General features: G+C 40.8%; 9 protein-coding genes across 14 annotated transcripts in view; 5 read left to right on the top strand and 4 right to left on the bottom strand.

Annotated features, from left to right (window-relative positions):
* Positions 1-2,855, bottom strand: part of LOC116264098 (histone deacetylase 9-like) — a 10,221-nt gene extending 7,366 nt beyond the window's left edge. Inside the window, exons 1-3 of one of the 2 annotated variants that reach the window (XM_031644081.2) lie at positions 2,505-2,855; positions 1,149-1,261; positions 913-1,030 (exon numbers count right to left, since the gene is read on the bottom strand). In XM_031644081.2, coding sequence (XP_031499941.1) covers positions 913-1,030; positions 1,149-1,261; positions 2,505-2,541 — 268 coding nt within the window. In that variant the 5' untranslated portion in view covers positions 2,542-2,855. The remainder of the gene's footprint in view (positions 1-912; positions 1,031-1,148; positions 1,262-2,504) is intronic. The other variant, XM_031644082.2, reaches the window with a different exon arrangement.
* A 6,989-nt stretch (positions 2,856-9,844) lies between these two features.
* On the top strand, positions 9,845-22,958 carry LOC116264018 (pleiotropic drug resistance protein 2-like). Of its 2 annotated transcripts, XM_031643909.2 has the most exons (20): positions 9,845-10,493; positions 11,200-11,320; positions 12,388-12,476; positions 12,626-12,713; positions 14,232-14,522; positions 14,672-14,762; positions 14,915-15,815; positions 15,983-16,143; positions 16,293-16,396; positions 16,795-16,960; positions 17,047-17,178; positions 17,279-17,415; positions 18,191-18,523; positions 18,621-18,911; positions 18,995-19,078; positions 19,861-19,994; positions 20,097-20,324; positions 21,396-21,567; positions 21,862-22,116; positions 22,372-22,958. In XM_031643909.2, exons 1-20 carry the CDS (start codon positions 10,141-10,143, stop codon positions 22,639-22,641), a joined length of 4,401 nt encoding a protein of 1,466 aa, XP_031499769.1. In that variant the 5' UTR covers positions 9,845-10,140; the 3' UTR covers positions 22,642-22,958. The 2 variants fall into 2 exon arrangements, with proteins under 2 accessions (XP_031499769.1, XP_031499770.1); XM_031643910.2 differs by lacking the exons at positions 21,396-21,567; positions 21,862-22,116; positions 22,372-22,958 and having other exon boundaries at positions 9,994-10,493; positions 20,107-20,318.
* A 1,328-nt stretch (positions 22,959-24,286) lies between these two features.
* LOC116264437 (ABC transporter G family member 39-like) lies at positions 24,287-35,170 on the top strand. The gene is made up of 20 exons (XM_031644652.1): positions 24,287-24,718; positions 24,937-25,057; positions 25,271-25,359; positions 26,091-26,175; positions 26,558-26,848; positions 27,092-27,182; positions 27,657-28,557; positions 28,693-28,853; positions 29,046-29,149; positions 30,016-30,181; positions 30,268-30,393; positions 30,530-30,666; positions 30,905-31,237; positions 31,321-31,611; positions 31,719-31,802; positions 32,383-32,516; positions 32,593-32,820; positions 33,658-33,829; positions 34,092-34,346; positions 34,689-35,170. The coding sequence occupies exons 1-20, from the start codon at positions 24,336-24,338 to the stop codon at positions 34,956-34,958; spliced, it is 4,422 nt and encodes a 1,473-aa protein (XP_031500512.1). The 5' UTR covers positions 24,287-24,335; the 3' UTR covers positions 34,959-35,170.
* A 1,860-nt stretch (positions 35,171-37,030) lies between these two features.
* LOC116263869 (tyrosine-protein phosphatase RLPH2-like) lies at positions 37,031-40,004 on the top strand. Its single transcript, XM_031643675.2, has 4 exons — positions 37,031-37,644; positions 39,096-39,163; positions 39,369-39,548; positions 39,695-40,004. Exons 1-4 carry the CDS (start codon positions 37,116-37,118, stop codon positions 39,869-39,871), a joined length of 954 nt encoding a protein of 317 aa, XP_031499535.1. The 5' UTR covers positions 37,031-37,115; the 3' UTR covers positions 39,872-40,004.
* Positions 40,005-41,617: 1,613 nt separating this feature from the next.
* Positions 41,618-47,042, bottom strand: LOC116264148 (uncharacterized). 3 transcript variants are annotated; one of them, XM_031644189.2, is made up of 4 exons: positions 46,935-47,042; positions 44,426-46,659; positions 42,694-42,998; positions 41,618-42,217 (listed from the first exon to the last, which is right to left on the bottom strand). In XM_031644189.2, the coding sequence occupies exons 2-4, from the start codon at positions 46,585-46,587 to the stop codon at positions 41,856-41,858; spliced, it is 2,829 nt and encodes a 942-aa protein (XP_031500049.1). In that variant the 5' UTR covers positions 46,588-46,659; positions 46,935-47,042; the 3' UTR covers positions 41,618-41,855. The 3 variants fall into 3 exon arrangements, with proteins under 3 accessions (XP_031500049.1, XP_031500048.1, XP_031500050.1); XM_031644188.2 differs by having other exon boundaries at positions 44,426-46,778; positions 46,935-47,036; XM_031644190.2 differs by having other exon boundaries at positions 44,426-46,731; positions 46,935-47,036.
* Positions 47,043-48,267: 1,225 nt separating this feature from the next.
* LOC116264264 (beta-D-glucosyl crocetin beta-1,6-glucosyltransferase-like) lies at positions 48,268-49,355 on the top strand. Its single transcript, XM_031644401.1, has 2 exons — positions 48,268-49,024; positions 49,090-49,355. Exons 1-2 carry the CDS (start codon positions 48,268-48,270, stop codon positions 49,353-49,355), a joined length of 1,023 nt encoding a protein of 340 aa, XP_031500261.1.
* A 1,886-nt stretch (positions 49,356-51,241) lies between these two features.
* Positions 51,242-55,475, top strand: LOC116264263 (uncharacterized). Its single transcript, XM_050080548.1, has 2 exons — positions 51,242-52,806; positions 53,546-55,475. Exons 1-2 carry the CDS (start codon positions 51,401-51,403, stop codon positions 55,029-55,031), a joined length of 2,892 nt encoding a protein of 963 aa, XP_049936505.1. The 5' UTR covers positions 51,242-51,400; the 3' UTR covers positions 55,032-55,475.
* Positions 55,476-59,838: 4,363 nt separating this feature from the next.
* On the bottom strand, positions 59,839-61,056 carry LOC116264521 (dehydration-responsive element-binding protein 1F-like). The gene has a single exon (XM_031644799.2). It carries the CDS (start codon positions 60,953-60,955, stop codon positions 60,071-60,073), a length of 885 nt encoding a protein of 294 aa, XP_031500659.2. The 5' UTR covers positions 60,956-61,056; the 3' UTR covers positions 59,839-60,070.
* A 2,707-nt stretch (positions 61,057-63,763) lies between these two features.
* LOC116264982 (uncharacterized) lies at positions 63,764-67,862 on the bottom strand. 2 transcript variants are annotated; one of them, XM_031645473.2, is made up of 3 exons: positions 67,461-67,862; positions 65,551-65,970; positions 63,764-64,904 (listed from the first exon to the last, which is right to left on the bottom strand). In XM_031645473.2, exons 1-3 carry the CDS (start codon positions 67,554-67,556, stop codon positions 63,894-63,896), a joined length of 1,527 nt encoding a protein of 508 aa, XP_031501333.1. In that variant the 5' UTR covers positions 67,557-67,862; the 3' UTR covers positions 63,764-63,893. The 2 variants fall into 2 exon arrangements, with proteins under 2 accessions (XP_031501333.1, XP_031501334.1); XM_031645474.2 differs by having other exon boundaries at positions 63,764-64,748; positions 67,461-67,861.
* Between the last annotated feature and the right edge of the window lie 390 nt (positions 67,863-68,252).

Genomic DNA, 68,252 nt, shown 5'->3' with positions numbered 1-68,252 from the left:
CCAAAAAAACAAAAGTATTAAATATATAATATTCTCTCATACATCGGCAAATATGCCTGCACAAAATATAGAATTAAAGAATTTGAATTCTGTATTGCTTACAAGAAGCAAATGACAAGTTATTTCAGTTTCTGACTACTTGGAGCTATAGTCTAAAGCATGCCTAGATGCCCAATTAGGCATGCAAAGGAAACTTATTTCAATTTTGACCATTTGGAGCTACGTAGTTAAACGCATGCCAAGGTGTCCCAAATAAGTTTTTTCTTCTTCTACTTGCTGTTTTCATTCTTCTTTCTTTGGCCCCATTTTCTCCTTCTTCTTCTTCTTCCTCCCCATTTTTCCCTCTGTTTTTTTCTCCTTGCTGTTTTTGTCCTGGCTAAGCACCAGCTAGTCCTTTCTGAAGGACCATTGCCTAGCGCTTCTGAATAAGACTGAACCACTGGTTCATCTACATAATTCTTGTTGCTTATCTTGCATGTTTTCAAATTTGTATTAGAGAGATGAAGTAGAATGCTTATAGGCACAGAGAATTTCCCAACTGTATAAACAGAATGAAAAGCTATATTTTCCTGGGATCATAGATGTTTTACAGGTCCTTGCACATTGATCATGCACAAACTCTTCTATGTTCAGAAACCAGATGGAGGACGCGAGTGGGAGAGAGCAACTGTTTCTGAAAAAACAGGTTTCTAAGGTAACCTAGAAAGACTTCTGTCACCAATATCTAAATAAGACATGATAAAACTTGGCGAGTGTTGAAGGCTAGGCTTGCTCAAGACCTTAACAATCTTAAAGGGAAATGTATAAATTAAAACATCAACTAAGTAATATGGAAAACAAATAACAAATTTGAGTCAATATAGAAAGGAAGGCAAGTAGTTGAAAATCAAGTCATCTATTCCAAAACCATACATCTTTCTAATTCATCCCTGAACAGATATTGGCTGTAAGGTGTTATTCGATGCAAGAACTCAACATAATCTTCTGAATGAAACTGTGCGAGCTCCACAGGATAAGCTCTATGTGGCCTCTGCAAACACAAAAGTTTCATATCAGATACTAAAATTTTGTCAAGAAATTGTTCATAAAAGGGGGAAATAGAAAAAAAAAAGAAAAAAGAAAAGAAAAGCTGACATGATTTTACTGACATAGATTTCCATTTTATTGTACAGCTGATATGCAAGTACAAGATGGTGCGTCATACAAAGACGGTGTGGCTTCATTGGATGTTTTGGACCAAAATAAACATTTCCAGCATCACCTGAAACATTTCATTATTCAGAACATTATTATCAAAATGGATACACATGCTGCTGCAACTGTTTTGGTTTCTAAATATTTTTATCAAAAAGAGAAAGACATATAAGAGGTGATCTTAAGCTGAATTTCTCTAGTAGGAAAAGATGCATGTTGTGTAACAGATAACTGACACAGGTAAACAGCATACTATCCTCTGTTTGCATTAGACATCTGGAAATAATATTCCTCCTATGTTTAAATGCTTAGAAAAGATCTTTTGTATTACATAGTGTTGGGGTCTGCGATATTGTGTCACAACTCTCTTAGAACAAACCCAGAAAAGAGTAGAACTTTATTGAACCATTATGAAAGTGTTGTTCCAATATATGTGCACGATGTAAGCATCACCAATGTTCATTGATGAATCATGCTTCAAAGTTTTAGATTATGTAGGTCAGTGTTAAGTTCCACTGATATATGGACATCTGAAGGCAAAACAATATAATGAGGTCTCCAGACGATGGCACAAGCAGCACCTAACAGCTGCACAATCGATTGTGTATTTAAAATGGATTCTATGGAATCGCCAGTCCTTCCATTAATAAGACCCAAGGGGAAATAAATTTATCCACGCTCCACCCAGATGTTGTCTTGTGCATCTTGATGTTAATGATAGTTCATTTCCTATAAAGCCACAAAACGAGAGTTCTCAGCAGGGCAGGAATGACAATCTGACACACTTTATACTCTTCATATATCTGTAGGCGCAAATCTCGTCCTCAGGAAAATCTCGTCAAAGTAAATTCTTGTGGTAATAGAAGAATTTTTAAATTTTTGGTTAAACTTCATAATCAAACAAAAGCAACAAAAAAAAAAGCAACTTTACCGTGATAACGATGTGATGCGTTCGAACCTTTTATGTTTTTGTTTTTTGTCTTTTAGATCACATGCTCCGCGGAAATATAGTGAAAAATCTTACATAGAACCAAAATATACTCCAAGCAGTGAAAATCTGTGAGTGGGTTCTTCCTATAAATCCATACTTTCATCATTTTCTATTCCAGATGGATTTACCAATCAAACTGTCCAGCATATACGTAGGATTAGGAAAGTGAACGTGAGTCCAAATACTACGTCGATTTCTGCACCTATGTGATCATCTTGTATGTTTTTCTTCGACAAAAACCACATAAGGATCATTGTGTATCCGTAAAAGTTCAAGTACAAAAGCAAATTAGATAGAAAGAGAAGAAGAGAGACAGTACCATCATAGAAGTACGAAATCCTCTGCTTGGGTGCCATTGCAATGGCTGCCAACTCGCCGAGAAAGAGAGAGAGAGAGAGAGAGACAGAGGGAGAGAGAGAGAGAGTTCTGGTTAAGGGGCGCCCACAAGCTCAACGGGTATACGAGCGACGTGCCCGCTGCAATTTGGATTTGGGAAACACGTCAAGGGGTCGGACCATTTCCGGATGCTTGGACGTAGACGAAGAAGGTCCACGCCCTCGATAACGGAACCATGGGCAGGCGATGGTGGGAAAAAACTGCACCGCCAAAAACAACGGCCTCCTCGGAGCTCCCAGATTTCTTTCAAAGCCCAACTGCGACCACATTCACCCCATTTACACCACTGCGCCCATCTTCTCTTAAAAAATATTATTTTTATTCGAGGAATTTCGTAATCTATACTCAAGGTTTGGATCCCATTATTAGATTTGGATCTTGACTTGAAAAACGTTTTGAATCCTATGAGTTGTCCGCTAGATGCAGATGGAAATTGCCATTTCAAAGGGGCCGCTTACATTGATGTGCACTGATGCCAATGGGTCGGAATTATTTAATTACTGTCACCCAATTTTGAATTGGTTTGATTAGATTCAGTAGTGCTAATGGTAATTGGATGCAAATTTGGTGTATAGTTTTGAAGCTGATCATATTTTTTGCCATGAACGGCTTGAGCGTAGATTATATGCTTACGAACCTGCATCAATTTTTGGAACATATTTATATACGAAGGGAAATAAACTAGATTCAATCAAGTTCAAAAACCAGACAAGTGATGCCATCTGGTATCTCTATAGGACCGCTCATTTGAAGACGAAAGGCATCCAAACTAATAAGTGCAGATTATAACAGTAGCAGGTGTGGGCTAATGTGGACCATTGCCCAATCAGCCCACAAAACTTAACATATTTACACATTGATACTTCCATGATTTTTATTTATCTATATATAAGTACTGTCTCTGACAGCTTAAAATTCAAAGTATTAGGGCTCCTTAACCAGAAAGTTAAAGAATGCAACTATGAAGAACTCGATCAGGGAATTAGTTTCCCCAACTTTTGAGTGAGCTGCATGACGGGTGGTAAGCCGACCAATGTAAAGATCTTTATGATTTAATCGGTCTTATTGAACCTTGGAAACTCACTATCATGCATTTTTTATACATCGATTCACTAAATTCTATTTTGTCATTGGGATTGGAAAAAGTTGTACCACCAAGGTGGCAACTTGGAGTGTTTTAACTCAACACTCAGACATTCTTCACCTTGATTCACATGATCTCCATTTTAAATGCGCAGAGAATTTATCCACAAAATATCTTACACTTGAATTCCCTTCTTTAGCGCTTGATTATCTTTGGTCTGAAAGTTTGATCACATGCAGTCTACGTCCTCAAATCTAGGTTTTCTATCAAACTGTAAGTTTGAGAACTACTAAAGATATACTATCAAATACGTTGAGAAATAGTGGAGGTGGAGAGGTCTTCATTTCTTCTGAACCTGATGCGGATGGAGTGGACGGACGTATGATTCTGTAGATTGTACAATTTTTTTATGGAAAGAAACTATTGATTTCAGTTTTCAAGAATTAAGATGTGAAGCCACAGCAGCCGACAGTAGAGATGCATGATTGGGACATGGTTGGCATAGAGAGTACATTAATCATTTCGAAATTGTATACAGCAGCGTTGCATCAGACTTCACTAGTTCTGCTATAGATGATATCTTTCTTTCTTTCTTTTCTTTTCTTTTCTTTTTTTCAAGTGGGAAGACTAGACTTTATGGCCGTAGCATTGAGAGTCCACGTTCTGCAGTGGGGTAATAACTTATTGTATGATATAGATTTTAGGTGAAAGGACTGCTGGAGCTACGCCAGCACTAAATGCAGTAGATTCCACAGTGCTATTCTAACCATCTCTCTCCCTCTATTATACAAATATACATGCACATGCATGCTATCGATCGCACATGTAGAGAGAGAGAGTTAGATGACAAACCATTAGCTATTAAATCTATTAGGAACAATTTAGGTCATTGATTTATTGGACTTGAGCGGTTGAGAGAAAAATAAAGATATAAACAGACTGAGCCTTTTAGTCATCTAATATTAATTCACAGTTTTTGTTTTTTTTTTCCAATGGTTAATATAGAAAAAACCTATAGCCAAAATAGTTCCTTGTAGGTCTAACACCTCTCTCTCTCTCTCTCTCTCTCTCTCTCTCTCTTATATATATATATATATATATATATATATATATATATATATATATATATATATATATATATATATATATATATATATATATACATATATATATATATATATATATAAACACACACACACACGAGGATTATCTCGATCTCAGATTAGTCTGGGATCTTACATTCCGGTCTGTCAAACACAGCTTCAAGCCTCCTATTTTGCAGACAAGCTGGGGTCGACCAACAGAGCATCATGTTGACCGTAATTTGCTTCAACTTGAACAACCTTCCAATGAGGTGGAATGGATCTAGCTCTGACCGGCACGCCATCTAGCTGAAGTTTCTTAATCCTTTTTGTCAGACGTGATGAGCAAAGTACTTAAATCCTGAAACCGCGCAGATGTTCTTCAACTGAACCACCCAGAGCCGGCAACGGGCCGTCCACAGGACGGAGCTTTGCCGGAAGTCGATCGCTGCTCCATCGATGCTGACAAACATGTGGTGTGTTTTGCAAATTTCCGGAAAACTAACCGTAAGTTCTCTTCTTCATCTGAACTACAATAGGCTGACAAGCATGTGGAGTTTTTGATGTTGAGTCGTTGAGAAACTGTGGATCTTAATTTTGCGCAGGTTGCATCCTGACATAAGTTTCAAATTTTGTGAACCATATCTCATACCTGTCTCCATTTATTAGTCTGATGACTGGTGTAGGCCTGACAGGAATGCAAAGATGTGATTATTTCCCTGTCAAATTCAAATGATATTAGCATAATGGATAGGAACGGAGACTAGTAGCGGTACTTCACCTATATGCAAGTTGAAGTATAGCGAGACAACTGAAAGGGCCTTCCTTGCCGGACTGTGCTGACTCTAGTTTCTCTGCAGAATTGCCACCATTAGCATCGGAAGGCTGAACTCGAATCTAATCCTTAGCTTACTGAACAAGTCAATCTGAGGAATAAATGTCAAACTTAAGTTCCAAGATCATGTCGGAGTTAATAACTGTAGCACCTGGTATCCTAGCACAAGAAAACCATTAAACCAACCTTAATGGTCAAGTAATCCAGCAACTGGGATATGTCAGCAACAAGGAACGTGAAAAAGAAGCAAGATTAGGAAGGTAAGGCTAATAATTCCAGCATCACAAAAACAGAGAAGTAGAGTAACATTGCAGCAACAATTTATGAGTAATTGTAGCACACGGTAAGTCGCCACCCACCATGGTCAGCCTTTGTGGACTACCTCTATAGGGGTGGACTTTCCGCCCCATTGGACCAACCTGCAGATTGGATGTGGTTTAGAGGTCGAGTTGTTTAGAGAGTGAATCGGTTTAAATGGGATAAGTGGGTCTGAAATATACCATATTATAGGGATGTCAACGTATTGATTTGGATTGGGTATTCAATTGAACCATTCTTTAAAAAAATGAATATGAAAAAAAAAAATCAATATCCAACTAAGAAATCAAACCGGATTTGGATTTAAGAAACGACATTTGATCAGATTCAGATATACATAAATATGTAATTGGATTCGAATTCATATATTCAGATTTAGTTTTAAAAAATATTTTATATCAAATGCTCTTATAGTTTGAAAATCGATCAAGGTTTAGTTCAAAATTCAGATTCAAATGTAAGTAACATTTGATTTAAATTGTGAAATTGGATTTTAAATTTTGTTTGTATTCAAATCCAAATATGTGAATATCTAAAAAGGCTGATACATTTAACATATATATATATGATGAACATACATACTAACTTTTAGCAACTCTGCCCTCAATTTTTTTGTTGCATCACAACTATGTCAATGTCAATGTAATTGCTGTTTTAAGCAACGCCATTTTATTTTTTAGCTAACCAACAACATCTGGCGTTGGGCATAATTTTAATAGACTTAATTTTATATATTTCATTATTTTTTCCTACAAGTCGTTTCTTTTTATATGTATATTATTTATCTACCTTTCATGAAATTCAACGGAAAGCACAATTACAGAGGGCGGTCCTTTGCACTTTGCCTACTTGTTCAAGCTTGGAATTCACACCATCAAACCCCTTAATAGCAGAGTTGACTTTTTCTCTTTAATTTCTTTTTTTTTTTTTAAATTCGTGATAAGTATCAAATTGTGGCCACAAACAAAAAGGGAAAAAAGGGGTTTTAAATGCTTTAGGTAGGTAGCTTTCAAATTGCCAACAAAACTTTGCTCAGTTGGTCAGAGAAGACTTTGGGTTGCTGATTCGGTGAACCGTCTCGGTCAATCCATCCCAGAACTATTTAATAATTTTAGTGGCACATTGAATAGGCCATTTTACTCTTAAGAATAAAATTTAATTAAAAAAATAACAAAGAAGACAAGGTTGCGTGTGTGTGTGTGTGTATGCATCTGATTTCCAATCCATTAACTAAATTTAGTGAAAAAAAATGAAACTAATAATCCAGACTTGGTATGTAATCACGCTGTTGAATTTGAATCCAAATTTTGTATCAACTTGAGATCCAATGACGATCTGGATAAAAATTGGATCTTATGCTAGTTAAATTTGAATGCAGTTACAAAAGGATAGCACCTAAGTTCGAGTTTAAATTGAATATTACTAGGCAGTCCAATTAAGTCGAGCTTAGCAATCCAAACAATTTGAACAATTAAGAACATTTCTTCTCAATTATTGGATGTTTATTGTTTTGCATTCAATAGACAAAGTTGTGCTAGTTCGGTCTTTGATAGAAATTAAGAGCTAGTTTGACTAGTACACTACAGGTCAAATAACTATCGACAGCTTTCTCAATGAAATGAAGAGAATTTATTGACTTGTCACATTGCTGGTTTCATCAAAACATATTTAGCCAAAATCGAGTTTTACCTAAGGTTAATGGATTCATATGCACATTACATACCTATATTTTGTGATACAAGTACATTGTTGATTGCAAACTGCAATAACAAAAATTTATTGCCGCAAAGATATGATTGTTGATAAACTGTAAAAAAAATGTACTTTCGGTTATGCACTGTTACAAAAATATTGTCGTGGGCTTTATTGTTGCGGACCCATAATGAATGGCCCGGCCAAGCCAGTAGAAGGGGATGCTGCTTGGTCAGCTTAAGCATTGCTCGGGAAGCATGTGAGATTCAATCAGATGTTAAGTCAAGCAAAAAGCAATGCACGTAGATGTGCAACGCGGTGATGTAGTGACGAAGCGTATAAGTGCATCATGGTCGTGGGTCCCTTTGAAAGTGCAAGTCCGTCGTTGGGGAATCAGATGGGTTCCCCATGCGTAGTGTTTGGATGCGCATGGGGGTGCGCATGGGTTAGATGCAATTCTCACGATGGACACATATGTTACGTCTACAACCATGTAGAGTCAGTAAGTGAATGCTCGTCGTCGCGTACGGCGATAGTTGGCCGTCTTGCTTAATGACATATAGTCGTCAACTGGCTTCGACTGAGGACTTCCTCCCAATGGAAGTATACCCCCACACAGATTTCGTATGAAAGTAGATAAGCACCTAGAGGAATGACGATGTTCTGACAGAACCTCATGACCACGACTTGTCGATGGTCTGCTTGTGGAATAATCTTAGGTGATGGTATGCCGAGTGCATAACACTCATCGTCTAGTCTATGGTCCCAGAAGATCAATGAAGGCTTCTGCTACATTGAGAATGAGTCAGGCTGGCCGAAGGATTGAGAAACCTTCGGCGCCGCGCATGCCAAATAGACTTAAAAAAGTTAGCCCGTGACATTATAACCGGTCAATTTTATTGTATATTACATTATTATAGAAAATATATTGTTCATTATATGTTGCTGTCATTGATGATCATTCTTGAATACTGTTAAATGAGATACTTTGTTGGTTATGGGACGTTAAAAGTTAATATTTTTAATTATCTTGTCATAAAAAGTTAGCAAGTATGTCTAAAGTATTATCATTCCATATTTTGCTTTGCTTTATTGAGTTTGTTACTTCATAGTAGTTTATCATTTATTTTAAACAAATTAGTACGCAGTTGATTAACTATTGGAGATAGAGGTAGCCGTAGGGCAAGAATTATTGTTTTCTTTTTAGTAGATGACTCTTCTAGAACTCCTCCTAAAGTTGAACACAAATTTGTTATACATTATTTTGGTTGAAGCATTAATCGCCTCTCTATAAGTTTTTCATTTAATTTTCAATCGAAACTTGGGAAGTTGTGGCGCAATGAACAGAAAACGAAATACCATTTATGATATCTCAAAGTCATTGAATTATTGATTTTGGAGTTTGTGTTTATAAGAAGCGGACCACAGCCACCACTGACCCACTAGGATTTCCAGAATGTCCTGGCATTATGTTGAGTCACCATTTCTGATATGGGCAGTCGACCAAGACTTGAATGCTTCTACTTACTTTTGACAGCGGAAGAAGGCCAAAATTAACATCTTCACATGATATTCTTATAATCTTTCGACTCGTCGTCAACACAACACAAGTTGCGATGCTTCCTACTCGATCGAACTCATGAGTTGCAGAGTGGAACCAAATTTATTGAGGAAGGAAGGAACACGAAGCCACATACATGCGTCGATCATGTCACGCTGCTTGTGATTAACTTCTTTCGTCCTTCAACTTTGAATGTAATGCATCTGTTATTTCATGCAAATTGGCAAACAAACAAATATGAATTCATCTGAAACTGATCATATAAAAGTTATTTTTATTGTAGAACATGTCAGAAACGAAGACAAAAGAAAAGGAGGCGATTCAGTGAAAACTTTGCGTGCGTAGGAGAGGAAGAAAGAGGGTCTACAGACGTCTCAATCGTGAGCCATTTGATTGATTTGATTTACAGTACTTCTCAAAGTACCGGATGACTTTCTTTTGAAAAGTGAATATATTGGTTGTTGTTCTTTTCGTTTAGAGAGAGAGAGAGAGAGAGAGAAACTTTGCAAGTGATATTTTATAAAATTTTGCGTCTCGTTTTTTATGCACTTACAGAGAATTGCTTAAGATTAGAAAAATTACATATAACTACTTAAGTTTGTAAGATACTTTGCAAACAGAGGCTTCACGAATAAAAACATCAAAATTTATTTATAATATATAAGACAAGCCGAAATCAAATCCAGAAGCTCAACCGGGCAACGAAGAACAAGAGCGGCTCTAGAAAGGGAGGCGCTCGCACGCCTGTGCGTCATCACCCTTTACTTCACTGTGTCCCATCGCCTCATTCATTTCACTTCATCGCCTCATTATTCATATCTGCCCTCCCTCGGCCCCTCCCCCATATATTCGTTATTTTTAGCGCCTTTTCTCTTTCTCTCTCTCTCTCTGTGTCCGGCTGCCGATTTCAGGCGGGAGGGATGTAAGCGGATCTTTGTTGATAGATTGGATCTTGGTAGGCGGTGGCGCCTGGGAGGAGGGGCGATCATGGCGTCGTCGAGCGATCTGAGGTCGACGAGCAGCGTCGGGCGTGGGCTGGCGGGGAGCTTCAGGGAGGTGTGGGTGAGCGCCGACGACGTGTTTAGCAGGAGCATAAGAGGGGAGGAGGAGGACGACGAGCAGGCGCTGACATGGGCGGCGCTGGAGAGGCTGCCCACCTACGACCGGATGAGGAGGGGGGTGCTCAGGCAGGTGATGGACGACGGGAAGGTGGTTCTTGGGGAGGTGGACGTCAGGAGGCTGGGCGTCGCCGGCCGACGGCAGCTGCTGGATAACGTGCTGAGGGCCGTCGAGGAGGACAACGAGAAGTTCCTGCTCCGCCTCAGGGAAAGGGCCGACAGGTTCGCCGATCTCTCCCTCCCTCTCTCTCACACGCATATACTAATTTTTACGCTAAATTGATTCTGTTGGTCCTCAATCTGTTCCTCCTCTGCACATGTCAAGGAAAAAATAATATTAACTATGTCAAATAGTAAATCAACGAGATAAATGCTCTCCCTCTCTCTCTGCGAAGATGCCACGAAACAGGAAGACTCATTAACTCGACGGAAGATGAAGTTATTGTTGCCACGGCAGGCTGCCAGCAAATGAAATCGTGTCCATGAATTGATTAGTGAAGTTATTAGACTTTCTCTCCATCACTTTCTCCGCCGGGAAGGAGTCACAGGACTCACTGCTTTCCACGTCCTCCTGTCAAGAATTTCCGTTTCCCTTAAGGTCCTTGAGTTTTACTAAATTACTTTGCAGTGAGCGCTTCCGCGCATGGTGCACTGCCAATGGTTGCTGCCTTTCTACCAACTGCCAATGCTTTCTGCTTTTCTGTGCTCACTTCTCCTTCGTTACTTTTCGTCACCATTGATCAAGAGAATGCTTAAAGAACGTAAAAGTTGGTCGCGCTAATCTATATCAGGAATCGTCCCATTCTATATCTTTGTTTAGCATTTTCCGACGACCTCTTGATCATGAAGACGAAGCCTTTGAATCGACTTCTCACTTTATTTATGATTGCTGTTATTAATTAATTCACGAATTATTTTTTCGACGCAGGGTGGGGATCGATCTCCCAAAAATAGAGGTCCGGTTCGAGGATCTCGCAGTGGAGGCCGACGCGTACGTGGGAAGTAGAGCCCTCCCCACTCTCCTCAATGCCACCATCAACTCTCTTGAGGTTCTCCCCCTCTCTCAATTGTCATTGGAAATAGTTCTATGATTAATACACCTTTGAGTATCCCTTCGAAATTCAGAAGCCATGGGGAAAAAGATAGAAACTAAGGATGTTAAAGGCTAACGATTAGAAAAAAAAATTATATCAGACGAATCTGGAATCGCCTTCTCAAAGACGCTGCCATTTTAATTTAGCAGCACCTTTTTGAAACTTCAATTATTTCTTTTCATAGTCAAATTCAACGAATCAGGTTTAAGTCTTCCGTTTCTTTTATGCCAATAATAATCTTATTCCTTCTGTTCGTATAACTCTTTATGACAAATATCGGCATCTTTTTTGTTGAGAATTTTCCTGGCAAAGCAAAAGAACGGCCTTGAATTTCCCGGCAAGAATTTCCTGAGCGCGAGATTCGCGACATCTCCCGCTCTCCGTCTTCCCGTTGCGCGGGCTCAGGGCATCAAGTCATGGCGGAAAATAAGAAGATGGATTCGCACCCGCTTCCCCCGCCGAGGATCCTGAGAAAATGCCTCCGGCCGACGCACCGTCACGTGCCCGGCGGCCGATTGTCGGTCGCCGCGGTTCATTCAGCACCCCTACCAGGTTCATGATCCGAAAAGAGTAAGCGGAAGCCATATAGACCCGTATCCAGATCTAGGATTTGGGATATGCGAAAACGAACCGGACCCTCTTATTTGCATGAGAAGACTATAAATTTCATGGGGTCCCGAAAAGCATGGACTATTGGGTAGTCTTAATACTCGAACAGCGATAGCATGTAGTTGATCCAATTAACGCTTCCCGATTCAAAAGGCCGGACCCGTTTTCCTTGCCTAAAAGTGGGAAGCCATTAAATGTACCGAATCTTAAGTAGCTACGGACAACATGCTTTTCGTTGGTCTCGGAAGGCTTTTCTATTGTGGACCCGTGATTTGTTTAACCAGTAGATCACGATCAGCAGCTTAGTATTATATATATATATATATATATATATATATATATATATATATATATATATATGCCTATCTATGTAAACATATTTAATGTGTTTCGTTTGGTGTGGGACGACGCAGGGAATTCTGGGGCTGCTGAGGCTCACCCCATCCAAGAAAAGAGTCCTGAAAATACTGAATGAAGTGTCGGGGACTCTAAGGCCTTCAAGGTCGGTGCTTTCTTCATTTTATTTCTTTTTACCAAGTGTTGAATGTTTGAAACTCATGATCCTTCATGTATTCTGCATGAATAATGACTGACCAGTATTGCTAGAAAACTTTCTGTTCAATCAGTTTTAGACGTTCAAAAATTGCGCAGGATGACCCTGTTGCTCGGGCCTCCCGGCTCCGGGAAGACGACCTTGCTCCTCGCTCTTGCTGGCAAGTTGGATAAAAACAAACTTAGAGTGAGTCTCTCTCTCTCTCTCTCTCTCTCTCTCTCTATCTATTATATATATATATGTATGGATATTGAATTTGGTACAGTTTCAGTAGGTCCACTTGACTTGTGTATATATGGATATGTGTGAATGATTAATAATTGCAGGCGTCCCCACTGCCTGTAAGATCGAACTTTATGTAACTTTTAGTAAGTTGGTGGCCGTTGGATGTCCATTTTTACGTCTGTAGCTGGCCACATTAAAACAGAAGAGGTGGGAAAGTCGTGGTCGTGCACCTACCTATCGTTTTAAGTCCATCTCATATGCTTGTCCGCTCACTGTAACTATGTTCAGCTCCCTCTTTCTTTGTGGACCATATGCGTTTAAAGAGATGGTTGTCAGATCTCCATATCCAAGATTTGGTTGTCAAACCTTCATAAGGGTAGAAATCATGTGGGGCTGTCGATTTCTTTGAAATCAGACGATATTGAATGAGTATAAGTCAAATTGTATTTCTAAGCGTCCAAACATTTTAAAGGAGACAAAAAATTCATTTCTAAAAAACTATTTTATTTATCTTTTCTTCTTTTCTTTAAAGGGTATTTTAGATTATTGAAAAAATAGATTGCCTTTTATATGATCTCCACCGTCTATTCTCTTTAGAACGGAGGACTCAAATAGTTCTTTTTAAGTCTGTTATATGAAAATTTATAGCTGCATGTCGTCTTTTACATATATATATATATATATATATATTATATGCCTTGAAAATTTATACAACATTAAACTCGAAAAAATTAACAGAAATATAGGTCCGGCGTGAATGCTTTTGGAACTCGGCCGTGCTGAAAGCACCGAGACTGCGAGTTCTGATGAAAAGAAGGCTGAAACAACCCAGCCTATGCATACTATGTACGAGTAGCACTAGTAAACATTGCAATTGTACATTACTAGAAAATAAAACATCAAATATCACCAGCGAGCGTGTGCTTTGGCAATGGCCCACTCGTCTCAACATGAATCATATAAAAAATGTAATAAGAAATTACCATGTTCACAGTCATGAAATGGTCGATTGTGGTGGATATCATATGAACTATAATCACGTTCGATGCTTTCTGATAAAACTAGCAGATGCCAAAGAAGCTTCTCTTACGTTACAATATCGGATTTAATTTGAAGCATGATGATCATGGTCAGAATTTTGAAATAGCACATTCAACGGTTGTTTCGAGAATATATGTAATTTTAATTTTGTGCAATTGGGTTTCAGCAGAAACTTGTGGGAAATGATCACGGCGCCTACACAGAGCCAACGAATGATGCTTTTTTTTTTTTTACTGAAACTGCTTACAGAAAGAACTTATCACAAGAGATGGAAGATGAAGAATTTAGTTCTCTTTCGATGCGTAATTTGATGGATCACAAGATATATATGCCCTCAATGGCGACCCACCTAATGCACAATAATAAGAAAGAACATCATATTTCAGTCTCACTTGCGCGTCCTATTATGCATGAACTCCATGTAATGGCCATGGACAGGTTGCCGGGAAGATCACGTACAACGGGCACGAGCTGACAGAGTTCGTCCCAGAGAGAACGGCTGCGTACATCAGCCAGCACGACGTCCACAACGCCGAGATGACGGTCCGGGAGACGCTCGACTTCTCCGGCCGCTGCCAGGGCGTCGGCCCGCGCTACGACATGCTGACCGAGCTCTCCAGGAGGGAGAGGGCGGCTGGCATCAAGCCTGACCCCGAGATCGACGCCTTCATGAAGGCCTCTGCCGTCCAAGGCCAGCAGACCAGCGTCGTCACTGACTATGTCCTCAAGGTACATTACACACTGAACATAAGAGAGAGAGAGAGAGAACAGTGAGAGCTAATGACAATGAACAGATTATACCTTCTGTCATATGACGGCCATGGTAAAATGGTTCGATCTTCGGCTTACATTGTGATTTTGAGCTGTCTTGTTCTCAGCTGCTTGGTTTGGATATGTGTGCGGATATCATTGTGGGAGATGAGATGAGGAGAGGGATTTCAGGTGGGCAGAAAAAGAGGGTGACAACAGGTGTGCAGATTTTGCTTGCAGTCAATTAACTTAAAGAATTGAAGTTTCTGGTCTTGTTTGCTGATTAACCAGTTTTGGTTTTAAAACTTTTATGACGGTAATTTACTGGGTAATAAGGTACTCACCCTGATTGTGTGTGACAATTGTGACAGGTGAGATGTTGGTAGGACCTTCTAAAGCTATGTTTATGGATGAAATATCTACGGGCCTTGACAGCTCTACCACCTTTCAGATTGTCAAGTTCATGAGACAGTTCGTTCATATCATGGATGGAACAATGCTGATATCTCTTCTGCAACCTGCGCCCGAGACCTACGATCTCTTTGACGACATCATTCTGCTTTCAGAAGGCTACATTGTGTACCAAGGTCCGCGGGAGGATGTTCTTGAATTCTTCGAGTTCATGGGTTTCAAATGCCCAGAGAGGAAAGGAGTTGCAGATTTCTTGCAAGAGGTAATGTCAAGGAAGGATCAGGAGCAGTACTGGGGTGACAGAGATAAGCCTTATCGCTATATCTCGTCTGAGGAATTCTCACAAGCGTTCAGCTCCTTCCGAGTTGGCCACCTGGTAGCTGCTGATCTTGAAATTCCATATGAGAGATCAAAATCTCACCCAGCAGCACTAGAAACAAAGAAGTACGGTCTCTCTAATTGGGATCTGTTCAAGGCCTGTTTTTCAAGAGAATGGCTCCTTATGAAGAGAAATTCCTTTTTGTACATATTCAAGACTACTCAGATCACAATCATGTCAATAATTGCCATGACCGTCTTTTTGAGGACTCAAATGAAGCATGAAACCTTTGCAGATGGTGGGAAATACTATGGTGCTCTCTTCTATGGTCTGGTCAATGTGATGTTCAATGGAGTGGCTGAGTTGGCACTGACTGTGACCAGGCTTCCTGTGTTCTACAAGCAGAGAGATTTCCTGTTCTATCCTTCTTGGGCTTTTGCTTTGCCCATTTATATTTTCCGGATCCCACTTTCTGTATTGGAATCAGGATTATGGATCTGTCTCACTTACTACACAATTGGGTTTGCTCCTGCTGCCAGCAGGTAACTGCTCAATGTGCTCATTTTCACAACTAAAGCATATTATTCTTTTCTGGTGAAGCTTGCGTAGGATCAGCCTTTCTCCTCTTCTTACTGGATTTAAGCTTGTTCCTCAGTTTGGTTAGGTGTCTCCAAGAATTCTAATATATATATATATGCACTTCTTTAAGGTTCTTCCGGCAATTCCTTGCGTATCTCTGCATACATCAAATGGCACTTGCTCTTTTTCGGTTCCTCGCAGCAGTGGGAAGAACACTGGTTATTGCTAACACAATAGGGACTTTTGCGTTGCTTGTAGTGTTTGCTCTTGGTGGCTTTGTGATATCTAGAGGTTAGTACTTCAGAACTTTCTCCTAGGTTGCTTCTTTTCTTAACTTGCACAGTCTCTGAAATAGAAAGGGAGGCAAAAGTTTTAAACATGATACTCATACTACAGGTTGTAAGTTGTAACTTCAATTGCCTTCTCTATATTTCGTTCAGATGATATCCAACCTTGGTGGATCTGGGCATTCTGGTTGTCGCCTATGATGTACGGACAAAATGCTATAGCCATTAATGAGTTTCTTGATGAAAGATGGAACAAGGTAAGCCTGAACTGGTTTCACTGCACCATGGCTGATGGGCTGCTTGAATGGCCTTAGACTAGAAATGTAATTGCACCCATCCTTGATGCTTGATAATAGCCTTGTTAAACCGCTGCTAAAGAAAATTGCACCGCTATTTAAAGTCAAGGAGCTCCAAAACTTGTTACAGTATTCTACAAGTTCTTTGATCCTGCTTGCTGGTGATCAGTGAAACTGGCACCAAGTTTCTAAAAGGCCTCCTTGTGTACCCCTTGGTTTACATTAACTAGGATGTAGTTCAGCAGGCAACGTACTATCTTCATTGCAGCTATATTATTGAAATTGCTATTGCTAGTACTAAAACAGTTGAAACTTGAAAGTTTTTTGCCAATAATATGTTCTGTTCTTGACTGTTACAGAAAAATACAGATCCTACTATTGATGCTCCTACAATTGGAAAGGCTCTTCTTAAATCTAGAGGAATGTTTACCCATGAGTACTGGTATTGGATATCCATTGGGGCGTTGATCGGGTTCTCATTTCTGTTCAATATTTGCTTTGTCCTTGCCCTCAAGTACCTAAATCGTAAGTGCAATTCTTCTGCTAGTGAACATAGGAGCATCAGAGAAAACCTGATTATGTGTTCCACTTACTGAATTCGGAAAATGCAGCCATTGGAAATCCTCGTTCCATTCTGCCAGATGAGGACAGCAAAGACAACAGCAAGAAATCAAGATCGTTCAGCAAACAGACATCAAAGTCATTAAATTTTGACTCTCAGTTTCATGATCCAGTTTCTGAAGGTTTTCTTGGTTACTGTTTTTTTTTCCTCATCATTTTGCTTGATCAAAGTCCCCTGGTTTCATCATGAAAATCTGAGAATATTGGCGTATTAATGTTCAGGAATCGACATGGCTGTCCGAAACAGTAACGGAAGCACAGTATCAGAAACAACAAGTTCCAGGAGAGGAATGGTTTTACCTTTCCAGCCTCTTTCTCTAGCATTTGACCATGTGAATTACTACGTTGACATGCCTTCGGTATCCTTCTAGCTCTGTCTTTTCACTTCTAATTTGGTCATGTCTTTATCATATAAGCAAAACACTAGAAAAGGATGACCTGTTTCAGTAAACAAATCCTAGGTAAAAAAACCTTCTAATATTTAATATCTTCTTTTTTTCTTCAATTTCTAAATCTACCCAAGAAACATGATCCTTTTCCAAACGAAAAACTAATGATAAAAAGGTAAAAAACTGCAAGGAGAATACTGTGATAATGAAAACATGAAAATGAAAAGATCAAAATTGACATCTTTAAAGCAAAACTCTGCAGCCATGTTGTGATATTATCACTGTACTTCACTGAAGTAAAATCTAGAGATAACAGTAAAATCCCAAGCATAACGTATTGCTCAAACTGAATCTAATTAAACGAAGAACAAGCATAGACTAGTGATGAATTTAATCGTCTCTATATCACGGCTTGCAACTTCAATGCAGATAGTACCCTTAAACGGCTGTCTAGAGTTCATTTTGAACTACTTGCTGTCTGCTGAAAGCTCCGATCTTGTTGTCCACTCCAGATCTACATTTCTGTCTATATCCCTTTTCATCATTCCACACAGAGGCTGCAAAAAGGCTGATCAATTAATTTGATCATGGCTAAAGAAAAGGTTTAACTAAGTAACTTATTGGTACTGCAACACAGGTTCCTTATGAAAAGCTCTTAAATAATCAAGAAGCTAGTACTACTATTTGCATAGCATAATATTGGTCTTTTAGATGCAAGACACTCAAGAAAAGGTTTGTTCACCAGGAAATGAGAAGTCAAGGAATTGAAGAAAGCAAGCTCCAATTACTGACTGATGTTAGTGGTGCTTTCCAACCCGGAGTTCTCACTGCTCTTGTGGGTGTAAGTGGTGCTGGAAAAACCACATTGATGGATGTCCTAGCAGGAAGGAAAACAGGAGGATATATTGAAGGAAGTGTATACATTTCTGGTTATCCAAAAAGGCAAGACACTTTTGCTAGAGTTAGTGGTTATTGTGAACAGAACGATATACATTCACCTTATGTCACTGTCTATGAGTCCTTGGTTTACTCCGCATGGCTTCGTCTCTCTTCAGACGTAAAATCAGACACCAGAAAGGTACACTTTGTTGCAAATAGTTTATATATGATTGTTTCCTGAAATAAGAAATTTGATCTGTTAGATTTTGATATACCAATTTTTTTCTCATTTTTAGTTGTTTGTTGAAGAAGTTATGGAGTTAGTAGAGTTGAGTCCAATAAAGAATGCTCTAGTGGGTCTTCCTGGAGTAGATGGCCTCTCAACTGAGCAGCGGAAACGTCTAACTATAGCTGTGGAGTTAGTAGCTAATCCTTCAATCATCTTCATGGATGAACCGACAACAGGGCTTGATGCTAGAGCTGCAGCTATTGTTATGAGGACAGTAAGAAATACAGTCGACACAGGGAGAACTGTTGTGTGCACTATTCATCAACCAAGCATTGATATTTTTGAAGCTTTTGATGAGGTAAAACTACAACTGCATACATCAGATCTCCTCATAGAGTTTCTTTGATGCTCAGACCTTGATGAAGTGGCTCTTGTTTGCAGCTTTTGCTGATGAAGAGAGGTGGGCAAGTGATTTATGCAGGACCTCTTGGTGTATGTTCCCACAAACTCGTCGAGTACTTTGAGGTGAGGAATTAATAATCCATTTTCATTGATTGTGTAACTATTCGCATCTCATGTGGAATGAGACAGTCATTGCTGCTCTAGCTGAATACTTAGATTCTGCAGACTAGGTCCTAGCACTTCTTGTGCATCTTGTTCTTTACAATGCCTGAGCTTAGCACATGTTCAAGTCTAGGGAGTGTTCATGTATCGCAATAAAGATGTGCTCTGATATACGTTGTGTTTGTGCTAAGATTTTAGAAATGAAGAAGTTTAGCATTGTTAATGAGAACTTACTCTATTCTATGAATTTATACGTTACAATCGTTTAACTATCAAGTGGTTCTCCATGCCTTTCCCTATTTTTCTTTCTACTCTTAAGATAGTCATGTCCAAAGATTTTTTTTGATATCCTGCTTCCTGGCCAGATTTCAAGTATATGTCCCAATAGTATTTGATAGTATCAGTATATCACCTTAGGTCAGATTATTCTCTTCTCAGTAGTCATCAGATTTGGGTGGCATATCTTGTTGGTCTTCAAAGAAATTGAGCTTCTTAGTTTGTTTAGCAGTTGTAGAAAAAAAAAATTGAACATGTTTGAACTTACAATAGATATGAGCAACAACCCAGATAGAATTAAAGCTTCTGAAAGCTTGTCTATTGGAAATTTAAAATCAGAAATGGATTTTAGTACCTTGAGGAGTATTTGAACTTCTTGTATATAACTGATTATTCTACCATATTTCTGTATTTTTTTTTCATACGGCATGTCAATTGTCAACATGTTATATGGATTTTCCTTGCAGGCAATACCTGGAGTGGCCAAGATCAGGGATGGATATAATCCTGCAACATGGATGTTGGAAGTTACTTCTACTTCAGTTGAAGATCTACTTGACATTGATTTTGCAGAAATTTATGCCAACTCCACCCTTTACAAGTAAGTCAAACTAAATATTATGACTGGCCTAAGTGTATGGTTTTTCCTTTCTTTAGTTTATTGGTTACAGAAGAGTTTCTAATAACCTTCGCTGTCATTCAGGAGAAATCAGGAACTTATTAAGGAACTTAGTACTCCTATGCCTGGTTCAAAGGATCTTTTCTTCCCTTCCAAATACTCCCAGAGCTTCCTAACTCAATGCAAAGCCTGCTTGTGGAAGCAACATTACTCTTACTGGAGAAACCCTCAATATAATGCTACTCGGTTTCTGATGACAATTGTCATTGCTCTTCTGTTCGGTACCATCTTCTGGAAAGCTGGACAAAAAACGTAAAACTTCTGCTCTTAAATCCTTGCAATGCTTTACTTTGCTCTTCAGCTGTCTAGTCATTAAACATGCACCTTATAGGGCAAGGGTTACTAGCATTGAGAAGACAGGGCTAGTTTCCAATTCAAGTTGTTTGCACTCATTAAATTTTAATCCTTAAATTAAGTTGTCTTTGTCAATATGAATTGATGACCAGACCATTAAATATGGCCAAAGGACTTGCTGGATCTTCTTAGTTTTCCTACAGTCTCGAGAGAGACCACCATGTTCTGGGTGTGCCTCAGTTTAAATCCCCCAGATGCATTTCTCTTACACAAAGGAATTCCTCTTAACTGCTTTACCCTTACTGAAAAAGACGGACTCTAGTATTGAACACCTCAACTTGTAGGCTTAAAACGAAACTATCCAACAAATTCGTGGATCACTTGTGACAGTAGTTGGAACATATCAAAGGGAAAGATTCTTGGAATCTAGCAAATCCATGCTTTACTTTTTCATTGTTGGAATTGTATAGATATATTGATGTATATATGAGACTTACAATTGCACAAAATGTTGCTACATAGCTTCTTCAAAAAATTTTTGAGTTCTGACAAAAGTTCAACATATTCAAGTAGCCCTTAGTGGATATCAAACTTCGAGGCTTCTGCTTGTTCATCAGCATAGAAAGAAGTTGCTTAGAAAACATTTTCATAACAATAACAGATTTAGTAGTAATGATATATTTTATAGTTTGTTCTTTTAATATTTAAACTGAATGCAAAAAATACACGAATGTAGTGTGCATGTACAGTGGGTTATGTTCTGTAAAATGAAAACCAAAGGATTCTGCTCCTTCAGTTTTATTGGTTTTCAGTCATGTGTCACAACTGGTCTTGTTTGTAGCGTTAAGAATATGGACCAACTAAAGCTTGCCAAATTACCTTTTTTGACTTATGCTGCTGGGTTTCTTAGGGTCTCAACTGTCTCCCTCAAACAAACCTTTATCCCCCACTTTTTGCATGTGAAACCAATAAGTTGGAAATTCTCTTTGGTTTATATCTTTGATATTGTTCTTTTGTTCATTGTAATAGAGCAACCCAACAAGAGCTGCTCAATCTGCTTGGATCAATGTATGCTGCAGTACTATTCCTTGGAGCTAGCAATTCAATGACAGTTCAGCCTGTTGTGGGCGTGGAAAGGACGGTTATGTACCGCGAAAAAGCAGCAGGAATGTACTCTGCATTGGCCTACGCCATTGGTCAGGTAAAGCCTGCCTGATTTCTTACACGTTAATCTCTCAAAAATTAGTCCATAATATGAAAAAGGGTGGCTTATGGCTACCATACCATGTACTTATCCTGCTATGTAAGAAAAGGTGCTTCATGGATTCGATTTTTCCTACGGCAACCGTACCAGCATAAAGCTTCGCCTACAGGGGCAGTATGCCAAGCTGACCTTACTGCTATTCATGACTTTAATGTTGCATTGCCAGCAAAGTTAAAACTGCTTTAATAAGCTATGTTGCTGTTTTTCTAACTTCTTCATCTTCATCTGCAGGTTATCATAGAGATTTTCTATATTGGGGTACAGACCCTTGTGTATGGCTCAATGTTATTTTTCTTGATCGACTTTCCTTGGGATGTTCGCAAGTACCTGTCGTTCATCTACTTCATGTTCATGTGTTTTGTCTATTTCACCCTTTATGGGATGATGGGGGTGGCCCTCACACCTAACCATCATATCGGCGCCATTGTTAGCTCTTTCTTCCTTAGCTTCTGGAATCTCTTCTCCGGCTTCCTCATCAGTCGGCCAGTGAGTAGCTTGCATAACTGTATTGTTCACTTGTAAAATGTGCTTCTTGTTAATTTTATGTAAGCTTTCAAAATTTATTGTTGGATTGGAGTCTGTTTGTTTCATTACCAATGGAAAAGAATTGCACTTTTACCTTTTCTTTTGTGTGATCAATAAATGGTCAAAAATAGTTGTGATTTTGCTGATCTACTGGAAAATGATGCTAGCAGAAGTTCCATTGACTACATAAGCTAACTACTTTCCCTTGGTTTGCAGCTGATTCCAATATGGTGGAGATGGTACTATTGGGCTTCCCCTGTTGCATGGACAATCTATGGGCTTATTACCTCTCAGCTGGGGGACTTAGAAAGTACATTGCAGGTTCCAGGACTTGGGCAAGTCACAGTAAAGCAATTCCTGCAGAGTTTCTTGGGATTCAGATATGACTTCTTGGGGGTGGTTGCTGCAGTTCATGTGGTATTTGTCATGATCTTTCTTCTCATCTTTGCCTTTGGAATCAGATTCCTCAATTTTCAAAGAAGATAAAACCCAAAAAAGTGTTGCCTTGGAAATTAAAATTGTATGGATGTAAATTAATCTTTTTGTTCTTGTACAATGAATAGTGTAATATTTGCCTTAATACTACCTCTTCCAAAATGTGGAAAGATGGTGTTGTCCTAAGTTTGCCCCCTCCCTGGCACCCTGAAGCACAGGGACTATGTTGGGAATGGCCTTGCCCTTTTTGCTCCTTTCCTATTTCATTTGTTCCCATAGTGGTTTACAACAGTTTCTTAATATTTTAAGGTCCTGTTATTGGACACTTTCCATGAATATCCAGATAAAAATTAAAATAGTATTGACCTCTTTCTTTGGTCGGTGCTTTGTCAGAATTTGTTCATGTCTTCCTGTTCAGAATGTCATTAGTTATGAAAAGTTGCTTGGTTTGAGAACCGCGTCATTTAAATGAGGGAACACATGCAAATCCAAAAATTTTTTGCATGACCAGATCATGCACCATATGAAAATGTCTACTGGAGAATTATGGTCAGTTACCACGAATGAGAACAATCTGTGAGGAAGACTGCCATAATGAATTCATAAATTCAATGCACACCATTAATGATGGGGCTAGTTTTAAGTATGTATTGATGGTTGGCCAATGCAAACCTTTCCGTCGATGGTACGAGAACAAGAGAGTGGATCGCCAGTTTCACATCATTCAAGAAAATCATACTGCAATTTTCTCCCCTCAAATCACTCCGGAACAGGAATTTCATAGCTTTTGCCTTTCAACATGTAATTTGAAGCTTTAAAAGGTGAAAATGTCCGAATAATTTATCCAAAATGCCTCAATTGTTCCCAGCAACAGGCAATACAGAGTCGATTCTTATGACAAAAGTGGCCTTGCTTTAATTATTTAGGATTGTTGTCATCTTTTAGTGAAAAAAAAAAAGATTGACAAACTAAACCTGAATATCATCACAAAGGTAAAACATCCATATTTCAAGTTTTTTCAAGAAAATAAAAAAAAAAAGCTCGTAATTATAGCCATAAAATGTACACAATTTTATATTTGTGCCCTTTAAATAAAAACTTCGACCAATTGATAAAAGGCGGAAGGCGAATATACATGGCGAGAAGGACGACGTCAATGAATTTGGAGGAAGAAACGCCTGTAGGGCTTCTAGATGGATCCACTTAACAACGCAATTAGCTTGTTAGTTAATGTCCATTTTTAACTCATTTGTAGAAACAGAATCTCAAAACAAATTAAGTCCAACGTTCCAACCCATTCAACACGCGATGCTGTCTTCAGTTTTCATCTTTATTTTTAGCTCCCTACACCACTTCTAAGCTGTTTCTTTTTTTTTTTTTCCTTCCCATTTTTTTTTAAAAAAGAAGCTTTCTTTAAATGAAACCACTACGTTTTTGTGTTAACAACGTAAAAAGATGACGCTCATAATTGAATGGAATCGATGACAATGTCAGCCATAACACTCGCTAGGAAGCGCGAGGCCGCTTTTTGAATCATGAACGAACATGGAGGTCGTAAGCGAGAAAATGTTGTAAATCCGGACCGAAAGAAAGATTAACGGTCCCAACGGTTTACCGGTATCAACGGTCACCTCTTCGACCCGATGGCCGACCCGTCCTGGTCTCTCGTGCACAAAAGTGAGAGAGAATCGCGCCGGCTGGCGATCGGGAGGCCGCCACCTTGTTCTGCTTCAGTCGGCGTGGCGATGGCGGGGGAGGATCCTAGGCGGTCGAGCTTTGGCAGCAGCGGCCGGAGAAGCGGGATCGCGGGCAGCCTCCGGGAGGCGTGGAGCAGCGCCGGTGGCGACGTCTTCCGGCGAAACGCGTCAATGAGCAGTGCCGGCAATGGCGAAGAAGGAGACGAGGAGGACCTCAAGTGGGCGGCTCTGGAGAAGCTGCCGACCTATAGCAGGATGAGGAAGGGCATCCTGAGGGTGATAGCGGAGGATGGGAACTTGGCCGACACAGAGGTGGTGGACGTCCGAAAGCTGGGGAAAGGGCAGCGTAGGGACCTGGTGGAGAGGGCTCTCCGCGTCGTGGACAATGACAGCGAGAAATTCTTGCTCTGCCTTCGGGAAAGGATCGATCGGTGAGCCCATTAGCTCCTTGACGGCGTAATATTGCCAAACCTTGGACTGAAAATTCGCTGCCAATCATCTCATCTAATCATTTTAACAGAGAAAAGTAGATCGATCTTTGGTGGAAGTAAATTGGAGTGCATGGATGGATTTCTTTCTTGTTGTCTCTCATGCTGTGGATCTTGGCTCTCGGTTGTTTATTCTTTGATGTTTTCTTGCTAAATTGCAGGGTCGGACTTGATGTACCGAACATCGAGGTTCGGTTCGAGGGTCTATCGATCGAGGGCGACGCCTACGTGGGGAAGAGAGCTCTCCCTACACTTTTGAATGCAAGCATCAACGTCTTGGAGGTATTTCTGCCTGACTTGTTTCATCAACGTGGGTAATATATGACCTCGTATTGTTCTATTGCGAGTTCAAAAATATTAGCCCATGTCACCATGCATGCTGAGCTATATTTGCTTAGTGGCTCAATCCCAAGATTTTATAATATGCTTCTTTTTCCTTTTTTCTGTTACCTGTTTGCTTCTTAAACACGAGATAATCCATTTTAACTCGCACAGGGAGTTCTGGGACTGGTGAGGCTTTCCCCATCCAAGAAGAAGGTCGTGAAGATCCTCAGAGAAATGAGTGGAATTCTAAAGCCGTCCAGGTTAGAGCCACCCATTTCACAAGTCTTGGCATCAAAAGAATGTCCAAGAGAGAGTTGGCAACAATTTGGGAAGGCTGTAAGTTAACAAACAGATAGGTAGGAGTAAAAATAAAAGTGGGTAATATATGACTAGACATATAGAGGACATATTCTTTCAAAAGCGATACTAAAAAAATGGCTTTATATGTGATATCTTTAACACTGCAATATCACTGAATGAGGCAGGTATTTCAGAAGTTATTTGCGTCCTATACTTAACTTTGTAAATATTTTAGGACAACCCAATATTTGCTACATAGACATGTAGCAAGTAACCAATATTTCAATCACAAGGTGATGAGAGCTTCCATGATATCCAAGATAGTTCAATTCCAATCTTTGTTTTCTCAGATCGTATGGACTCAAAACTTGGAGTCCAAGATCCATGTCACGGAAGCTTTGGTTTAGGCTACTTAAATCCAAACAAAAGCCGGTTGAAAGCACTATTTTCTGTCCTTTATACAAATGCGTTATAGTACCATATTCGGTTCGCCTCTTTCACTGTCCAAATAGTAACTAGATCCAGATGCTTGGATAACAGGACACACATTCATGTGTCCGTATTACTTTTCAGAAAGTTCCAGTGATAGATAAAGCCTGTTTTTCATTATTCAGAAAGGTAACGCACCTTCATATTCATTATGGTTTGCTTGAATTACCAATGTATTGATACATCGGAATTAACTTTTCAGGATGACTCTCCTCCTTGGGCCACCTGGCTCCGGAAAAACTACTCTGTTATTGGCTCTAGCTGGGAAGGTTGATAAGAAACTAAGGGTGAGCTTCTCCCTCCTGCTGTAATCACTTATAGTGTCATAGACTTGATTTGAGTAAATCTGTCCTTTCAAAACAAAAACTAGTTTACCCTTCACTAAATCACCCAAACGCAGCCTATATAATGATCAACATGTAAGATGTTTATGATTATTAATGCAGTACAAACATATAAGTTAGATTTATTTTTTTTTTTTCTAAAATTTTATTGTTTTAAGGACCATTATTATGGTATGATCAAAATAGCAGATATAAAACTCAAAGATTATTAACTCAACTTGTGTCTTCTGTTAAATCATTCTTCAGATCATATTGCGAACAAGTTAGTGATTGTAGGTTAGCTCGCTAGGCAGAAAAATGATGTGCTTGTTGTGCATTGAATTAGGTTAGAGGTAGGATCACACATAACGGGCATGAGCTATCAGAGTTCGTGCCGGCGAGGACGTGCGCGTACATCAGCCAGCACGACGTACACAACGGCCAGATGACGGTGAGGGAGACGCTGGACTTCTCGGGGAGGTGCCTGGGGGTTGGCACCCGCTACGAAATGCTGAGCAAGCTGCTGAAGAGGGAGACGGAGGCTGGTATCAGGCCTGACCCTGAGATTGATGCCTTCATGAAGGCGGCGGCACAGGAGGGCCAGAGGTCCAATCTTGCTACTGACTATGTTCTCAAGGTTCTCTCTCTCTCTCTCTCTCAAGATCGTATGCAGAGTATGTAGATCATATTCCAGTATACAGATTTTAGTTCTCTTAAAAGGTATAAAGGTACGAATTTCACTTTCAATATCACTAGTACGTGAGATTTTTAGGGAAGCTATAAGAAAGATCTATGGAGATGATATATTGAAATTCTTTGGTACCTGTGCATATGGTGGAGGCATAACATGTTGTTTAACTTGGTCTCTTCTTTGCTATAGGTCCTTGGCCTGGATATCTGTGCCGACATCATGGTGGGAGACGATATGAGGAGGGGGGTCTCAGGCGGGCAGAAGAAGAGGGTGACCACTGGTAAGGCGTTACATAGATTTTCTTCTATGAGTAACTTTTGACAAAAGTAGGAAAGAAAACCAAGGGTGAACCCCCTTGGGACCAGTAACATGCTGTACTGTACAGTCTTTGCTTTCTTTGGTCTTTTTGGGTTTTTTGGCCTTTCGGCTCTTTGTGTTCGATCGGCTTTCCATTCTTTCCTTGTACATAGCTTATTATTTTGCAAAAAAGGTGGGGTGCCTTATCCCAGCAGGTGTCGTTGTGTTCTCTAAACCTTCGAAATGCTTGCCATACTAATGTACCCACTCAACTTTGACCGTCTAGTAAGAAGTTACTCTAGAGTCGTCGTTGTAAAATGGGTGGACCTTATGTTGCTTGTTGGTGCTGGACCAGGAGGATGCATGTTACTTTGACGTTCGACTTTAGTTAAGGGGCTTTCATAGAGTAAACCAAGTTCTGAGTTTTCTTATGTTGATGTTCCTGCTTATGTTTCAGGGGAAATGCTGGTGGGACCTGCTAAGGCTTTTTTCATGGATGAGATATCTACAGGACTAGATAGCTCCACCACCTTCCAGATTGTGAAGTATATGAGACAGATGGTTCACGTCATGGATGGCACCATGCTCATGTCCCTTCTCCAACCTGCACCCGAGACCTTCAACCTCTTTGATGACATCATTCTGCTCTCTGAGGGCTACATTGTCTATCAAGGTCCACGTGAGGAAGTGCTTGAATTCTTTGAATTCATGGGCTTCAAGTGCCCCTCCAGAAAAGGAGTTGCTGACTTCCTGCAAGAGGTGACTTCGGAGAAGGATCAAAAGCAATACTGGTGCAATGAACTTCAGTCCTACCGCTTCATCTCAGCTGTGGAGTTCTCGCAAGCTTTCAACTCATTCCGAACTGGCCAGAGGATTTCTAACGAACTCCAATCCCCTTTTGACAGATCAAAGAGCCATCCTGCAGCATTGGCGAAGAAGAAGTACGGAATCTCTAGCTGGGAGCTCTTCAAAGCCTGTTTCTCAAGAGAGTGGCTGCTCATGCGGAGGAACGCTTTTATTTACGTTTTCAAGACCACCCAAATCACAATTATGTCAATTGTCACCATGTCCGTCTTTTTCAGAACTCAGATGAAACATGAGACACTTGCAGATGGTGTGAAATACAGTGGTGCCCTCTTCTTTGGTCTGATTAATGTGATGTTCATTGGGATGTCCGAATTGTCACTTACTGTTGGTGCACTTCCAGTGTTTTACAAGCACAGAGATTTCTTGTTCTATCCAGCTTGGGCCTATGCAGTTCCAAAATGCCTTATTAGGATGCCTATGTCGATATTGGAATCTACAGTATGGGTAGCTTTGACATACTATACCATTGGCTTTGCTCCTTCTCCTACAAGGTGAATTGTGAATTTTCCGGTGATTCTGCTGCTAGTCTCCCGTAGCTTCTATATTCAACATTATTCCAAAGGATACTTCTATCTGTTGCTAAAAATGTACTGGAACTCATTTACATTGTATTCCCGCAAATGTAGGTTCCTTCGGCAGTTACTTGCATATATATGCACACACAATATGGCTCTTTCTCTTTTCCGATTTATTGCTGCTGTGGGAAGAACATTGGTTACAGCAAACACGATTGGATCATTCACTCTTCTTCTGGTCTTTAATCTGGGTGGCTTTGTAGTATCCAGAGGTGAGTAAAATTCTTTTCATATTTTGCTTCAGTAGAAAAGGTTCGCAACATCAAGCCTAAGATACCAAATTGAAATGCTGATGTCAAATTGGTAGCCAATTACAACGTCAAAGTCAAAGTTCAAACTAGCTTATAGGTTGTGATGATAAATTTCAACTTACATTTTTGTGCTTTTCCTTTCCTGTGCTTCAGATCAGATTAAACCGTGGTGGATATGGGGCTATTGGTTGTCCCCCTTGATGTATGGCCAAAATGCTATTGCTATCAATGAATTCCTCGATGATCGATGGGGTGCAGTAAGTTTGAATCCTAGCTTAATCTTCAGTGAGCACACATTGCAAATCTTAATCAACTAAGACAAGTACTTATAAACACTTAACCAAAACTGACTTGAGAAAGTGAATGTTGTTTTTGATATTTTGCATTACCAGTACGTGCTATTTTTATGATGATTGTTGCAGCAATTTACAATTCAAAATTCAAATCGCTGGACATCCTGAGATTTCGTTTGATAATCCAACTTGCAATGAAGTATAAACTGTATACGGCACCTAGTCTTGACCAGCTTCCATCAGGCACAACAATGAAAGTCCATGTGTGTGCACACATATAAACAACTATAGTGCATTGTCACATGTCATCTGTGGGAGTGGCTTCTAAATAATCTTGTATGCAAAAAGTTCTGAAGTGACTGATGTCCAACAATATATCTAATCAAATTTTATCTTCTGTCCAAGTTCGTACTGTTTATTTGGGTGACGAATTAGAGCAGGCTACAATTAACCAGTTTGGACGCTTGACAGTCAACTGGTCAAGTAACCGCAATAGGTACCAACTACCAAGCCATGTTCAACTTTCAAACCTAGGATCTAAGACAGAAAGATATGTGCTTTATATAATTACAATATCCCATACTTAATGAAGGCCATGTACACTTGAGTTTAATTACTGCCTTGTGTTTGTATTCATATTATTTGTGACTTCAAACTAAAGTAAGTTATAAGGTGGACTGAGGTCCATCAATCTTCCTCGAGTCAAATTTGGTTTAGGCTTAGTCTACTAGGTTATAGATGTATATCATGTTACTTTTAACTTAGTTTATAGAAGACAGTAAAAAATTGGAATATTATCTTTGATAGCAAATCTTCTTTACTTGTCACAGCCAAACAAAGACACAAACATTGATGCACCTACGATTGGAAAGGCTATTCTCAAGGCAAGGGGCATGTTTACAGAAGAATATTTTTATTGGGTAGCTATTAAAGTCTTGATTGGATACACATTTCTTTTCAATGTGTGCTTCATCCTGGCTCTCAAATATCTCAATCGTAAGTGATAATTATATGCTAATGAAGTGGTTGTCTATTATGCACGATGAGTTTTGACCTGAAGATTCTTAATTTGGATTTTGTAGCTATTACTAACCACGAAGTAGTACTGCCTTGTGAAGATCAACATGAGAACCAAAATGACTCTCAGTCTGTAAGTGAACAAGCAACTGAGCAGTTTCAGAACAAGTTGATAAATCCTCAATTTGAAGGTTAATTATGGTATTGAGTTTTGAGTTTTTCTCCACTATCATGAATGCCCTTAACAACTAAGATACTTTTCTCCTTGATTATCAGTCTTCCTACAACGAACTGTATGCATAAGTTTGTACTTTCACATGGTTGCAGGAGACAGCATGGGATTGAATAACACAACCAACAAGAGAGAATCAGAAGTAGAAGCCCCTAAGAGAGGAATGGTTCTACCATTTCAGCCACTTTCACTTGCATTCAACCATTTGAACTACTATGTTGACATGCCTCTTGTAAGCATCCTTTTTGGAAGTATCCTTTACTGGAAAATAGTCCATGAGTTCTGATAGGCGTAGAGGCATGTTCTCTCTGAAGTTTCTTTATGTTGCAATTGTTTATGGCTATGATTAGACTAGAAGTCTGGAACAACTTTAGAATCAAAATTGTGCTTTTGTGGAAAGTTAATGGTATCATGGGATGCTATTGAATCCTTCAAGTGTAACATGACAAACTAATGTGGTCATTCATTAGGAAATGAAAGGCCAAGGAATTGAAGAAGACCGGTTGCAACTTCTATGTGATGTTAGTGGCTCTTTTAGACCAGGAATTCTGACTGCATTGATGGGTTCAAGTGGGGCCGGAAAGACCACTCTGATGGATGTCCTAGCAGGAAGAAAAACTGGAGGATACATTGAAGGAAGTATAACTATTTCTGGTTACCCGAAACGGCAAGAGACGTTTGCAAGAGTCAGTGGCTATTGCGAACAAAATGACATACATTCTCCAAACGTTACGGTGTATGAGTCCCTAGTTTACTCTGCATGGTTACGTCTTTCACCTGAAATAGATGCAGACAGCAGAGAGGTATTTGAATTGTCAAAAGTTGCTTTTATTTTGCTTTCTTAATGCATTCTTGATTATTAGCTTATACTTATCCCATTTTTCAGCTGTTTGTTGAAGAGATTATGGAGCTAGTTGAATTGAACCCAATAAGAAACACAATAGTTGGTTTACCTGGAGTAAGTGGCCTATCAACTGAGCAAAGAAAACGCTTAACCATAGCCGTAGAATTGGTTGCGAATCCTTCCATCATATTCATGGACGAACCCACATCAGGGCTTGATGCTAGAGCTGCAGCTATTGTTATGCGTACTGTAAGGAACACCGTTGACACGGGCAGGACAGTTGTTTGCACGATTCACCAACCAAGCATTGATATCTTTGAAGCTTTTGATGAGGTTGTGTCATAATGTTATCAGTTTCATGGATGAATTGCAAGCGCTTTGTGTCGTCTTATGCTTCATATTTTACTATCTCATTTGAAGTTTCCAATTTATTGTTTCAGCTTCTGCTGATGAGGAGAGGTGGTCAAGTGATTTATGCAGGTGCTTTAGGTCATGAGTCTCGCAAGTTGGTTGATTATTTTCAGGTAAGAACATATCTGAATGTGCTTTGGCATCCATGCATTTTTCATACTATTTGGTCAACAAACTAGAGTTTGAGTTGAAATCTCGAATATCTGCAAATTAAATATAGTGTGGGGTGCCAGTTCAAAAGGAGGGGAAATTTACACTTACCAACTGTAAGTAAGCGAACATGTATGCTTTTCAGAATTTTTAGGTAATTTCAATGAGTGTTTACTCGCCGATCATATTCCTCTTTTATTGGTTCCTTGAAAATATGAAGTTTAAAAGGGTGATTGAACATATATGTCATTTAAACTGTTTTCTTGGTAAACAGCTTGTATGCAAAAATAGACTATGATTAGCCAATAATAAATTTAGATTGTATAGCAATATTAGGTAACTAGGTAAATGCCCCACTAGTTAATGATGTAAATGTGACTACTGATTAGCTTCCCCATCTTTGGAACGTTTGATATTCACACAATTTCTATCCTCCTGACAGGTATTTTTTAAGGCATGGCAAATCCACGTTCTGTATGCATGCAGCAATGCTCATCAAACAAATGAATTTACATGTCTAATTTCATGAACTTATTGTTTCAGGCAATTCCAGGAGTCCCCAAAATTTTAGATGGGGACAATCCTGCAAATTGGATGTTGGAAGTCACAAACACTGTTTCTGAAGCACAACTTGGCCTAGACTTTGCTGTAACTTATTCAAATTCTTCTCGTTATCGGTATGAATCGCTTGGCTCAAATCAGGAGGCTTCTTCCACTTACCAATTTGACCTAAGTCACAACTTTTGCGAACAGGGAAAATGCGGAGCTCATCAATGAATTGAGCACTCCATTACCAGGTTCAAAGGATCTCTTTTTCCCAACGACACATGCTCAAAGCTTTGTGGCTCAGTGCAGAGCTTGTTTCTGGAAACAAAGTAGGTCCTACTGGAGGAACCCACAGTACAATGGTCTCAGATTTTTCATGACAATCACAACAGGTCTCATCTTTGGAACTATTTTCTGGGATGCTGGAACGAAAACGTAAGGATTTGCAAAGTGATACTTTCTGAACATTTTTGGATATGAAACAAAACATAGTGTTATGTGAATTTGACATCAAGAAAGCACTATGAATGTCAAAAGCTCCATAGCTCCTAGCCAAGCTCAGAATAGCACCATCCTTCAGTTGTCTGGAGACTTTTACACTAGTTTCAAGTTACCTGTGTTTGATAACCTGCCAATTTAAACATGCTCCTAACTCAGCTCAGTCCACTTGGATCTATCATCTACTCGTATGACATATTGCTGTTTGGTGCTTTCAAATGCCATGAAGTTTGTCATGCTATTCCACAATATAAAGTTAAGAGTTGTCATCACCATATCTACTCTACCAACACAATGTCAAAAATTTCCTTAAAAGTAACTATGCACTCTGACATATGTTAGCATAGTTGAAACTTAATGTAGCAAACTCATGTAGCTTCAGGTAGCCTATACCAACTGTGATCCCTTGTAAGGTTCTCCAGTCGGTCATATTTGTGAAAGCAAGAGTCCTAACTGACTTAGATCATGCAACCACTCCATGTTGTTTTTCCATTCTCTATATATTATGGTGCAAGAATATCATTTGTTAAATTGGATGGACTCATGGAAGTGTTGAAACCATGAAATACGAATTACCATCTCATTCCTGGAAAGCGTACTTCAGTCCCTTGAGTCTTGCTAAATGAGATTCTGAAACTGACACGGTAGTGGTATGACATCATATTAAAGAAAATATTGACTACACTAAATTGAACTGATTTATTACCTTATGCTATTTGACTGATTAATTCATTACATAATGCAATTTTGTTCTACATCTATTCAACATGACAGTGGGACGGAGCAGCAGCTGCTCAATCTGCTAGGGGCAATGTACACAGTTGTGATGTTCCTTGGGATCAACAATGCAATGAGTGTTCAGCCAGTTGTTTCTATTGAAAGAACGGTCTTCTACAGAGAAAGAGCAGCAGGGATGTACTCTACACTGCCTTATACCATTGGCCAGGTATCTTCAAATTAACTTAGCTTCCTGGACCAAAGGACACCATCAGAATTCACTGTTAACAATACATGAATTATTGTTCACAATGTGGGCCTCGCATAATAAATCAAAACAGTTCTATCAAATTTACCTTATTTTGACTCCGGATTGTGTAATTTTATTGCTTGGGGTAGAGAATTATCCTCTTTGTCTTGGGATGGATTTGGGCTATGCTTTCTTTTGAATTAGGATAAGTAGTAATTAACATTTCCTTTCAAATTTGCAGGTGGTGATAGAGGTTGTATATATTGTTGTACAAACATTTATATACAGCTTGATTTTGTTTTCTTGCATTGGCTTCGCTTTTGGGGTGGTCAGATACCTATGGTTCCTATATTTTGTGTCAATGGCCTTCCTCTATTTTACTCTTTATGGGATGGTGGGTATTGCTCTTACTCCTAGTCACCACATCAGTCCTATCATCGTCTCTTTCTTCTTCAGCTTCTGGAATCTCTTTTCTGGCTTCCTTATCAGTCGACCGGTATGTATATTGTGCTTTTACTTCTATTGGCTTGCAGATTCTTTCTTCCTTCTTTTTCTTCATTTGATTATGCTTAATAGCTTTTCATAAATAATTTCCTATTGCTATCTCAGAGCTCCCTGAACTTCTGACACAGTAATTCAGTTTGATAGAGCTATTTCACTGTCAGTGCTCTACAAACTAAACTGAATACACTTAGCTACCTGGAACAAATGATCCTTGACCATTTGTTGCTGTGTTACAGCAACACGAGTTTGCTTTATCACTTTGCTGAAACACCCACCATGGCTGATTTGATGACTCAAAAGCTGTATTGGGCTTATGCTTTAATCTGTTTTGCAGTTGCTGCCAATCTGGTGGAGGTGGTACTATTGGGCTTGCCCGCTAGCATGGACTATTTATGGGCTCATCACTTCTCAGGTTGGTGATTTAACCAGTTCGATCACAGTTCCAGGAGTCGGGACTATAACAGTAAAGGAGTACGTTCAGGAATTCATGGGCTACAGGCACGACTTTTTGCCAACTGTTGCTGTAATCCACTTCGTCTTTGTGATGCTCTTTTTGCTTGTCTTTGCCTTCGGCATTAAATTCCTCAACTTCCAAAAGAGATAAAACGTGAAACTAATACTACTCGGGGTTTGCCAAAAGGAAGATGCAGGCTTCGTGTTTGTCAATTGTCATTGTAGAACCCGATGAATATGAAGACTAGGTCAGAGCTCCTTCAACATTGGCTTCCTCTTGTATGCGTGTGAATAAACGTTCCAGTGTTTCCCATTCTAAGTACCTGTTTTCTAGTAACTAGTGTTCATATGAGGAAAGCATGATTTCACATATTTTATACTAGCGGTTGAGGTTAGTTTCGTTTTATTTCTTGAGTGAAATGAAATCCCGGCAGCACAGAATCCTTGTTCATAATAACTGGGGTTCACGACTACTGAATCCTCCGAGATAAACTTCTTTTTGCCATGTTTGTAAAATCATGTGCATGTTTGCACTTAAGACTCGTACTAAAATCAATGTTACCATAATCAGCTTCTAAAGCGAATTGAACGGCAAAAAGATTCAATAAACTGGCCGAATTGGGTCTAAATCAAGGTCTCTTGTTAATCTGGTTTATTAAAATTTTTAAATGAGAAAGATCATAAAAAACTGAACTGGTAAAAAGAACTAAAGACGATAGCTTAAATTTAGTAGACAACTTATTGGAGACTTGAACAGAGTGAAGCTACCGCTGATTCGAATTAGAATCGACTGATTTTTAGAACACTGCCAAATACTGTTTGATTTCAAGACAGGAGCATGCATGCACCGGGATGCAAGTTGGAAGGAGAAGATGCAATTGGTGTGGCAAGGGCGGTGCAACTGCATTCATAAGCACTACGACGTAATAAAGTTTTAACGTGGACACCGAAAATGTCACTTGTCCATCGGTGTAGTTGTGAGTATTCAAGTCGTTCCGCCGTAATATTGAATATTGTCTTTAATGCTATGCGGTTTGTTCACGTTGGAAAACAATTTTTGAAGCTTGAAATTGTCCAACAGTTGATGTTTTACGAACTTGTTACAATGTCAATGTTTTAGAGAGGTTATCATAATATTAAACGTAATGCACACTGGAAAAAGTAATACTAATTTTAGATAAATTGCTCTTTCAAATAACAAATTGGATCGACTTATATATCTTGCGAGTTAAACACCTTCTCTTTAAAATACGTTTGTATTAATTTTGTTTAACTAACATACGCTTAATTATATTCAAATGAACGTTAAGCCGAAATATTCTTGAGATTTTCTTCTGAAGGTTATGCCGTTAAACGTGACCTGTTTGGCGTGTCTGTGTGAAATCTGTAGGACACAAATATATATATATATATATATATATATATATATATATATAGCGGCAAACGTTCCCGTTCTCATTCTCTTGTTAAAGAACGGTGAATGAGCTGTTCACATATTCTATTCATACAATCAAGAAAATTTATGGTGGACTTCAAGTCGAGTCCTTGTCCAGTAGGTTGGCATTGAAGTCGCTTGATGGGCAAGGCGCAAAACTCAGGTTCGGGTGTTGAGCTTTTCAGTACTTGGATTTTACGATAGATAAAATACATTTCATTTGTTTAATTCTCGTATGTAAGAAGTTTGCATACTGTTTAATAGCCACAAAAAATCATGTTTTTTTTATTAGCGTCGTAATTTTAGCTTTTATTTTATGACTTTCCTTGGAAAAGTTCTTCCCTCGTTTTACAATTTGTTAATTTCTTCTAAAAAATTTGTTGCTACCTTCTGATTTCCTATAGTTGCTGGACTTTGTTAGAAAGGCATTTGCCTACCGTTCTCAGTTTCCGAAGCTCACCATTTAAAAACTTTTACAAATCAAAACCAAATCTTCAGAGCTATAAATCTAAGTTCTTTAAGAAGTTTACAGCGACAAAAATTCTTGTTTTTCTTATCAGAGTCGTATTTTTAGCTTTTTATATCCTGACTTTTATTGGAAAAGTTCTTCCCTCGTTTTATAATTTGTTAATTTCCTCTAAAAGCTTTGTCGCTACGTTCTGATTTCCTATAGTTGCTGGACTTCTTTAGAAAAGCATTTGCCTACCGTTCCCAGTTTCCGAAGCTCACCACTAAAGAATTTTACATATAGAAACCAAATCTTCTGAGCTATTAATCTACGTCCTTTGCCTAGTGGAGTGATTTATCAAACGCTTAGATTCCGAAAGAGAGAGAGAGAGAGAGAGAGAGAGAGAGAGAGAGAGAGAGAGAGAGATGGCAGACGTACCGAAGCCGAGGGAGGAGAGGGCGGTGTGCCTGATCGGCGACGTCCATGGGTACATATCGAAGCTGGAGCGGCTCTGGCGCAACCTGGAGTCGGCACTGGGCACCTCCTCCTTCGAGACCGCACTCATCATCTTCCTCGGCGACTATTGTGACAGGGGTCCCGACACCTCACGCGTCATCGACTTCCTCATCTCCCTACCTTCCCGCTACCCGCGCCAGTCCCACGTCTTCCTCTGCGGCAACCACGACTTTGCCTTCGCCGCCTTCATTGGCGCTCTCCCTCAGCACGTGCTGCCCGCCGGCGGGTTCCGCCAAACATGGGACGAGTATCTGCAAAACGAAGAGAGGGAAGGATGGTACAAGGGAGAAGGATACGAGGTGATGCATGTCCAAGCTAGGAGGTGGGCTGGCTCAATCAAGGAGAAGCTCAACGCAAAGAAGGGTATAATTTACCAGGGATCCATCTATGATGCGGGAACGACTTTCAAGTCATATGGTGTTCCCCATGGCCACCCAGGTACTTTGCTTTTTCTTATCCTATCTTTTTAACTTTAATATCTTCTTAGATTGATAGATGTATTTTGTTTCTTTCTTCAATTTAGTCAGGAAAAATTGTGACACCTTGAGATGCCTCTGTAGCTTGTTCTACTTTTTTCGTCTGTGTCTTTTTTTTCCAACCATGGGAAGTCCTCTATGATTGAGTAAATTGATTTGTCTATTATTTTTGTCGGGTTTTTGTGCAGAAAAATGGGCATTTTCCATTTTGTGAAAGTATTGAGGTTTAATGGGTAGTGGAAGGCTTAATTGTGTCCTCCTTGTTACGTACATGTGCTTAAGGTTTTAGCTTTTATATCTGTTACTTTTGAAATACTGATGGAGATTTGTCAGATTCTGGTTTCTCGTTCCTCTGGATTAGTCTTTTCCTTAGTTTCGAATTGTAAGGTGTTCGAACTTTCTGCACTTTTTTGTGGTTTTTACTTATATAGGATGTGTGTCATGAAAACAGTGTGCTGAATGAGAATTGTTGCTGTAGTTTGACTTATGAGACCAGCTTATTGGTTTCCATGCTGAAATCACAACTCCAACTTGTCTGTTAACCATGAGAGTTTCACAAAATTTAGCTGGTTTTGTTATCATTTTGAGAAGACATAATTATGTCCTGAGTTTCCCTCTTTGAGTTCACGTGCAACACAGCAACAACATTGCATGCCTTGGTATCACATGTAGCTGATCCATTAGCTGTCATGTTACCCATGGCAACTATCCGATATAATGCAAGCTGATCGATGCCTGCAACTTTTTGAGGTCATCTACAGTCATGTTTTCTACAGGATCTTATAAACATCTTTCTGTTTTCATTAATCCTCTAAGCAAAAATAGTACCTTTCAATTACTATGCTTTATCAAAATATGCACGTGAAGTACTTCTCTAAGTTTTGAACTGGCATCCCTACGATGCCTTTCAAGTCCCAAGTTTGAATATCAGAAGATGAGATCCAAGGAAAATCATATGTTCTTAGCTACCATCTTTCTTTATTGCCTTGCCATACTGCATGTTGATGCACGATGAATGAAGTTGCTTTCATGTTCAAACTCCTCCTTTGCTATCCAATTTATGCTTCTTTCTGGGGCATGGTTCCTTGTGTTCTCTAGCACTTGTGCAATCCTCCATTGTTCTGCTATGTTTAGTGTGCAATCGACCACAAAGCGGATGCAATGAGTTTTAACAGGTGCCATCTTCCGGACTTGGATTTAAGTTCATATTACCTTGCCCTTTCCCCAAAACCATTGGAATATTCTATTGGTTCTTTTATTTTATTTTTTTTTCTTGATCATCCTTAGTCTTCTCGTTACTCACTTGCGAGCATGAGATGTAGCTGTTAGAATAAAATGTCCCAGGTGTTTCTTATGAATGATGAGGGGCTGCTTTCTTTGAAAATGTTAATGACATATTAGAATTGATGGCAGATTTGATGAAAGCTGTTCCCAAGGAGCACAAGGAGTTTCTTGCTGACTTGGTTTGGGTACATGAAGAGGTATTACTTTTATGAAACTATAACTATTAATTTTTAAATGATAGTTAGACCTGGGTAACCAACGTAATTGTGAGAAATCTAATATGAATGGGGATCTTAGCATAAATAACCTTGGAAGGAACCTTTAAAACCCACCAGTCTAACGTGTATTTCTATGTCAGATGACAATTATTCGTTGTTGATTTCTGAATTGCAATCTCTGCAGGATAATGTTTGCATTCAGACCTCAGAGGGATTGTCCTACCATAAACTGATAGCTGTTCATGCTGGTTTGGTGACAAAACAGGACGTCGAAAGCCAGCTAAAAATGCTGAGATACAGGGATACAAGTCAGCCTAAAGTGGCAAACCTTAGTGGCAGGAAAGATGTTTGGGACATTCCAAAGGTAGCACTTTTGTTTGGTCCTGTTGTTTCATGAATGTTTTTTGTTTTTGAAAAAAATGTGATCTCGATGAATATTGGGCAATAGTGTTGGTGTTGTGAGAGAGATTGAGAATTGATGTAAAGATCCTTTGTGCTTCAATTTTACAGGCGCTGGCTGATGAGAAGATCATAGAAGTCAGCGGTCATCATGGGGCCTTGCATATTGATGGTCTTAGGCTGATAATTGATGAAAGTGGTGGACTGAAGGATTTGCCATTGGCTGCAATGATCCTTCCATCGAAGAGGATTATTCGAAATACTGATGTTCTTGTGGATCAACATTAGCCTACACTGAGTAGAATCTGAATTATTATCACAAAAGCTTGTGACAAATTCATCAGTACCTTTTACAGTGAATAATCGTGATAGAGGGTCATTGGCGTCTGAGAAGAAGAAATATCAGAAGAATTTACAAGTTTATGCATGATTCACTTTAAAAAATCAGAAAAATCTAATGCGGCATGTGGGATATTTCTACTCTTGTTTCCGCATGCAAAATAAAGGTTTTATTTATGTGAAAACTGCACGGTCTAATAATTTGTAGCGATTGGAGTCAGTAGCATGGGATGTAGCTAATGCTTGACGGTGGGATGGTTGACATCTCCCACAGCTTCGAGTAGGGTTTTTGGGCTCCCTCTTTTGTGCTGTCCCTTTTTGGTGTATCCCTGTTTGTACAGCATATTTCTTCTAATAAGAGGTAGGAGGCCTATCCTCCAGCAGATCCGTTTTCGGATTGGAGTGAAGTAAGCGTTAACGCTGCACAGATATTGAGGTCTCGACCGGGTCAGTGTTTTTCGTCGATAATGTGAAGTGTCATCAGAACCATTTATCATCTGTTCATGTTGGGAGGAGCCCTCCAAATGGTTCTTGGTGCAAGCTATGTCTTACCTCATGGCAGAGAGAGGGAGAGTGGAAGGTCATCAAACATCTACATCTTGAATCGTTTCACCGGTCGAAGCATGAATTATTTCTGAGATCTGAAAAGGGTAGAATAATTTTAAGAAACAAGCATAACAAAAAAATTTGCCCATTTGGCATCGCCGCCACCACCATGGTGGACATGCAATCCACAAGCTCCTTGAACTTCGGGATCAACCGAAAGCATGGTCATATTATCATGGTTATCATCACCCAACTGCCTGATAACCGGGTAGAGCACCGGTTTGAAGTTCGATCTCAACCCAGGATAAAAGTACCCTTAAGATCTTAAACTTGCAAGCTGTTCTAACTTTTTTTCAGTTGAACCACATGGGTTTGTAATTATATTGCGGATTGATTGATAGAAATATCACATGCGCACGGGCTTATAATGCATTTCAAAATCAATTAGTATGACGTCCGTGTCAAATTGATTATATTTAAAAGTATATATCAGTAAAAATAAAAGGCAATCCAATTGCTGACTTGTAATAGGTTAACCATGCGGATTACATCCACAGTATTGGATGCGGATTACATCCACAGTATTGGACTTCTATCAGAATAACCCACCACAAATAACCATGTGAATGAGAAGGATGACAAACTACACAAACAACTGAATGAAAGAGAGCAAATGGTATAGCCCACGTTGATGTTCATCTCCACTTTTTTGTACATAAGCTTTCCCAAATCAGATAGGTCAAACCGAGTTTCCATCACCCAAGATTGCGGGTAACATTTGCTGCTGCAAAAATAAGGTTGAAGATATGGGATATAGCTTGCATGTAATAAAATATTGTGAAATTCGGATCCACCTGTAAGAGGGAGATAAAATTAAATAAGTGATCGGAAAGACAAAGGACAAGGGGAACCCATGCGTTCGGAACCCTTGAACATGTTGTAGAACATTTTCTCGGCTGGCAAAACAGCGTCCAAAACTTATTTTTCGGAAAACGAAGCCGGCCCAATTACTTTTCTTCTCAAACCATACGTACAAAAAGGGCCCCCAGCATCTACGCCAAAGAGCCTCCCAATTCATACTGCCGCAAAACCGATGGTCTTCCACCATGGCAGTCAATCAGAACCATGTTCGTGTCATTTAAAGAAAAATAAAACTGAAATAGCATCATATCTTCCCATTCATATCCTTGCAAAATCAATACCCCCTCACCATTTTCCTTTCATGGCACATCCCACACAAGGTTCAAAATTTAGCTTGAGAGGGTCACAGAGTGGGCAACCATATTTCTTTCCACCTAGCATGGGAAAAACCAGATTGCACAAAATAAAGATGCTCGTAGGTAGATACATATAAAATCCTCTATCGGTATCTTTACGCAACCGCAACTCACTCAGAGTCGAGGGCAGCATCCGCAATGGCTTCAATATCCTTCTTGCTCTTCACCAGGCATCTTTTCTTCGATTCAAAGTCAAGCTTATCCAAATCTTCCGCGATTCCAATATACCCATAAAGAAATTCTGCTGGCTTCCTTGAAGCAGTCTCGACCAACTGATTTGCACTGCCATTTACAGGAATTTTTGATTTCAGCCGCTGTAATTCCTCCTTCCCTCTGTTGTTTTCACCATAATGCCTGTGCAGCCTTTCAGCCTCTCGCAATCCAGAAAAAGTCGGAAAGAACTTCGCAACAAAAACACCCTGATTAGCAGGGCGACCACGGTAAACCTTTGCCTTACCTGAAAATCCCATACCTGAAAATACAGAAAGTCAGAACCTAATAAAGCAGCATAATGCAATTAGGAACCGACTTACTATTACATCATCTACTTTTCTTGGACTAAAAAGTAAAAAAAAAAAAGAACAAAGAAACTCATATTTTCTCAAACAGATGTAGTAAGACAGGTCCTGCGTAACTAAGACTCTGTGATTAAAACACCATGACAAGTACAGAGAAGCGATCAACCAACCACATGCTTCTCTCCAATTCAACAATGGCTAAAATTTTTATCATAATAAGTTTCTCAGAATTTCATGTTTGGTCGAAGTACAAAGCTGAAGGAGACTCAACAATTCTTTGATGACTTATTTTGAAGGAGGGGGTAGTCCATCCAACCTCGTAATACATACTGACTAACGTTTAATTTGTCAGCCAAGCTATTCCGTAAAAATAAAAAAGAACTGCTTGCACAAAAATTGTCAAGAGGGTCTTTCATGATTTTCGGCTCACCTCTAAGTGTTTCTTCCACATCATCGATTGTTACAGAATCTGTTTTCTCTGCATTCCAGCTCCTTGAGGTATCATGAATAATGACAACTGGGGGCCACAATAAAAGGTCTTCTTTCAGAGCTGATGCTTCCGCTGCTGCTAATGATTGATAGACCCTCCTACTGTCAGGTGCCACTAGGCTGTTCCATCCCAAGAGAACACAGAGAGCCTTGTGAAGTCCCAGATGATCGATTCTTAAGCCAACTTTGAGAGAATTGTACGCATGGGTGACCAAGCTGTGAGCATCTATAAATTCTCTTGATAGGCTGGAAGCAAAATAAATAAATATATAAATAAGAAATTTATGCATAGATGTCCTCACCTGAGATGGAAATCGTGGAAATAGGAAGAAATATTCATGCCCGTGACCGCACAATGAAAACTTGGCATAACAGTTTTTAAAAATAAGAAAAAATGAGAAAAAAAGAAAAATTGCAAATCTACCAACTAACAGAAAAAGTTAACGAAAGGATGGGATACTGCGAAGATAGATCAACAAATCTATCTCTTAGATAGATCAACAAATCTATCTCTTAACGCACCCATCATAAAGAGACGTTCAGCCATTGACAGCACCATTGGCGAACCATGTTAAATAATTCCCATCAGGGAAGAACAAATTAGATGAGCACCATTAACACCACTCAGGTGCACAGTCAAGCTTCTTAATAAGGCCCACGAAATTGACAGCCAAAGGTCACATTATCTACAATTTCCACATAAGCGCTAACCAAATCTTTCCACTTTGAATAAACAGCTTCATAATAAATTTAACAATCCAAAGGGAGCCAGACGATTACTCATGCCAGTTGGAATACAGAAGTCCAGAAATAATTCAGTGGATATTAATTAACTGCATCTGCTGCACCATGAAGAACCTTTGCTTGTCTCTTACCTTAATTCCTCATATGGCAAATGGTTTCCTTGAGAAATCCCTCTCAACTTACAGAAGTTGAATATTATGGACATTGGGCGCATTGCAAAGAAGAATAACCATCACTGTCAAATGTGTATGTTTATGTAACATGATAAACTCAAAGAACCACATGATGCAGGCTTTCCAAGATCATCAACGCCAATTCAATATAAACACGGGAAGAGAATGATGATCTGACTATTGACTGCAAATTCCTTCTAAGGAGCATGCTAAAAGGCAGTCCAACTTCAAACTGGATTTATTACTCACACTGTTCATCATATAGTGCACCAATAACTCCTCCATGTTGCACACCCTCATTCAATATAATTATCAAAGAAGGATATATGGGTTGAACATCTTCTGTTGAACCCCCAAAGTTTTCATGTTGACCTAGATTGCATTTAGATCATACAACCAAATTTTAAGATAGACATTTAACACTTGCAAATTGTTAGAAAAAATGCTTCCATCCAAATCCACAAAAATGTGGAAAGCATTCTTCCTGGACCATAAACTTGCGGCTGCAGAGAACCTGTAACCATGTTAAAATTCAGGAGTAAAATCTAAAGCACCACTCGCCAACAAAAAGGTTGAGGATAAGCTAATTAATGTTCCTTAAAACAGCAAAAAAGGATAAATTTATTCTAAGAAATTCCTTTGATCGTGGATTAAAATCCTAATGCTTCAGGGAGACGCAGGTTAACTGTTGCACCAGAATATAGGAGATATTATTTTCTCCACTTTCAGAAACATATCATGAATTAGAAGACAGACCTTCCACATGCGAGGCACACCAGGTTACCAGCCTTTCCTTGTCCCCGGTATCTTCTTTGTTGCCCTGGGTTCTCGTTCAGTTGCTTTGAAAAGCGTAAGAATGCCTTGTGAACAAGTTGCTTAAACTCCTCCGAGTTTTCTGGTGGGTCTGGCTTCATCTGTGGTGATGATTCATCTTGTTGCTTCTCATCTTCCATATCAATTGCTGCATTTCTCTCTACTTTGTATGGCTTACGCAATTTGAAAGTGCGTTGATGTCCCTGATTACTGTCACCATGAAAAGGGTGAATGAAGTCAGAAGCACTAGGCCTCGACCGCTTCCTCAAGAGTATATTTCTGCCAGTGGGAAAACGAGTCTCTACAAATCCCCCTTTAACATGTTCAGATGCATCATCCATGGATAACCAAGAATCAGGCCCAAGGCGTTGGGAAACTCCAACGAATGACCTTCCACCACGATCTTCATCAACCCAATGCTCATCAGGTATATCAACTTCCTGAATCCTTCTAGAAGTACGTCTATCATTGTGCACGGATATCCTCATCTTCAGCCTACTTGATGCTACCCCGTACTTTGGTTTCAAGCTTCTACCAGGTGGAATATTACCTAATTCCTCTGTATGTTGAGGGTTTGTATCCATTGGATACCTATACATCTCCTGCCCATGAAGAGAACCCTTTGAAGCTTCGTCATAAACCAGGGCATCACCTTCTCTTCCATAAGCATAATCATCTGCTAGGTTCTTGAATGTGTGATCTTGGCCTGATTCTGTTCCAAAATCAGGAAGAAATTTTCTTGAAGTAAGAAACTCTTCATGCCTCTCATCTGCCAACGAATGCCGACTCCGACCATGCAAAATTTCATCCCTTTTCCCATGCAACTGATGCTCCCAAGAAGTGCTCTCAAGGAATGATCTTCGTGAAGTGTCAGCATTGACCTTATCTTCAATGGGTTCCATGAAACCTGATCCATGTATATTATCCCTTAAAGAGTAGTTACCTCTACCACCCAATTGCATTTTCCTGTACAAATCATCGCCACCAAAGCCAGACAGGCCCCTCTCTCTTCTGCCCAGTTCAGGATAAATGTAACTTCTTCGATCATCCCTCAGTGGACTGACACCCTTCTGATAGGGTCTTCCATCTTTTAAGTGCATTTCAGGATCTCTGATAGGATCAAACAGTTCGCTGGGGCCAGGACCATCATCAATCGATAAGTTGGATGACTTACCACCCCTAGCAAATTCACCGGAAGGAAAGTGAAGGGAAGACCGACTTGAAGAAGGAAAGAACGAACCTCTGGGAATCCCAGAAGAGGAACTTCCAAGAGTTTTTGATGTTGGTGATAGTGGCAAATAAGGCCTATCTCTGGAGTAGAACTTCAGTTTCTCTTGTCCTTCAACTTCATAAGGTTCGCGCACTGGCATCTTGTTCAATTGCAAACGTGTACTGCCAAAATCATCATATCTAATATCAGAACCAAGTGCATCATCTGTTGGTGGAAATTCTCGTTGCTTCCGCAGATTAATGTCCTCGAGTGGGTATCTCTCAGATTGTAATGCGTAAAAAGAATGAGAATTCCCATCGTTCAAAAAAATTGACTTCTGAGATAGCACGCCCTGACCATCCAAAGCAGAGCCACCATTTCTAGGCGCACCGGGAAGATCCTTATCGTTGTTATTAGCAGCTGGCTCCGATATCCTCCCACCACCAAGTCTCAACCCATGGTTTGCATCCAGATCGATACCATGCCGCTCAGGCAGAAGAAAACCCCTCCCAAATCGAGGAGGTGAAGAATTAATACAGGAGAACCCATCATTGAATTGCAAATGGCCCTCCATTTCTCTATTTCCCGCAGGCAGAGGCCTCCTAGACTCAAAGGGTGATCGTCGACGGAGATGGTCTCCCTTCTCATACGCATGCCGCCTAAATTCCCTCCGTTCAACAGAAGCCCTTCCTCTGCTGCTCCCTCGCATGCGCCGTCCGCGGTCTCTGTCCATGGGGCTAAGACTCCGGCGAGGTGGTGGGTTCTTTGTCCGTTCGTCATCGCGGTGAGACCTATCCCCTTGCCTCCTCGAATAGGAACCCGAGTACCACTCAGATTGGTGGCCGCGCACCGGAGGAGACCTAGGCCTCATGACATCTTGCCGTCTGCTACGCATTCTCTTTTTTCTCTCTTTTCACAAAAGAACCACGGAAGGTAACCAAATTTATGGATCCCCAGAAAAGCCCACCTAAGTTTAATTCAACAAATGAAGGAGACAGGCCTTCGTCAGAGAAACTACTTTCGCACACCGACCTCCGACCTGCTCCCCAGAAAACGCTCCCCGATCGTTCAAACTCAAAACAAAAACTGTGGGAGCGAGAGAGAGAGAGGGAGAAAAAGAGAGAGATTGCAGCTAAGAATGAAAGCGGACCAACCCTAAATTGCTCGGAACCACAAAGAACTTCTCACCAAAATAAAAGAGAATAGGGAAGAAGAAGAGAATACAGAGAAGGTCGAACAAACCTCTTTCATGGCAGCTCGAGATGGCCTCTTAAATCGACTATCGCACACCTCCACCATGGCCGTTCCCGATCGATCACAGAAACCCTAAACAGAACGAGAGACTGAACCGGATGCCGAAAAGCGGTTGTCGTCTTTAATATTGCTGTTTCTAGAAATTGCAAAAGGGTGTCCATATCAATGCATATTGATTTAAGCGGCAACTCAACTTTCATGACTTACCTTTTACTGCCTGAACATTCCAGGTTGCTTTGTGAAAACATGCGAGTTTAAACACGTACTGAATCCATCCATGTTACCGGTAAACAAGTTAATTTCTCGGATCAAAACAATCTAGTGATTTCCCTTATCATCGAGCAAAAATAAGTTGAACAAACTGAAATAATGAACTCATGGACTCAGCCTGAGGTAAATAAGTTGGTGTAGAATTACTAGGCCTTAACTTTTTAATGCCTCAAACAAAGGCCAGAAGTTTATACTTCAATAAATCGCAAACTAAGGTTAAACTTGTTTAATTTGATGTGATATTGTCGCTATTCTTCGTTCATTATCGACGGTAAACGAGCTGCTTGCTTGGCTGCTCCATGCTCATCAAACATAGTTAGATCGTTCACGAAGCACGCCATAGTTCCAGAGATTGTCTTAATTGCTATATTGTCTTTCGAAGATACAAGGTAATCGAGCATACTTTTAGAATCATGGGTCTTAAAGATTTCAGATCCTTAATTTCTAACAAAGATCTAAAATCTTGAATAAATAAAAATGTATAAACCATGTATCTTGAAATACATGGATCTCAAGTCAGACCCCCTCCCCTCTAAGTTGTGATCTATGAAACATAATGGCAGTTCTTAAATCCACAGTTTGTCAGAACCATGAATTTAAAGTACATCCCTTGTTAAATCAAATCCTTGGTCCTAAAATCTGGGGGAAAAAAATGCCTCCTAAATTTCTCTAAAATTTTGAGTTGGAACTTGATAGGTAGAACCAAACCAGCAGCGACCACTTATAATAGGATCTAGTGCCTCCTACCACCTGTAATGTGAATCCGCTTGAATGACCCTCACCCTGCACTACGAAGGATTCAAACTGTTTAGTATTAAAGAGCTTGAATCTTTCATATATATTCTGGACTTGCACTTAGACTTTAGGGGCGAAGCTACAGAGTTTAACTGCTGTTCATTGGATTTTGATTTTTGAGTTTGATTAATGTTAGTAATCCGGATGGATCATTGATCAATGACTATGTTGCTTGTGGTGCGGGAACGAATTTAATTAAGTATTGGTTTGATCATAGAAATCGGACTCCCACCAACCCCGGGCCTTCCCTCTCGCCATGATTTCACTTCCTCCCTCCCTTCCCACCTTCCTCAAGAAGGCCTTCAAAGCCTGCAAGCCCGCCATCACCACCCTCCGTCCTGATTTCTTCATCCACGACAACTTCCCGCCGTGGGCTTCGGACGTAGCCGCCAAGCTCCACATCCACGGGGTTCGGTTCGTAACCTTCAACGCCTCCTCTCTGTGCATGTACTACCACTTCATGAAGACAGGCACCATGGCCAGCCAAAGCGGCTGTCCACTCGAGAGCATCGGCGTCGCCGATTTCCAGCGGCAAGCAACAGATAAAATCGGCTCCGACGAAGACGCCAAAGCCATTAAGGCGTTTCTCCGAGGGCTGAAAAGACCGGAAGGTGTGCTCATGGTCAGGAGTGTTCGGCCGCTGGAAGAGAAGTTCCTCGAGGAGCAAACGGGGAAGGCCATCCTCCCGGTCGGCACGCTTCTGCCGCAAAAGCAGGAGGCCTCGCCGGGGAGCGGTAAATTCGCCGAATGGCTGGACACAAAGAGGAGTTCCTCAGTGGTGTTCGTGTCGTTTGGCAGCGAGTACTTCATGACGAAGGAGCAGATCGCAGAGATTGCATTCGGCTTGGAGCTGAGCGAGCAAAGCTTCATATGGGTGATCAGGTTGGCCGGAGAAGAAATAGAAGAAGAAGAGGGAAATGTGGTGGAAAGAGTTCTTCCTTCAGGGTTCCTGGAGAGGGTGAAGGATAAGGGGATGGTGGTGAGAGGGTGGGCAGCACAGACGGCCTTGGAGGGTTCCTCACTCACTGTGGGTGGGGGTCCCTGTGCGAAGGGATGGGCTGTGGTGTTCCGTTCATAGCGCTCCCTCTGAGCATCGACCAGCCCCATAACGTAAGGCTGGTGGTGGGGAGGGAGAGCAACGGGGAGTTCCGGAGGGAGAAGGTGGCTGACGCTATCAGGAGAGTGATGGTGGGAGAAGAGGGTGAGGAGTTGAGGAAGAGGGGGAAGGACATGGCGGCGAAGATGAAGCACGAAGGCGAAGAAGGTGCCGACGAGTTGTTCGGGGTGGTGCAGAGGATGTATAGACAGGGCAATGTGCCCTACAAAATATTGACATGGAGATGATGTACATCCTTTTGTCTACAGTAATTTATTGTGTGGTCGTCACAAGGAGAAGAATACTCGATCTCAAGAACATTCAAAAATGTCTGAGACTGGTTCTCCCTCTCCACAGATTGTTAAGAGAAACAGCTTCCGACGGCTCCACCTTCATCTCCAAGGTTAAGTCAGAAGTTTATTTTTTATTAACAAATCATGGTGTCATGAGGGTTCTGAGCAGTCTCTCTTGGGCTAATACAGCTTTTTGTTTGCGTTTGCATTTTTCCAGCCAACTATCTTTCGTTGTGTAATGTAATGCTGTTTGTTTCGTTCAGTTGAAAGTCGTTTTCAACTCTCCCTCTCCATGTATGTGTCTACATATGCACACTTCGTACAGCAAGATTTGATAGAAATTATCAAGGTTGTTGTTGATACCAATGAAATTAGATGGTAAATATTAAGTTGCCAGTATTAAAAAAATAAGTTGTTTTTCAGGAGTCTGTAATTGCTGCCATCTAATAAGCTTCCATAGTCGCTTGCTTTCTTACATATTTATATATAATCGGTTGAGTGCTATGAGAGGCCGAAGGATCTAACTTGGTGAAAGAAATGTATGCGATGATTTTGAGTTACATGTTGTGAGACGTTGTAGCGTATGGACAACAAGAGAAATCTAAGAAATTGCAGGTTCTTTCTAGCAGGCATTGCATTGGGCTGCCCGTGTGTGAGAGATCTAGATACACGATGCCTTGAGGAATCCAGCAACATATATGCAAGACAACCACACGCGCAGATGGCTGCATGAATTCAAGCCCAAAGTATCTTGCAAAAGAGAGGTTTTCGTTAACCCCTTCTCACATTTAATGGATATTTAGACTCTTGGAAAAGCCATTTAACTTTTACTCTCTAAAATCAATGACTTGTATTATTCACATCAATTCTGATTTTGTGAGGGTTATCTCTCTCTCTCTCTCTCTCTCTCTCTCTATATATATATATATATATATATATATATATATATTCGTATCCTATTTTTTCGAATCAATTCGATCAAATATCTATACATTAACATTACTACATAAAACTGAATCAACGTACAAAGCATTCAGGATGCTGCAAGCACAGAAATTGCATGAACACAAAAAGTATGGGGAAATAAGTATATTGTCCGAAATGAATGTTGTAGAAGATGGATCAGAACGGCTGTTCGTTACAAGATCTAAAGGGAAAAGGTGTACACGACGGAGGATCGCGAGGTGCAGCTGCTGTCTGCGTCCTGGGGATGGGCGGCGACTAAAGTGGAAGAGCCAAATCTGCAGCTGTCTGCTACATCCCACTTGGACGTTCCGGCGTTCGCGTCCCTTCGTCCTCCAGGATTCGGAAAACACGGGCGCACGAAGTTCCATTTATAGGCAGTTTATGTTGGGAAGGATAGAGCTGATGGGATCGGAAGTTGGGCTGTGGGGTTCTTTTGTTCATGATAAGAAATCTATGGTCAGCAAAAGAGACGCCGTCAGATAATTCCTGCCCAAGTAGAAAACTGCAACTACCTTTCAAATACTTTAGTCAAATAAGATTCGACTTTAACAAGTGAATGCATGGTGCATACAACTTAAATAAGTGCATGCTCGTGCTTAAGTCTTGAATGTAGCTTCATTTATTTCAAGGAATTAGAGAACACAGATTCGATATATACGAAAACTATAAAAAAAATCATTATAAGTCATAGGCTTGATGTGATTAATTGTTCACATAGTGTCACATTCGAATCCGTCGCTCTCTGCACATCTCCAACTCTGTTCTTGCTTGAAAAGTTCAAGACGTCTCTCTCTCTCGCTATATAAAAATCATTATAAGTCATTGGATTGATTTGATTAATTATTCACATAGTGTCACATTCGAATCCGTCGCTCTCTGCCCATCTCGAACTCTGTTCTTGCTTGAAAAGTTCAAGACGTCTCTCCCTCTCGTTCTGTCTCCCCCATCAACCAGATCAAATCCAGCTATTTCTATTGGCGCCTTTAATCTGCTCCACAGTTCTTGTCACTCTCTCTCTGTTCAGCGAGAAAACGATGGAGCAAAGGAAAGCCTTCCGTCCTCATGTTCTGATGCTGCCATGGCTGGCCCTCGGCCACGCTATACCACACATAGAGCTCGCCAAGCGCCTCACTGACAGAGGCCTCCGCGTCCACCTCTGCTCCACCTCCTCCATCCTCTCTTCCCTCAAGCAGAGGCTGCAGCAGGAGAGCTACTCGGCCATTGAGACGATCGAGATCCGGCTCCCACCGACCCCGGGCCTGCCCTCCCACCATGAGTCTACTTCCTCCCTCCCTCCCCACCTAATGCTTCCCCTCAAGAAGGCCTTCCATTCCTGCAAGCCCGCCATCACCAACATCCTCACCACCCTCAATCCCGATTTCATCGTCCACGACTTCTTCCCTCCCTGGATTTCGACCTTGGCTGCCGAGCTCCACATCCGCGCCATTCACTTCATAACCTTCAACGCGTCGACCGTCTGCTTCTACTACTCGTTCTTCACAAAGGGTACCACAGGCGATTCTCCTCTCAGAGCCATCAAGCTTCAGGACTATGAATCTCGATACATAGATAGGCTTCTCCGCAAGGAGCAAGCCGAGTTGGAAGCGATGGACGGATCCCCCCGATCGGTGGAGACATCGGAGAGCATTTTAATATTCAAGACGGCCCGTTCAGTGGAAGGGAAGTTTCTCGACTATGTGCAGGAGCTGACCGGGAAGGAGGCTGTGCCCGTCGGAATTCTTGTACCTCATCAGCAGCAGAAACAGTACTTGTCACACGACTCACACCTGCCCCCAGATGAAACCGAATTCGCCGAGTGGCTTGACGCCAGAAAGGGATCCTCGGTGATCTTCGTATCGTTCGGTAGCGAGTACTTCATGTCCAGGGAGGAGATCGCAGAGATTGCGTTGGGCTTGGAGCTGAGCGAGCAGAGCTTCATATGGGTGATCAGGTTGGCGAGAGAAGGAGGAGAAGAAGAGGAAGAGGCTGTGAGTAAGATGGAAAGGGAGCTGCCGTCGGGGTTCCTGGATAGAGTGAAGGATAAGGGGATGGTGGTGAATGGATGGGCACCACAGACGACCATTCTGAGCCACCCTTCCACCGGAGGGTTCCTCACCCACTGTGGGTGGGGGTCCCTGTGTGAAGGGATGGGGTGTGGGGTGCCCTTCGTAGCACTCCCTCTGAGCCTCGACCAGCCTGTAAACGCAAGGCTGGTCGTGGTGGAGCTGGGGCTTGGAGTGGAGGTGCAGAGGGGGAGCAATGGAGAGTTCCGGCGGGGGAAGGTGGCTGAAGCTATCAGGAGAGTGATGGTGGGCGAAGAGCGTGAAGAGTTGAGGAGGAGAGCAAAGGAGATGGCGGAGAAGATCAAGGTCGAGGACGAAGGAGGAGTTGCCGAGTTGATGAAGGTGATGAACAGGATGTACAATCACAGTAAGAAGTAGAACGTCCAAGGTCGGACTGCACTCTTCGCCGGAAGAACTTTGCTGGAATTAGGATGGACTGCTGATTGGTCGGATGGTTGTCACGTATAGCGATTACCTGAATCTGCCGGGATCCGCATGGCCGGCCTGATAGTTGATCCGAGTATAGCAGATCTGGCTAGCACCAAGCCGATTCTTGTTCTATTTTGGTTGTTTTCATTGAAGGTATAGATTGTGGATAGGACCTTTTAGTTAGTTCCTATATCCAAAAGATCTCAATTTTTCAGAAAACTTATTTAAGGGTTATGTTTTGTTTATTTTGGCATTTCTTATTCAGTTGATTAATAAGAGTTTAATCCTCATTACAGGTTTTCTTATGTTCTTTGTTATTTGGTTTAATTCTTTCATTGCTTTCTTTTATCACTCTCCTTTTGGTTCCCCTGCATCATTCTGAAGGGATTAGAGCCAAGACCTGTAATCACTACGTAATGAACACTTATTATTAGTATAAGATAAAGGGTGATGTGATAATTATAACCAATTTGCTAAATGGCCTCAGATTAATAAATCAAATTTCAAGTTCATTACTTTGCTTTAGCTGCCGCTAAGTATATCTGAAAATAGTTAAATAAATGTACCTGAATTAGTTGGCTTTATTTTAATATCTGAATGAATCTTCATATTTATAAACCATTTATACACGTATATTGACAATCACCGATTCATCGATCCGTCCCTTTCTGCCATCCTGACGTAAAGTTACTTTCTTGACTCAACCATCCACCGGGTTTCTGGCCATTGGCTATGGTCAATCCTCTTTCTCTCTCTCAGATCTGCAGAGCAACACATCAAGAAAACCATGGAGGAAAGGAAATCCTTCCTTCCTCACGTTCTGATGCTGCCGTGGCTGGCCCTTGGCCATGTAATAGCACAGATAGAACTAGCCAAGCGCCTTGCTGACAGAGGCCTCCGCGTCCACCTCTGCTCCACCCCCTCCATCTTGTCTTGTGTCAAGCAGAGGCTGCAGCAGGAGGGCTACTCGGCCATCGAGACCATCGACTTCCGGCTTCCGCCGACCCCGGGCCTGCCCTCCCACCATGAATCTACTTCCTCCCTCCCTCCTCACCTAATGCTCCACCTCAAGAAGGCCTTCCATTCCTGCAGGCCCGCCCTCACCGACGTCCTCACCACCCTTAAACCAGATTTCATCGTCCACGACGCCTTCCCTCCCTGGATTCCGGCCCTGGCCGCCGAGCTCCACATCCGCTCGATTCAGTTCATAACCTTCAACGCGACGGCCGTCAGCTTCTACTACTCGTTCTTCGCAAAGGGCACCAGTACCCCAAGCGATTCTCCTCTCAGAGCCATCAAGCTTCAGGACTATGAATCTCGATGCATAGATAGGTTTCTCCGCAAGGAAAAAGCCGATATGGATGCCATGGGCGCATCCCCCCGATCGGTGGAGACATCGGAGGGCATTTTAATCTTCAAGACGACCCGTTCACTGGAAGGGAAGTTTCTCGACTATGTGCAGGAGCTAACGGGGAAGGAAGCCATGCCCGTCGGAATTCTTGCGCCTCAGCATCACCAAGATCAGTACTTCTCACATCTGCCCTCAGAGGAAAGCGCATTCGTCCGGTGGCTCGAATCAAGGAAGAGAGCCTCAGTGGTCTTCGTATCGTTTGGCAGCGAGTACTTCATGTCCGGGGAGGAGATCACAGAGATTGCGTTGGGCTTGGAGATGAGCGAGCAAAGCTTCATATGGGTGATCAGGCTGGCGAGAGAAGAAGGGGAGGAAGAAGAGGCCGCGAGTAAAATGGAAAGAGTGGTGCCGTCGGGGTTCCTGGAGAGGGTAAAGGATAAGGGGATGGTGGTGAACGGATGGGCGCCGCAACTGGCCATTCTGAGCCACCCTTCCACCGGAGGATTCCTCACCCATTGCGGGTGGGGGTCGCTGTGTGAAGGAATGGGTTGTGGGGTGCCCTTCATAGCACTTCCTCTGAGCATCGATCAGCCCATAAACGCAAGGCTGGTGGTGGGAGAGTTGGGCCTTGGGGTGGAGGTGGAGAGGGGAAGCAATGGGGAGTTCAGGAGGGAGAAGGTGGCCGAAGCTGTCAGGAGAGTAATGGTGGGTGAAGAGGGTGAGGAGCTGAGGAAGAAAGCCAAGGACATGGCGAAGAGGATCAAGGGCGAGGATCACGGAGGTCACGTTGACGAATTGCTGAGGGTGATGGAGAGGATGTAGAGCGACGGTGAGAAGTAGAAAGTCCAAGGACGGACCGCATTCCTCGCCGGAATTGGGACGAACCGCAGATTCGTCGTATGGTCGTCACTGTAACTTTTTCTTTTTCTTCCTCTGTACTTTTTGAGCAATTGCAGATTGAAGATATTGGGAATGTATGGTACACAGTAAGATCTGCCGTGATGCACGTGACCTGCCCCCACAAATTGTTTCAGCCCATGGATGAACTTGGTCTTCCGGCTGAGGATCGACCGGAGGAGTTACTGGACGTCGTTTCAAACGCTACGTTATCAGTAGTTCAAGTCCATCATGTTGTTTGCTTTAGCTTCAAGTTCATTAGCATTGCTTTACCCTCTTTTAAGTCTATTTGGTAATAGTTAATACGTGATTAACTGTACCCATATTAGTTTGCTTTACATTAACAAAGATCTGAATTATTTGGTGGTATGTCAAGAAAGCCCATATATATATATCATGAAGTTAAGTATATTTTGCGTGTATTTTCTTAGCTAAAAAAATTAACTTTTCTTAACAATTAGCTTGAGAAAGATAACTTTGTGAATTATAACTATGAGGGTCGAGGGACAGACAGAGAATACCTTTTGATCTTGTAAGCAGGGGAAAGAAGAAAGAAGAAAGAAGAAAGAAGAAAGGTTTCAACGTTTTTTCACCAAGTGGTGGGGTTCCTCCCACCCACATGAAATTATAACTATGAAAACGATGTTTAAAAGTTGGGTGCATATTTGGCTATTGAATTTCTGAAGTTTACCAACAACATCCACCAATTAAGTTGAAAAATGAAAAAACGAAATTTCTATTAGTTTAACAATATATTGTTCAAACAGAAACTTCACGATTTTTTCATTTCAATTTACTTTTGGAGAATCTCATGTGTGTTTTAAATAATACCAAAAAGTCAGTCGTATCTTTCCTTCGATTGCAAATCTATACAAGATAAGGTCTTCTGCAAAAAAATTCTCAAAATTGGTAGAGTATCTGTGGGGAGACCAAGCTAGCTGTCACCTCGCACTACTATAGCGTTGATGGGACCTATGTTTTCTTAGAACATCGCTGTGTTTCAACTTTTAATGTGGAGGGAAAGGGACAGGGACACCAATATGTTCGCTTTGAATTGGGTGTTTGATTGAACCTTCTAAAAATAAAATATATATATATATGATTAAGAAAATTGGATAGACTTCTTATTTAACAAATAACATTCTATCAGATTTGGATATACATAAATGTCTGATTAGATTTGGGTACGGATTCACATCAAATTTATTTCTCCTGAATCAGGAAAATAATATAGAACAATAAAAAGTACTTAATCATTGAACTTGACAAAAATGAAGAATTATAGGATAGAGTGCTTAATTGGACAAAGATCAAACAGGGTTTTACTCTTTTTTTCACTCTTTTATAAGCAACACTTGGACCAACTTGAGCCGGCTCAAGGGATGACAACGGTTAGGTTTAAAAAAAATGTAAAAGAGAATGAAAGGGACGTAGGGAATTTTTTTAGTTTTATATAATAGCAGCTCTCAGTTTAGAATTTCAATTGTAAATCTCCAAAATTATAGATTTTGTAAACAACATTGGCGACCGGATTACAACAGTCCCGAGGATTCTTCGTTCCATTTCTTTTCTGTTCGTCCTCTTCACGCCTCATCTGAAGAGCCATTCCAAAAATTTACGCACTTACACATTTTCGTTCTTTTGAACGTTATCCTGATCACGTTGCCGACCACGATAGTCTCTGAAAGTCCCGCTCATGTTCAACGTCCCATGCATGACATGGAGCTTGACAGATAACAAGTTGTGTTGATCATTCCTGAGATGTTTAGTTAGGACATTGCTATTTAATCAATGTGAAAATGCACTGGATCCAAATCCCTTTCTTGGCAAACTTGTTGCTGATGAACTCCAAATCTACTCCTATATGTTCGCTTTTATTGTAAAAATTCGAATGTGAAGCAATGCATGTGGTGCCAACTTTGCCACACCAAGCAACAAGAATTTCATTACTCTTGATTCCCTTTTTTTTTTTTTGAAAAAATAACTCATCCAAGTGATTTCAGCTACAACATTTGCCATGGCCCTACATTGCTACTATGTACATATTTTGTCATTTCTATAGAAAACGTGTTTTGTTAAAAAAAAAACCCGAAAAAATACGATAAATTAACTGACCATTTAAAACTTAAAAAAATTGCATTTTTTCTCCTTTTTTTCAGTTTTTTTTTCATTTTTTATTTTTTAATTGTTGCAAGTTTACTTATCTTTTCATGTTTGTGTTATTAGTTTCTCACTTATTTTATTTTACCCTCATTTTTAGTTTTTTTTTTTTAATTTTAATAAATTACCATATTTTTTCCTTTTTTCCAAGCTTGTTGTATTATACCCGAGAAAAATATCGCCTTTTAAAACTCTAAGACGTTATTTGCGACTATGCTTTGAACTGTAGGATATGAGCTCAACAAATGCTACATTCTATCTTTTGGATTCACTGCCTAATCTACATCTGGATACAATTTCAAATTCTTTGACCCCCTTAATATGGATACAATTTCAAATTCTTTGACCTCCTTAATAAGAAAACCATAATCGATGCCTCCTTAAGAATGCGTTTCATTACTTTCCAGTGCTCATCCGAAGGAGCATGCAAGTATTGACAGATCCAAACTTAGCAGACAGATGAGAAATTGCGAGGGTCGTTTTGGCAGTTTGGCTTCCAAGAGATTGGTTTGTTACTGAACAATTCTATGGTATGCTTTTCTGATATAGAATCATGTTACCTAATGATCTCCGTTAATAGCAATCCCCCAAAAATAGTGAATATCTTCAAAGTCTTTGAGAGCAAACTCTATCCCTTCATGTAAGTTGATGAAACAAAATTTTTGGAGTTTCCAGTAAGAACAATATTGTAGTTGGTTTCACAAGAGAATTAAATGCCTGGAAATAATCAATTCCTTCCTTTCCTTTTTTTGAATGTAGCATTCGACTACCGCTTTACATCTTTCAAGTGAAACATCGACTTCTCGCTTTATTCTAAAATCCATTTACATCATGTTTTCAAATCTATCTACATCATTTTGTTTGTCTTGATCGAATGAGGCAGTAACACTTCACGAAGAAAATGTTTGAACGTGGAATAAGCGTTTGGAACAGGTGTTCCATGCACCTTATGATTGAGTCGCCATCAGATATGATGTGTACTCTTTGTTCCCCACGGTGGTTCTCATGAAGTCCACATATGAGTTAGGTTCATTTTCAGCGGTTTGTTCAACTCAATGGTGGAGCCAGAAAAATTAGGTAGAGGGGCACTCGTTTAAAACTACTCATATCTGGCGGGGCACTTGTGTGAACACACCAGTCACCATGTGGTTCCGCCATTGGTTCAATTAGAGGTTGCTGTTCATTTCATTTGGAAGAGTGGACTTCACACCAGTCACCATGTGGTTCCGCCATTGGTTCAACTAGAGGTTGCTGTTCTTTAGTTCTAGATTTCATTTGGAAGTTTCAGCGTGGCGACATCTTGATCGAAAGGAAGATGCATGGGAATGGCCTCTTCGCGGCATGCGTATTTTCGCTTGCTACGTATCTCATTAGATTCATTTTTGAATGGAAATAACTTTTCCTCGAAAACAACGTGACTTGAGGTGATAACTTTTTATCACTCTCATGTTCAAACACAGATACATATCCATGCAACAAAAACACATTTTTCAGATTTCGCTTCTAATATGTGTTTCCTGTATGTTCTTAAACATGGAAAGCACAGACAACCGAATACTTTCAGACATTATATTTTTTCATCCAGTTTCGAAAACAGTAACAAAGGACTCTTGCTTTAAGAATATTGGTGGGCATCCCCAACTACGAAATATATTGTTGTATTAATTTACGAAATATATCTTTCATTCAATTGAATTCTTAGAAGCAAGTTATTCATCTAAAATGGACTTAGTTTCTAGTGCAAGTTGATGTGCAACAGATCTATCTAAGCTGCTGAAATATTCATCAGCGGACGCCATGTTGGTGGTGGCTAATTAAAGAAGAAGAAATGGAAAACTTGATCCATTGGATTTATTCAGTAGATCCAGATTTTTTCCGTACGTTATTTTTTTTTTATCATGTTTTGGAAATGGATCTAGTACCCCATTTTATGTACTTTGAATCTAATATTGGGATGTACATTAGTTCAGGGTTTTGCATATGACTACTCATTTCTGGTTCATGAGGATGTTTTTAGCAATCTGGTGGTTCTTTCTTTAAGATTTGAGATTTATAAGGTGCAGTATATGAATGACTAGAAGCATGAGCCTTGCAAAGATCAGGCAGAATGGATTTATTGGATTTGGGTCCGGTAACAGATCCAAATCGCGCAACATCATGGCGACGCAGGGAGATCTCGGACCTTTGACACCAAATAGCACACGCTGCGCGCATGCTTCCACTGGTGACCAAGGGACGTTTTCCATAAAAGTATATGCATTATTAGCTGTTTCAATCGGTTATAGACCGATAAAGTGATTAATGAAAGCTAAAACAGTAATTAACATTAAAAAATATTTAGAGGATATGTTTAATTCTACATGAAGACGAAACTAGGATGGGTTTTGAAAATCATATATATATATATATATATATATATGCCATAAAAAAGCAGATGTCATTTTTGTGGAAATAACTTTCACTAGTTACGTTTATGATTTCACCGCGAACGAAAGGCGCAATTTCGTTTGCCGTCTTCCCATTGGTTTGCAGAAACGAAACCTTGTTTTCAGGACAACTAGCAAAGCGTGGCTGATAAAGACTGCTGCAGAGCACCAGAAGAGATGAATTCAGTGTGCAAGCTGGAAAGGAAAGCGTCTTCCCTTTCCTGTAAAAGTACGAAGTACAGAAGGACTTTGACGTGTGGCCCCAGCCGTGTTTGATTCCTGCCGCCAAGGGTGGAAGCCACGACGACGACGCCATGCAGATCTTTTATATTCTTTTGTCATGCAACGTCGACAAACTTTTTGTCCACGTCCAGCCAGCTAGTCTTCCCACAGCCTGATCTCCGCCTCTTCCGATTCTTCGCCGACGTCGCAGTCAAACGATTGGTGCCACGTCGGAGGGCTAAGCAGCAGCCCTTCCGCCATGCTCGCCAGCAGCGCCGGCATGTTGAACAGCGCCTCCTCGTCGACGAACTCGCTACATTCTTCGCCACCGATCGCAGCGGCCTGGTCTCGATGTCGTTGTCTCTTAACTTCGCCCGTGCTGCCCGTCTGGCCGCCAGGCCGGAACGCCTCTGCGGCGGCCAGGGCGGCCGCCTGAATGTCGCTCGGGCTGGTGGACGTGGGGCGCGGCAGCAGCCTCGCGGAGTCGGCGAAGTTGAGGAGGGCCGACTTCCCCCTGAGGGCGAGCGCCGCGACGTCGTAGGCTCGGGCGGCCATGTCGGCGCAGGGGAACGTCCCCAGCCAGATGCGCGTCTTCTTGAACGGCTGCCGTATCTCGCACACCCACTTCCCGCCCTTCCGCTCGCGGACGCCCCGGTACACCGGGTGCCTCGTCTCCCTGAACTTCTTCCGCCCGGCTTTCTTCTTCGGCGTGTTGCAGGCAAGGTGGTGCTCGCCTTCGCCGTCGTCCTGGCGACGGAAGTTGTTGGACGACGATGAGGACGACGAAGAAGTGGACGAACACGATTGTGCGTCTGAGTCCTGCATGGTAAACAATCGAGATCGAGGGAGAGCGAATGCACCCCAACTGTGATCTGACTGAAAGAAGATGAAAGAGGCTAGTTTGAATTTCAGAGACGTTGCTGTGGTAGACGAAGCTTGGAGCTGAAGAAAGAGAGCGAGAATTCGAAGTAGCAGATATAGCGGGAGGAGGAGGAGTCGGTGACGGCGGTGGGAGAGCGTCCGCGAATTCCACGCAGACATCCACACGCACCGTGATGTCTGTGTGGGGAGCAAGGTATGAAAGGGCGAGGGCAAAGTCGGTTTTTTTTTGGGGGCACGTGAGCATTTTGGACGACGCACGTGCTTTGCACTATAAAAACAAGCCTTCTGATAGGAACCCTATATATATCGTCATTATCTTATTTTATTTTTAGCATAACTTGTGAAGCAGCGGACGTCATTAATTTAAAACTCTCGAGCAGGCGGATGCGTAAGGAGCACGCCATCAATTTGATCACAATAATATTCAAACTAAAAAAGAAGCTTCCAATTGCTAAACTCCTGCTCACCAGCAAATACAATCAACATTAGCAATTAAGCAACCAAATGTTTCCTTTCATCCATCCCTTCCGGCCCCGCCACCTTAGCCAAGAAACTTGCGGCTCCCGTTGGTTGCCTTCAGCGAGAGGTTTTCCCTCTCTGGTGCCTTCACCGCGAAGTCTTCTCCCCAAAGCGAACTCGTCTCTCGGAGGGGGGCGGGTATGACGCAACCTACAGTGGCCGTACCGGTCAGAGGCGGTTTCCGGCAGCAGCAGCGGTGGCGGTGAGGATCGACGCCGCCATTGAGTAAAGACTAGCAGCTGCCAAAAGTCGGCGGCGAGTTCGCACTTCTCTGAAGGGACCTTATCCTTTTTCTCGCTTCCAGCCATTGACTGCAGAACTAAAAACCAAAAGATTGAGGTAGAGAACCCCATTTTCTCCTAGCCTTCTTAATGAAAAAGATTACGATATACCAACAAACTTCGGAATTCCCTTCTCAAATTAAAAATTGATTTCTCCCGAAAAGATAAAACAAAAAATGAAATAGGAAAACTATCACTATCGCCCTTGCTGTAAGTAATTTGTTCGGTTGCATCTGCAGATACCATCTGTGTTATGTTCTTCATCCTTTATGATGTGAAAATTCGCAGTAGTGGGGCCATTCCTTACATAGACGTTCTCCAGGGAATGAATCCACACGCATGTCCACCTGATATGAACGTTTGGACCATGCCGGCTTCAAAATATACACGTTGCATAGTGATGGAGATTTCTTCCTTTGTTCAGTTCCAAGTTTTCTTCCAAATCTTCCACATACAGTGGATTCTAAGTTGTCAATGTATTTATCGACTTGATCGTTGATTTTCTAAGATTGAAGATGAAGAAAAAAATATTAATGAATGTTATATGATTAAAATTTTTGTATTTCTTTTTTCTTCTTGATTTTCCATGGGCCTTCTGTCTTAAAAAGATGATTCTTTATACCAAATCGTTACCGTTACCGTTAGGTCAATGACAAAAGCCGGCCTATTTAATTTTTTGCTTTAAAATCATTTAAATAAAATTCAAGCATCTTAATATATTTATAAAAAACTATTTTTGATATAATTCAAGTTGCTTTTATTAAAAAATGCGAAGTTTTCTATTATCAAAATGTTAACGCTTTATGTATTACATCAACCTATTCTTAAAGTTTGTATCATTAAAGTTAAATTCCAAAATAAATACCTTAAATATTACATTTAAACGATCTTTTTTTTTTAAATCTGGTTTATGTCGATTGCCCGTATGAATATATTTAAAAACGTGAAACTTGCAGCAAGCACTAGCGCGAGATGTCATATGTTGTCCGAAAATAAGATTATTCCGTACGAATATTTGAGGGTCCAACAGTGGGGACATAGCTGTTCATTTGCGTGTCCCGTGGAAATCTCCTACCAACGTCCTTGTCTTCTTGAGAGAAAATCCTAAAAACCAATAATTTCGATATTTTTATTGTCCGCAAAACAATTATTCGGTGTAGTATGATTTTATGTTTAATATTCCAGAAATGTAAAACGCGTCGTAGTTTAAAGTTGACAAAAGAATTGCTTAAATTTTTTCTCATAGCGTTTTTTTTTTTATTTGGCACAATAATAATATAAGAATACTATATTAAACCTGTACTAAGATCCAGCGGGACGGCGACCAGATTTGAGATTTAAATAGTAGATTGTGACGAAAGGTTCAACGCTAATTCAACAAACTTTAGACGTCTTTAAACACACGGTAAACTAATTGAGGGACACTATATAAGTAAACAATTGAAAAGCACAATTATATAAAATACGCAAACATGTAAGATCAACTAATATATATATATATATATATATATATATATATATATATATATATATAACCATGGAATGAGTCCAACACCGCCCATTCTGTTCACCGAGCTTTCTCATGGAGTTGTCAAGAAACAGAGAGAGAGAGAAGTGCGTTTCATAAGATGTAATCCACCGGCTTGTTTTGTACTGTCAGGCTGCAGACAAGAGTAAGGCCGACGCCATTGAAGCTTTGCACGAAGCCCATCAGATCCCATTAGTGCTGGAGGATAAGATAGATTGTTTAATTTAGCTAATCATTTACTTTCCTTGTTATAATAGCATTGCTGGTGGTGTGTAAACCGTGTCTGTCAATTCTTTATTTTCCTTGTCATTGCAGCATGGCTGGTGATGTGTAAACCGTGTGTGTCAATTCTCGTGAGCGCTATCCTTAAACTGCAAACGATGGCGACGCTGCCACCCAGAAGAAGGCTTCCGTACCAACGGTCACCTGTTGCATGAATCACCAGCTTCCATTATTTGAGCCGACAGATCTCCTTTCCTTAACGACGTCAACCGCTGCATCAGCTAAAGTTGTCCAGCACACGACCTAAGGTCGAGGTAAGTGCTATCGAAGCAAGAGCATTACAAGCCATGAATCTCTCTCTCTCTCTCTCTCTCTCCCTCGGATGTGCATACCTACATATAGGAAAGATGATAACAATATCGGACAAGGTTTAAAATTGGCTGATTAATTTAACAGAGCAATATGAAAGAGTCGTCACAACAGATTAACCAATTGAATCCCGTTTGACAATCTACACATACAAAGGCAATGTAGAAATTATTGACAATCATCTACCGGGATTTCTACCCTGTTCATCTGAACAAGGATATCGGAAGCCTGAGAACTGTGCGCAAGGATGTGAAAGGCTAGATGACAATGTGGTTGAAGCAACCGACTGGGGATGAGACTGCATCTTTGTGGCAGAAAATGGAGCTCCAAGATTAGAAAATATGTGATGATTTTGTTGACTTCCATGAGCAGGACCAGGACTTACCAAATCAGAACAAGGAAGCAGAGGGTACTTGTTCCTCGTTCCAGCACCATGTACGACACTGGGAGGTAGCCTGAACAGATCAGCACAGCTGATAAAGGGAAGCTCCACGCTAGCCTCGGTTCTCTTACAACATTCGTTTTCTCGAATCGTTTCCCCTTGACATGATGATGATTTCCCCACTCCAGACAGGATGGAGAACTTAGCTAGCTGAAGGCTTTTCAATGCACGTTCTACTTCATCCATTGAACCGCTGCTGGTGGTAGAACCTCGTGATCCTGCAGGTCTTAGCGGAAGCTGACTTTCGGAGGACTCTTGGGAAATAGTTTGGAGTTTTGAGCTGCTTGGTATACCTGGAGAGGAAGCAGCTCCCACTAGAAACACAGGCTGCTTTCCTTTGGCTTTTGCAGCACCTGAAGTTTCTTGTACATGATGAACAGGAGTGGGCCCACGCTCTGCCGGAGAATGGTCTGTTGATCTGTTGCTGGTTGTTGATCCGGAATCAAGTCTGTCCTTGGGGAAACCTTGACCATTTTCTTTACTGATATTTGCTTCCACCAATGTATATGACAAAGATTTCTTCTCTACAGCCAACCTGCCGCTTGACGCAGCTTTCATTCTTGTTGTGACAGCTTCAGGTCGAATTTCATCCTGTGAGACACCGGATACTGACCCATCATTTATCTGAGCTTCATATGATTCTGACGGCGATTTAATGTAAGCAAAAGGGTGTTCAATCTCCAGTAATTTAAGTGGTCTAGTAGCCTTTACGGCCTGATCAGAAGGCTGTGCAGGTCCAGGGGAGATCTATAACATATATAGCATTTGACACAAATCAAATGACCAGCAATAAGCTCAGAACTATACGTGTAACAAAAACGGTGAGGTTTGTTTCTGTTCTGTAGTCTGTTTTCTCTGCCTGCATTACGACTTGTTGTGCTAAACTATTTCCGGGATTATAGAGGCCTGAATAACCAAGTTTGCCTGATTTTCATAAACACAGACTTTCACAAAAAGAATGTGCCATTTTTGAGATCACGCTTTCAGTGCGTAGTCGATGCACACTTCAGAAAATGTAGCTCCGAAAGGAAAAAGAAATCCTAGAAAACACTTTCAACCATGTATACCAGATATTTGAACTTCACGTGTATCTCTTTCAGATGTAATAGTACTGATAATGCTAAAATGCTTCTCTAGTTTAAGTGTTTGAGTACATGGAGAAGGAAATCACATCATGATTCATCACAAAATGTATGATTTTTTATATAATTAGGAAGCGTAGAATAGGGCGCAGGAACTCCTCTTCGAACTTGGGTGAATATCGACCTTTCAATAAATCTCTTTCACAAATAAATTTCTTTCATGAAAAATGAATGCTCATTTTGGAGATCAAGTTTCTTAAGATGCTTGTTTGAGATGCATTAAACTATAGTACACAAAAGGACAGACATACCGAACCAGAAGGAGCGACTCCGTGGACCTTCTCCTTGTTTTCTCTCCCTTCCTCTTTGGATTGGTAGCAAGCTTCTTGCTCCGATTCTCTATTTATCTCTGCATCTTCTTCAGACTCATTTACATTAGTACCAGAGTCAAATTCACTTCCTTCTTCAACTGGAGAACATAGATCTGCATCCTTTGGGAAAAGCTCAACGTAATTTTCTTCACCAGATGTTTGTTCTGGTGTGGTCTCGGAGTAAGAAAGAATTCCTTCACATGGTGAATTCCAAATCTCTTCCTGCCCAGTCCTTGATGCACCTTCATCAGAATATTCAATCCCATTGTCTCTTAATATCGAGAGAACCTTTGCAGCAGCCTTCTCAGCCTTCTTTTTCTGGTTGTGCACAATCTCAAGCTGTGTCTCTAATTCAACAACCTAAATCAAGAAATGTTTAATCAACATGAGGCTTCATATCACTTAACCAGAGTCGTCATTTCCAAGGACAGAAGAATAAAGAACAGTTACTCTATGCCTCAACAAAAAGCAAATAGAAGGACATGAAGTAAGCCAAATTATTTCTGTTAACCAAAATAGACACCACACTAAAACATAAACTGTAGCGAAAAGTGCCACAAAGAGAAGCGCCATAACTGGTCATGAAAAGGATATTTGCTTTAGTGATCAGTAGCTACCAGCCATTGCAGGTTTTAGATCGCATTTCTCAAATTGTCATTGTTGATTGCTGGATAGCAAAGAAAATAATCTCTGCCAGCAGATTTCGGGGTGAAGATATTGTTCATTTTTGGCAAACTCAATAACAACCAAATTAAAGCAGGTCATGGACTAACAACAAGAAACTTGGATACACTCTCTTTGGCAGGGTCCTCTTTAATTGGTGCTAGCCCCCGTCTTGTTTATTTATCAGATGCCCATCTCTGTGGCTCCGATAAAGAGGGCAAAAGGACAAAGCAAGATGAAGGCCGGCCAAAACGGCCGGTCATACTTGCAGCAAAGTTATGCTGAGCGAAGACATATTTATACAGACTACAATTAACACGACCCATTATTTTTCTCCTTTCTCTCTTATTAAATGTGATTTAACAAGGTAAAGAAACGACTAACGAATTTAAGAGTAGTTAAAAATTGTGGGGATGCCACACCAGCATAAGCTGTTCTCACGAACACAGTAATGTGGCGAAGATTTTGGAGGAGGAAACTATGCTTTAGCGCACAAATTTCAAGACACATACCTTGAAATATGTGCATATAAAGGTGCTACAGGCCCTAGGTAGCTTAGCTCTACCTCTATTGCGTACACATACCTCATTGCCATCCCCACGTGGTTTCAAGCCGACAGATAAATACATGAAGATGGAACGATTATGCCTTATTGCGGGATTTTAATCAAGAAATCGCACTGATATTTGTGAGATTAAATTTATGCACCTCTCGATATCTGGGTATCCGATTGACATGGGACGGTCTGACGATGATTCACAAAATTGTGCTGGAAAGTTTTTACCAAATGAAATTAGTTAATGGACCGTACTGAATATGAACCAGCGATTCTCCCTTTCGAAATTAAACATATTTTACAGCCAGATATTAAATATATTATACAATCATAACTTATTACACTTAAAATTCCTCTCTCACGGACGGAAGCCGTGAACAAGCAAACGACGCTGTATATGAAAATTGCACAAACGGATACCGAATTTAAGTCTGTAAGCTACGACATCCCCACTTCCTACCAGACAATTCATTAGGATGGGTAGAAAAATGAGAGAAACTCAAAAAACACAAAAGCCGAATTTTCATGGCCATATGGAAAAGGTATCAGACCTTCGTAAAAACGTCTACAAATTCATCAATCAAAATCAAGGAACAGAGAGAGACCGAAGGAAGGGAAACCTGATATTTACCCGTTGCGCCAACTGATCAGCCTTCTTCCTGGCGATTTTCGATATCATTCGCTCCGATTGCAGCCTCGCTCGGATCTTCCGCTCTTGCTCCTCCATTTCTCCCACCTCCCCAAAATCTTCCTAGTTCTCCATCTCGGGAAGAGCAGAAATTCTCACTCCTTTAGTTGATCTTCCACACCAGAGGACAACAGAGTACCCGCAGCGAAGAAAAATTTTCACAACCAAGTCGAAGTCTTGCAAAATCCTAAACTACCCAGAAGAGGATTCCTACAGCAGACCTTGATTCTCGACGATGGGATCCGATGGAACAATGGAAAACGAAGGAGAGATATAAGAGAAGTCGCCTCAAAGAGTGCAGTCCTTAAGTTTTTCCGATAATCTCCCTTCAGTCTTTTCCAAAGCAGGATCCTTATGAATTGTTTTCCATTGGATGTGTTCGTTGGGTCCACTTCACTTTCACAGCGTCTTTCCTTTGCTTGACCGACAGATGGCAAAAGTCAGAGAGGAAAAGCAAGACTGTGGCCACTAATTCTGCTTGGTTCGTGAAAGATCTTTGTCATTTTCACAGTGCATGTGCTGTGAGTAGCTCCGTCAACTAAGCTCACCCCTCTCTCCCGCCTCTCTTTTGCCAATGCGTCGCCGCGCGACGCGATCCGATCACATGGGTTCCTGGCTTCGCCGGACTCCTCTTTCTTTTAATTTTAATTTGGTCATTGGTCAACTCAACCAGCATCTGGATACGGTACTTCCCGTTTACACCGCATGACAGGAGAGCTGGGACGCAAGCAGAGC

Source organism: Nymphaea colorata, chromosome 11 (genome assembly GCF_008831285.2).
Source record: "Nymphaea colorata isolate Beijing-Zhang1983 chromosome 11, ASM883128v2, whole genome shotgun sequence".
In the NCBI taxonomy this organism is placed as follows: Eukaryota; Viridiplantae; Streptophyta; class Magnoliopsida; order Nymphaeales; family Nymphaeaceae; genus Nymphaea; species Nymphaea colorata.
This window is presented reverse-complemented; position numbering and strand designations above follow the sequence as displayed.

Excerpts from the sequence above, each read along its gene's own strand:
- LOC116264018 (XM_031643909.2), top strand. The coding sequence starts at position 10,141 with ATGGCGTCGTCGAGCGATCTGAGGTCGACGAGCAGCGTCGGGCGTGGG. Across the intron at positions 12,477-12,625 it reads GGGACTCTAAGGCCTTCAAG|GATGACCCTGTTGCTCGGGC; the intron begins GTCGGTGCTTTC and ends AAAATTGCGCAG. Across the intron at positions 21,568-21,861 it reads TGGCCTACGCCATTGGTCAG|GTTATCATAGAGATTTTCTA; the intron begins GTAAAGCCTGCC and ends CTTCATCTGCAG.
- LOC116264437 (XM_031644652.1), top strand. The coding sequence starts at position 24,336 with ATGGCGGGGGAGGATCCTAGGCGGTCGAGCTTTGGCAGCAGCGGCCGG. Across the intron at positions 30,394-30,529 it reads GATAAATCCTCAATTTGAAG|GAGACAGCATGGGATTGAAT; the intron begins GTTAATTATGGT and ends ACATGGTTGCAG. Across the intron at positions 32,821-33,657 it reads TGGGATGCTGGAACGAAAAC|TGGGACGGAGCAGCAGCTGC; the intron begins GTAAGGATTTGC and ends TCAACATGACAG.
- LOC116263869 (XM_031643675.2), top strand. The coding sequence starts at position 37,116 with ATGGCAGACGTACCGAAGCCGAGGGAGGAGAGGGCGGTGTGCCTGATC. Across the intron at positions 37,645-39,095 it reads TGTTCCCCATGGCCACCCAG|ATTTGATGAAAGCTGTTCCC; the intron begins GTACTTTGCTTT and ends AATTGATGGCAG. Across the intron at positions 39,164-39,368 it reads TGGTTTGGGTACATGAAGAG|GATAATGTTTGCATTCAGAC; the intron begins GTATTACTTTTA and ends CAATCTCTGCAG.
- LOC116264148 (XM_031644189.2), bottom strand. The coding sequence starts at position 46,587 with ATGCGTAGCAGACGGCAAGATGTCATGAGGCCTAGGTCTCCTCCGGTG. Across the intron at positions 42,999-44,425 it reads GTGTGCCTCGCATGTGGAAG|CCTATCAAGAGAATTTATAG; the intron begins GTCTGTCTTCTA and ends TTTTGCTTCCAG. Across the intron at positions 42,218-42,693 it reads TGTGGAAGAAACACTTAGAG|GTATGGGATTTTCAGGTAAG; the intron begins GTGAGCCGAAAA and ends CTGTATTTTCAG.
- LOC116264264 (XM_031644401.1), top strand. The coding sequence starts at position 48,268 with ATGATTTCACTTCCTCCCTCCCTTCCCACCTTCCTCAAGAAGGCCTTC. Across the intron at positions 49,025-49,089 it reads AGCACAGACGGCCTTGGAGG|CGCTCCCTCTGAGCATCGAC; the intron begins GTTCCTCACTCA and ends TTCCGTTCATAG.
- LOC116264263 (XM_050080548.1), top strand. The coding sequence starts at position 51,401 with ATGGAGCAAAGGAAAGCCTTCCGTCCTCATGTTCTGATGCTGCCATGG. Across the intron at positions 52,807-53,545 it reads TACAATCACAGTAAGAAGTA|TTACTTTCTTGACTCAACCA; the intron begins GAACGTCCAAGG and ends CCTGACGTAAAG.
- LOC116264521 (XM_031644799.2), bottom strand. The coding sequence starts at position 60,955 with ATGTCTGCGTGGAATTCGCGGACGCTCTCCCACCGCCGTCACCGACTC.
- LOC116264982 (XM_031645473.2), bottom strand. The coding sequence starts at position 67,556 with ATGGAGGAGCAAGAGCGGAAGATCCGAGCGAGGCTGCAATCGGAGCGA. Across the intron at positions 65,971-67,460 it reads CTGATCAGTTGGCGCAACGG|GTTGTTGAATTAGAGACACA; the intron begins GTAAATATCAGG and ends TTCTTGATTTAG. Across the intron at positions 64,905-65,550 it reads GAGTCGCTCCTTCTGGTTCG|ATCTCCCCTGGACCTGCACA; the intron begins GTATGTCTGTCC and ends TATATGTTATAG.